We start from the raw sequence: 72,089 nt of genomic DNA on the forward strand, positions 1-72,089 counted from the left end.
TATATGAGGAGGATCCATGCTTATAGGGACATTCCTCTGTCCACCGGTGTCAAATGAGTGAAAGCCTGTTGGGACTGGCAAGTCTCCTACATGGTGACAGACATGCATCACTGCCCTAGGAGCCCATGCTGCAATATCTGGATCCTTAATTCTGATTTTTTGGCATGGGCGCACATGCATCATGTGTGTGCACCATAACATAGGCTTATCTAATTAGACATGGAAGGGAGCCAAAAGAGCTATCCTCACAGTGGTACATAGTTGCTGCTTTTATGAAGAGTGAAGTAGCATGTGAGTAGTAGTGGCATCATATCATGTTTTTGTAATCTGGATCAGTAGTGCAAACAGGACTTTTTACCTGCGTCACTGGAGAGGGGCCTCACCCAGTCCTGTACAGTTCCACTGGTATGTGCTTAACGCACCCTCGACCTACATCATGTTAGCATACAGTGCTGTGCAGCGCAAGTGTGTTTGTGTGTGTGCTGTGATGCACGTGTGCCTGTTATTGTTACAATACATGGAGGGCTGTGACTTCCATACTTGAACTCCAGGGCCTTGGTGAGGTATGTGAAGAAGACCTCCCAGACAGATTTGTAGACAGACACATTCATAAAAGCTGGGTCGGGCAAAGATTGGAGGAAGGGAGAGCTCAGCTCTCCTGTGCACTTCAAAGGGGCTCTTTGATTCTGGAAAGGTCTCTGGTCAGCGGGGCCTGGTCACATCTCATGGAGAGGATGGGGCAGAGAAGGACAACAGTGCAGAGATAAGGACAACACTAAAGTGATATGAAATCGTAAAGAGCATGCTGGAGCCTTTGTGATGCTTTGTTAGATATACATCATTGAGGCGGACATTCAGGTGTAATCCTCTTGGCACCCCCGCCCAAAAAAAAACACCTGCGTTTTGGGACAATCAAGGTTGGATCTATTTCCACTGTGATGGACTACTTCCAGGACAAAGGACAGAACAGAGGAGGGGACACTTCAAAAGAAGTAGCATCCACCACACAAATTTCAAAGAGGAAGACTAATTCACATCTCTGTCTGGAAATTAATTCTAAACTGGGGAGCTTGAATGTCCCAAAATATCAACTGTCAAGCACTCATCTGGGGCTGAACATCAACTTTGAGAAGCTCAGCAAGACTTCTGCCTGTTAGTCTCCAGTCCTAGGTACAAGGTCTGCAAGTCTCCTTGCTGGGTGAAGGACACCACCCAGGACAATCAAGATCACTTGTCCTGGAGCCTGTCAGCGACTCCGTATGGCAGCAGGGCCGCCATGAAAAGCAAAATACCTTGCCTCGGTGCACCGCTACGAAGAGTGAGGGCTGTCGCCCAGGTGCAGCGTGCCACTGAAGGGCCACAGGTTCTGAGCCGCACACCAGTGCGCCGACCAGGAGATTGGAGACTGTGTAGCTGCTCAAGACCTGTTGCGGGGATGAGAGGAACTTACTGCATCACCAGTGGAACGCCATTTTCAAGTGCACCTTGATGCATGCAAGGCATGTTTGGTAAGAAAGCGTAGTGAGATCCATGCACATCACATAACCATAGCGGAGTGGAAAAGTGTGGCACACTGGTTAGAGCAGGCAGACCTTGAAGCAGAGGTCAGACCCGGGACCAGGGTTCGATTCCCGACGCGGCAGGGTGTTGAGCTCAAATGTCCACGGACTTGATAATTCTCGCTTCGGTGCCTGACCTAATCATGGGTTCACACTCTGCAACTCTGGGCATTAAGCTTGCTTAATCTCCCCAACGGCCCCCCGCGCCGGGATGCCTGGCTTTCACCTTGGGGATGCCCTGTAGGGGCTATCTCACAGGGAAAAACCAGGACGGGTTCCCAAGGCAAGCGCGGAGATACCCCTTCGGGGGTCGATTCTGGCGCTACATAAGAAATGTAATAATAATAATATTAATAATAGCCTCACCTGGGTGTCAGGATTGTCTGGAGTTGAGAGGCTGACTTTGGCGCGGGTGAACCCTGGTCCAATTACTATTAGATTTACAGAATTGTTGAATTTGAAAGGAAGAATCTGGACAGCTCTTTGTGGTTTTATGTGGCCTCTCCCGTCACAAGCAAGAGGCCCAGCCACCCACGCAGAGTACCAGAATTATAAAATGTTTAGGCCTATAGAATGGTAGAACATTTATTATTATCAAATTATTTCCTTAAACCATAAGAGTACAAGAGCCATAACTGTATATTACTTTTGTTTATCCGCTACCAGGGCAAAGAAGTGCAATTAAAAACTCACCAATTGCTACTTTATTTCTTACTTATTTTCATCTCAATAATTAGTTTGAGAAAACCATCAGTAATCTACGCAAATGACACCAAATTTATTTGTGAATTTTACCTACTTTTCATGAATGCATTGCTTTCCAGGATCGTCGTGGGTTTGGCGCAGGTTTCTAACACAACCTGTGTGTTACTAAAAAAGACAAAAAAACGACAACTACTTTGAAAACTGCAAAAACAGGGGATCAGGAGTCCTCAGCACTCATGGGGTTAAGCACTCTAAGAGGGCGTGGGCAAATACAGGTGGTGTTGCAGCTGTACGGCTCCTTCGGAGTGGCTGTGCCCTAGGATAACCACAGTATCAGGCAATTTTGCACCAGTGCCAAGCAATTTTTCACCACTGGTACTTGTATTAAATGACGGACAGAAAGGGCTTCGCACAGGTCTTTGGTTCATATGTCCAGCCCAAAACAGTTTTGGAACTAGTTTGACACGGTTGCAATGTAGGAGTTTTAGTCTAACATCTAAAAGCATAACAATGTAAAATATTATAATAAATTAGACTGCTTTATGACACAATAAAAGAAAGTGTTTTAACGTGCCAGTTAACGGTTTTAAAAACAATGCAACTCTTGGGGCCTGGATCAAACAACAAAAGTCTGTTTATTTAAAATCCGTTCAGATGGAGGAGGTGCACAAACCAGAAATCTGCAGCGCGAAGAGACCGACCGAGGGCTATCTGATTGGCTTTTGGCAAGAACTGCAGCTGTGTGGGAGGGACCGAGAGTGATAAGAATGGGAATGAAAGATGGTGGATAAAATGAGAGTGTGGCACAGGGTGCGGCACAAAGAAAACAGTTGCATTTTAAAGGCGACAAAGTGCCCTGCAGTTAAGCTTATTTGCGCGTTAAGGTAATCTTAGTAGTTTTCAAATTAGAAACAGTTGCGTGGCTTCAATCTTCCTACGCAGCAGAAACACGAAGTGTTCATTTTGCCAAAAACAAACTTTTCCACACATGGAAATAAAAACAGTCAAATGCCAGATGTTCCGTTACTTGTTACATTGGCCCTTTTAAACAAGCATTTGCAATGTAATCGGTCCGATTGCATTGCAAATGTTTACGTTTAACCACATCGCTGCTTGAGAGTTTCCCCTGCTGTGCTGGACAGCAATGAAAACGGGTGTGGTCATGACGAGCTGAGCTCGTCATGAGCACAGGAGCACTGTGCTGCATGATGAGCTGAGCTCGTCATGAGCATGGAAGGGGTTAAAACTGAGCACGGCGCCGCTTCACGGACACAGCGCTCGGTTTCTTTATATATTTCTTAACTTCAACACTGAGAGTGGTGTTCTTGAAGTGGGTGCTGCGCTCAGTGCTAAAGTTAAGAAATATATCAATAAACCGAGTGCGGTGTCCATGAAGTGGCGCCGCTCTTAGTTTCAAAGTAAAAAAAAAAAGTGAAAAAACGTACGCAGCTCATGCGGCAGCAGGGGGAGGGGAAGGGAGCGAGGAGGGGGCCTGCACGATTCCCTCGCGGGAGCGAGCAGCAAGGCACGCTAATTGGTAACATAAGACGCCAGCTGCTCTCTCCTGCAAGTGAATCACCAGACGTGCACGCGTTGCCTTTGGAAGCAATGCAACGCATGCACGTTTTTGCAGGGAAAGCTGTGCTGATTACTAAAGCTCTCTTTCCTATGCAGCGCATGCGTGCTGCATAGGCGAGACCTAAAAATGGGATACATTTCTGATGTTTCTGCTCATTTTACCCGCCATAAAGAGTTACTTAAAGTGTTATGTGTTGCATATAAGCATACTGAAAACCAGCAAATATTACACATAAGCATACTGAACAATGGGAAACGTCACACTTTAGTGTACTGAAAACCAGGAAATGTTGCACATAAGCATACTGACAACCAGGTAATGTCACACATAAGTATACTGAAAACCGGGAAATGTTGCACATAAGTGTACTAGAAACCCAGAAATGTCACACATAAGTATACTGGAAACTAGAAAATGTCACATAAGCCAACATAAAACTTGGAGCTCTACGTCCCTTTAGTTTGGGATTCTGCCATCTTGTCCCCATCAGCCTTCCATAAAGGATTCACGACCAGCTCATAGTTAAGTCTTCCTCAACCAGGGTGTATATATATACGCTTTCATGTGGGCACTCTGGTGAAAAAGGTATCTAGCACTTGTTTTCTACAGATTGAGTTGCCTAGTTGAGTCCTGGCCTACACTCTGTCCCAGTCCGTGTCTTGGCTCGATTATGTTAAGGTCCTTTCTTAGCTGCCCCTGGTGCGCCGGCTCTAGTTGGTGCCAAACTCAGCTCATGGTCTGATTCCTGGTGTGTTCCATCAGGACAGTGTTTAACCTTCTCTTTGTAGCATGCACCAGTTTCAAGTGTGGGGTAGAGTCTTCTTCAGCCTAAAGCATCACCTATAGGGCTGTTTTGTCAAAAAACCTGACTTCCATGGCGCTACATTTCAGCTGCTGTAACCCCAGAAGGATGTTCTGATGCGCTTATGTGGCCCTTCAGCGCTGCTCTCCTTCTTCAGAACTCTCTATCTAGGGGCTTGGTCTGCATGAGCTTTCCCAGTGCGCTGATGGTCTTTACTTTGTGTTGTGCTTTACTAGTGCCAAGAAGTTTTGTATACACAAAGTCATAATGCCCATCCCTCTCGATTGATTCAGTTTCAATATACTGTATTTGCTATATATAGCACGCAGTTTCTTCCTAGGTCAGTTGGCACTATAAAAATACCTATACAAACATACAATTACTAAGTAACCAATTTAACAGTCATTTGTTGTAAAATTGCACAAAAATGTTCTTTGCTCAAGTTCATATTGTGGAGTGGATGTATGTGCAGATCAATATTGAAAACAAATTATTTTGGTAGAACGCCCACAGGGGTCTTTTATGTATCACATGGTGAGGGTTCCCATTATGAGAATGTCCGGTCACAATAGTTTCCATACATAAAACATTAGCCATTACAACAACTAGGTAGCTCCCACTAAGGACTTGTCCAACTCAGCGTACCAATTAATTACCACTATGGATTGCTTTGAGTATCATAGCAAGTAATGACCTTAGCAGGCCTGCCTATTGTTCATTGCCAATTAATGATCAGTACTGCTTGCTGAGTGATTCATGTCAATGTGTGACTACTTCCAATATACTAAATGTTACAATGGGTCGGACACGCTGGGCAAGCACTTACCCACCTGGGATTCGCAAATAATGGATTAATAAACTTTCCAACAAACTTTTAATTTCTAAAACATTGTCAGCTTGGACAATGGACCAAACCACGCGATCCAGGGGAAAGGGACCAAAGGGCTGGAAAGAGGTGTATCCCCTTCCAGGATTGTCCTGTATCCAAGAGAAATCCAAAGAATGGGTGCAGCATGGCTTAAAGGGTTAAACTGAAACAGAAATGCTGTCCAACTCCAAGGTGCTTTTGATTAGTTTTAGAGGCCTGTGCAAATCGTCCCATAATATGACAAACTTCAACCATTGGTTTATCACAGGATCGTCAGACCAACCAGAAGCTTTCTTTGAGTGATAGCCTTCTAGTGGCGGTCTTTGAAATATAAGGTGTCTCAGCGTCTACCTTTGAAGATGAAGGCACTCGATCTCTCTGCCAGTCTGTTTTCCGTTGTTTGAAGTGTATAGTTGTCAACAATGCGCATGCACTTAACTGTTTTTTTTGCTTGGACATTTGCGGCTGGTCTTGAAGTCTTGCCATATTTGTAGAAGCTCTTCTGGGCCGTAGTGGTGAACAGTGATAAGAGCTTGGAACCGGCAGTGGTTGTAATTTATTTTGAGCATATGAAAAAGCCCTGGGGGCGACCTAGTAATTTTTATCTGTAGCTTTTCGAGACAGATGCCGACAAAAGCGTCCTCAATGTGGATCAACGGCACAATCTGTGCAACATCGTAGATCTTCTTGGCCATGTCTCCAGAAAACACATAGGCTTGCCCTGCTACGTAAGGTGGGTACATTTCTCCAGTGTAGATCTCTTTGGGGACATAATATTTACGACCCCTCAACCGTTGTACCCTAAACCTTGGGATATAATATCCTGAGATGTAATTTTTTCTGGTTGGAAGATCAGGCTTCAGGAGCATGTAAATCAAATAATTGACATTCAGGAACATGTCGCTGTCTATTTTTAAAACATAGTTAGCATTTGGGCAGTATTTAGACACCCACTCCATCCCCATTAGAGTTTTCAGGGTCAGGTTATTATACGTGTCTAAGAAGTCTTGTTGAATAATGTCTTGGTACGTACTGCTCTCTTCTTGGAATGCAAGTGCGACACTGCTGTTAAATCGAGGAGATATCGCTGTTACAAATAGTCTTACAATCGACACACCAGAGACATTGCTTATGTTGCCCCATGTCCTCCGGATCACGTCTCTTGTTATATAGTCGTCCCCCTGAACAATGACCAACATCACCAAGAATGGTGATCCACCCTTGCACTTGTCTGGCTGATTGATGGTGAATTTGTAATCATGGGGATATGGCGGTACAAGCGGGTGCCTCGCGGTGCTCTGTGGTGGAAAGTCTCTGATTGGCTTCTGCCCGCTGCTGTTAGGCAGGGGTGTGAGGTGGTTCACAATCTCATATACCTTTTGATGAACAAGAACTGAGAACAAAATGATGCATAAAAAGCAAAAAAGGATAATTTTTGGGCCGCACTGTAGCTGTCTTTGTACTGTGTCCTTCATCATGGAAGATCTAGAAGATGCCACATAATGACGAAATCCTTATCCTGAAAGAAGGGGAAACGTGTTAAATACACAGATTTCAAGTAGATAACATAACACATAAAGATCATAACAAAGAAAGAATATTCCGACGAAATCCTTATCCTGAAAAAAGGGGAAACATGTAAAATACACAGAATACAAGTAGATAACATAACAAAAAAAGATAATTTGTCATTGAACCAAAGACTACCACTCCATCATACAAACTGTTAATTTACTTTAAGTTGAGGTAATGGACATACCAATACGATTCAGCATGGACATCAGTGAAGATTTTACTATTAACATTTCTATAATATTAATATATGTGGCACAGTGAGTCAGTAACACAAACTTATTCTGGAGTTAAGATTATGCAAATTAACTGCTGCTCATTATGGTAAACAGGATATAATCCCCCACCCTCTTTGGATATTCAGACAAACTCCCAATTAAGTCTGTACAATGATACTATGAAGTGAACCAAACTGGTAAGGGTCAGGCCGGGGGATTCAGGGTGGTTCCACCTATTTCTTAGCGAGATTTATAGAACAGCATTGCAGTCAAAGAGAACTCCTCTGGTCCTATGGAGGGGGAAGAGAAAGGCGATGTTTATGCACTACACTGAAGTGTACACTCACCCATTCACAGAGGTTAGTCAAGGGGTGTCCTAGTGCACATGATTTTTGTTTTGCTAGAGCATGGCCTACCCCTGTAGCACCAGGCTTCTACCCACCATTAGAAGCCTGGAGCACTCCGCTGTTTTCAATGGAGCTCCCAATCTTCCAATGTTCTAATAGTGTTTGTTGTATGAAGTCTTACAATTAACACCCCAGAATCATTGCTTATGTTACCCTATGTCCTACGGATCACCTCTCTTGTTATATAGGCTTCTCCCTGAACAATGACCAACATTACCAAGAATGGTGCATCACCATGGTGCTAATTAAGTTGTTATTCAGAGTAGTTTGTTACATCTAAAAAGTAAATTGAGCTTGAAAGATCTGTGTTTAGGAAAGTAACTCTGTCATCATTCTACAATGAAAGTCTATAAACAAAGGACTTTAAAATGGCAGCCATATTGTTGTGAAGGGTGGGTCATTTCATAACTTAGGATACAATGTAGAGTTTGACACCCTAGATATTAACATAGCTACTAAAGTAGAGTCACCTGCATATCATGACGCTTCGGCTGCAATCTCTATTTTCATGCCTCGTACTGGATGTGTACTGTGGAGTGCTGCTGATACTTTGCTCTTTCTGAAATCATTCTGGAGGTGTTTTACATAATCAACTAATGATCATTCTGCAGGCCATGTTTTACATAATCAAAATAAATATTACCAACCAAGAAGCCACGGCAGGTAACAGAAAATCGTACCTCCCACAATCTTCTTTAAATTAAAGTCCGGTGCACTCATACCCCAGTCCCAGCCATTGAGTAGTGCTGCTGCAAGGCAGAAACGTGTACAGAAAACAATATGGGAAGGTGCACCCAATGATAAAGAGTCCAAAGTTTCCAATTTTAAAGATTCTTTGGTTTTTTTGTGCTTTTTTTACTCTGTTTTCATCAAAACAGCCTCTAGCCAACATGTTTCGTTCATAGAATGAACTTCTTCAGGGCTTCTATAGGGTTTCATGTAGTTAGGCGATGAAATGATGAGATTTCTATGTTCCAGAATTATTATGATTCCATTCTCCATGTGCCATTATAAAACATGGCTATAACAGTCTCCATATAATCTGTTTTCATGAATATGGAGTAATGAAAGTAAAATAAAGAAGATTCTATAAAATTGGATAATTGGGTGCACCTTCCCATATTATAATCAAAATAAATGGTGATTTTAGAGCAATGATGGAAATACATCACTTACCATTAAATGTGGGTAGTCTGTCATGTTTATGTGTTTAAACATGAATTCTATTTCTGCTTTCAAGCGAGTAACTGGTGGTGTGAGTGAATAGCCAAGAGACATAGGTTACTGTACGGAGAATATGATGGAAGAACTAGCTGCTGATCCCATCTGCTACTTGTATAACAGCTGTTTCTTTGTATCCTGAGGACATTGTTGGTGATTAGGGCAAGAACTTGAAAAATGGTATCCTGTCTGCCATTTCTACCCTTTTTCAGAAAAACCCTGGCATCCTACCCCTAGAGTGCTGCACAGGATGTGGGTTGGAGTTATGTGTACTAGATAATGTTCAGACACAATAAGCATTCAGTATACAAGGAACCAAACAGTGAGACCTTATTCCTGTTGAAAACATCAAGGAGAAATGTTTCAAAAAGTACCTTACAGTGAAGACATCAAAGGCCCTACCTTGACATTCACCATGTCCTGGAGCTTTCACGGACCCAAGTCGCCGATGAGCAAGATTCACACCAGTCAGAGCATGGTGAGGCAGAGGGTGCTGTTAAACTAAGAGCTTTGTCCACAACCCACCTAACAGAATTCTTAAATGCCTTTAGATTGTGCATTTGCAGTAGGTATCACTGGTGGTAGATATGAGGAGGCAGTGCGATAAGGCTCTGTCAGAAACAGCGCGTTTTCCATGCATCTGTTGAAAAAGGCATTCCCTCAAATAGCAAGTTAAGTCACAGAGTGGCTGAAAGTAGTTTCACTGAACAATGCAATGAATGCCTAGTTGTTAACATGTTGCATAATTCTAGGGGGTGCTTATTAGCTTCATGCAAATCATTTCCATTTTGGCAGGGAACCAAGATTGGAAATAAAGTTCACATGATTTTTCAAGTAAGGAAGTCGGGATTAGAGCTTGATTCACTGAAAGAACTAGACCTCTTTCCCCCCATTTTATCGTCCTGGGATGGACGTGTGCATCAGCCAGTGGCGTAGTAAGGTCAGGTGGTACCCGGTGTGGAAAATTTCTTGTCACCCACCCCGTTGAGTTCAGCTGCGTTTTGTTGCAATTGTTGACTGAACTAAAAAGTTTCAATACGTACATATTTTTGCCATTTTGTCACCTCCCTCAGTGATGACACCTGGGCGGCTCGCACCCACCGCACCCCCCTTCCTACGGCAGTTGCATCAGCATTACCAAAAACGTGTGATGTGCACAATGAACTCAGGAATTGATAGCACTTCCATTGACCCTCCAAGTTATCGTGCTGGCTTCCATGATGTGTCCTTAGCTGTGGCTCCCCAAGACTGACGAAAAGCCGGTTTTGCCCCAGAGAAAAAGGCAGTTTACTGCAGAGAGAAACATGTATTCCAAGGAGTGGCTGCTATGAATTACATTTTTTTTTTAAGCAAAAAAATTTAAAAATCCATGAAATCATATTCTTTCTCTTTAGTTTTAGGATCAATTTGCTGTTCAAGCATTTTCGTGTCAGTGTTTTCGACTGCCTTCCATCTAAAGTGTTTGACAACTATACTGCAGTACTGAGGTTGCAATGGGATGAGCAGGGGAATCAAGGGGACGATACCCCTATTTTTTTTATTTAAAAGTTTATATTTAGGTAATCATTCCCTTTTCTGTTTCAATTGTGCATTTTTATTATTTCTTTAAACAATAAAATGCATTCTGCCAGAAGGAAACTAAGAAAAGATCCAAAAGTTTAAAAAAACTTTTTTATTAAGTTGGAGGTGGTGAACTTTTACAACTTTGCGGCTCGCAAACGTCTTCTGCTACCTGGTATGGAGAGCGGTGAAAAGTGTGAAAAATGCAAATGTGAAAACAAGCTTTTTTAATTGAATTATGTAAGCAAAATACTTAATTCAAGTTCATAGTCTCAAGTAAGTGTAGCCTCCCAAGTGACAGTGTAGGCTCTTGAAGACGTTCAACAACCACACACAGGTTTTACCCTATTGTTCCAAATCTCAGTTCTATGAGTATGAGGACTGTTAAAAGTACTATGCAGTGAAGTAGACAATGTATATCCCTGCTGCGGTGATCCTGACTCTAGCTCCGTGTCTTCACGCTGATCGCCTTAGGAATATGCGAGGGAGAAGCCGGCTGCTAGCTGTTGACTGCTCTTGGCTTAGCAGATCTCGGATTTCAGCTTTCAGCTCGGCAGGCTCAGCCCCAGACTATTAGCCCCCAGCTTGCCGTCCCCTGCCTCCAGCGACCTCCACACAAGTGGGGGTAAGTTATTGACCGGCAAGAGCAGGTGAGGCGGGAGCGCAGCGGGAACTGAAACAGGCTGAGCGGTCTGAGCGGGTGAGCATTAAATCTTGCACAGGCGTGCAACACATTCCCAAAATACAGTGCAGTAGCAGCAACAGCTGGGCGGGAGATGAAGCTGACAGCAGGGTGCAGGTCAATACGGAGCCTTGAGTCTCGAGTAACGAGATTGTCTGCCCCTTGATTGATAGCCAGTGTCCGCACAGCAGGCAGGGGCGGCTCTAGGCTCATGGCGGCCCTGGGCAGGGAGCATAGGTAGGGGGCCCCATAAGAGGGGGTCCGGGCGGGGCAGAGCGCGGAGGCCAGTGAAGATGGGGGCGGGGTCAGAGTGTTTGGAAGTGGAACAGAGCCGGAGGCCGCCAAATCCCTGCCAGGGGCCACCACGCAAATATGTATCCAGCCTCAGAGGATTATTATATTAAGGATATATATTGGCGTGGTGGCCCCTGGGGTTTGGTTGCCCTGTGCAGGTGCACAGCTTGCAGATGCCTAAGGCTGCCCCTGCAGCAGGTCGTGGCAGGAATCCAGGCCGCGATCTGTGTCCCGAGCCCTGGGGAGAGGCCGGGAGAAGCCATGGTAATTTCAATTGCTGCCATCACTCGGGCCTGGACCGGACCTGAACCAGACCAGCCCAGGGGGCGAATTTGCCAGTGCGGTTGCGGACATCGCAAGTACCGCCTGTCCACAGCGGGTCCACAGCCCAGTCCAGCTCTGCCCTGCCCTGCCCAGCCCATCCCCGCCAGGCTCGGTGGGGATATAGACACCAGTGGTGAGGCGAGGTGAGCCCTGAGCTGAGGCGTGGTGCGGTCAACGTTGAACGGACTCCATATGACGCTATAGGAGTGTGGAAGATGGGTGTCGGGGGGCAGTGTTGTGAGTGGCCTGCGGCGGGCAGAAAGGAGGCCTGAAAGGAGGTCAGAAAGGGGGCAAAGTTCGCTGCGCAGGTCCCCAAACCTGTACCCACTCCATCAGCCACTATTTGGTTCCACCCTGTTCCACCCCACGAGAGAGCTGCCTGCCGTCTCCAAGCGCTTCCCTACCACTACCACCACCACCTAGAAGGGTTCGCTAGGGTCTGAGAGACGGCAGATAGCGGCAGACAGTGGACATTGGGCAGCAGTGTGTGCTGAATGTACGAAGCGCAGGGAAGAGTTTGACGCTACCCACAGTAAGTCCCGACATCCCACCTGGGACTCCCAGCCTTTCCTCCACCCTGGGAGATAAGGGCAGGGCCAGTGGAGGTCATTCAAAAAAAGCGAACAAGTGGCTGCGCAAATTCCAGAATCAATTAATTATAAATAATTATAAATAAATAATTACCAACCCCCAGCTGCTGCCGCATGCAAATCCGCATGTAAATCTCCTTCTGCAAAAAAAAAAAAAAACCCAAACACTGTTGGTAGTAGCCGGGGCCATAGAGTAACGCAAGGAGGCACTCTCACTGCCCTGCGGCAAAATCAGACTAGACATAGCCACATCAGTTCCTTAGGTAGCAAGGGGCCATTCACGTCAATATTTTTCGGAACAATGAGATTGGGTAGGACACGAAAGAACCCACCACAACCTATGAAACAGAAAACCAAACCCAAAACAAACAATAATAACGCTCAGTGTAGTGCTGCCAACTCATCAACAATTCCTTTAATGCCACCAATCTACTCGATATTTGGCTCAATAAATCCCACTGGCAAATTTTCGTTTTTGAAAGACCCAGTCGCAGCAATTTACTCAATGCCAGCAACGCCAAATGGTCTCCAAAAACCACCGTGCAAAGCAATTACACAGACGGTCGACAAATCAACTTCCTCGCCTCACTCAATGCCTAGTATAGTGCCCACAATCGGAATAGAAGAACTAGGCACGAGCAAGCCAACAGCTCAAGAGGCGCAGAGTCCAATATGCCAGGGGACCAATAAGTACATACTACAAACGCAAGTACATATAGAATGGGGAGGTCACGGCCATGAGCAAGAGCAGGCAAAGCAAAAAGAAATGGCATGGTCTCACGGATGGGATCACTGACAGCACATTGGAAAATCCAAGGCACAATCCCATAATGCATACAAGCCAAACTAGAGTAATAAGGTCAACTACATTACCAGCACTACTAATCAGCGACGCCAATTTGGACCAACTAGGGGAGGGGAGCCCCCTGATTTTAGGGTACGGTCGAGGACGTAATGACACAAACGAACCATATGAAGTGCACAAAGAAAAACCCAATAACCATTCGACACCTAGACAAGAGTCGCGATCAAATCAAGTAAAGGTCGATTTCAATAAAAAGGATGAGGTGTGCGATTCGTGGATGGAGTCACAAATATTCATTGATAACAAGGAAATTCTACAAGCATTGAGTACAACGTCCACTAATGATATACAAATTAAGAATAGAAAAGAAACAGACCCTAAGCAAATCAAAGCTTTCAACAAGCTTAAAAATCAGTCTAAAGATGTGCAAGATAAAACTCTAACTGGCAACTATACATTCAAACAACTGATGTCAGAAACAGAAAAGGAAAACATAATTGAGATATCAAGCGGGGTGGAACAGGCAGTGCTAGTACCTACGGATCCACTTAATAAAATATGTCAAGAAGCTCGACAGGAAACAATAATAGACATTTCGAGCGTGTTAGCATCCTCAAAGGCATTTAATAAAACATGTCAATCGACTGAACTAAATTTGGAATATCGAGTTGATATGGCAAGGGAAAACCCGGAGGAAAACATAAAAGGCTCAAGGAATACGCCAACTTTTAACACTAACCGGTGCCAGCAGGTGGATAAATCTCTCAAGGGAAAATTTGAGCCCAATTACAATTTGGAATCCATAATAAAATTACATGGTGCTCTGGGGAAAATATTAGAAACATCCATCAAAACGCTGAATATACAGTCCGACAAATTCGACATTCAAATTAATCTTATGAGCCTAATTGATGAACATATTTCAGACATAAATAAAAAACTTGTTATTATGACAAACACGCTTGCAAACTTCCAGGACCAAACTAACCCTCAGGCCCAGTCCCCAAATTGTACATGTAGCCCTATACTAGAAAAACAAAGGGATCTACCAACAATACTTAAAAACATCTTACTGGAGTGCAAACGTGTAAACCGTGAGTCGGATAATACGGAAAATCTTGGCACCATCAGAAAACTTGAAGAACGAGACACTATCACCACAGAGCTCCAAAAAGTCATGTTCCATGACGAAATAGTAAAAACAGAAAAAATGATGGAAAAAATGTCACAACAAATAATAGACTCAAACTTACCACAAAAAAGGCAACAAATATAAAATATGGAAAATTAATAGAGGTTCCAATACCATCAAATGACCAATCCCTAGATCCAATCAAATATAGTGACTCGTTGACCACTGAAATTAATTAATTAATTTATTTATTTATTTTAAGGTTTTATTCAGCGTGAACTTGACCCGTGAGGGTATCAGAGCGCTTTACATAGACAAACGGTAGTATAGAGCGTAGTGTATCACAGGACCTGTACTTCATAGAGCTTACAGAAATTGAGGGGTCATAAGGTAGGCGGGAGATTTCAACAATACTATACATTTGGGGAAGGAGAGACTGTACAACGGGGCATTTTACAGAGAGCAAGAGACATACAATAGGCAGGAAATCACACGAGTACTGTACAAAGTCGCAGTATGAGGCAATAGTCTCTTAGGTAGCTGAGGAGCTTTAATCAAGGAATTTACCCATGAGGAAGGATTTGGCCTCTTTTTTGAAGCGTGCAAGGGAGGGGATTGTTCTGATGTCAGGAGGGAGGGAGTTTCATATACTTGGTGCAGATCCGGCCAAGGCTCGATTGTAAGTTTTTGTTTTCCTAAAGCGAGCAGGCCGGAGGAGGAGGGTGTTAGCCGATCGTGAGTTTCTGCTTCCTCCAGATAACACAAGCTTCTGTGCAAGATACGCAGGGGAGTTAGAGTGTAAGGCCTTGTGCGTGATGCATGCCAGTTTGAGGTGGATCCTAGCCTCGACAGGAAGCCAGTTCAGAGCTTTCAAGTGAGGAGTGATGTGATCGAATTTTCTAGAGCCTGTAAGTAGTCTGGCGACTGCATTGAGGCATGTTTTTAAGGGAGCCAGCAAGATCTTAGGTAAGCCGGAGAGGGTGGAGCAACCATATTCCAGTCGGGAGATAACTAATGATTGGACTGCTAGTTTTAGGTCAGGAGCGTCAAGAAAAGGTTTCAATTTTCATAGGTAGCTTAGGTGGAATCTGGCAGATTTGGCCATTGCGTTGACATGGTCTCGCATGTTCAAATTGTGGTCCAAGGTAATTCCCAGGGATTTGGCCGAATCCACAATGGTTGGAGAACAGTTTAAGGCAGTGATGGCTTTAATCCATGTCTGGATCTCAGAGTTGTTCTTGGGCGGGGAGATTAAAAGGAACTCAGTTTTCTGAGCATTGAGTTTAAATTGGTTTGAGGAGAGCCATCTGACGGTCAGCTTCAGGGCCTCATTGAAGGTGAGAATAATCTGAGTGTCATCAGTGTACATATGGAAGGAGATATTTGCAGTGCAAAGGGTTTGAGGTAGAGATTGAAGAGGGTGGGGGACAACGTTGATCCTTGCGGGACTCCCACCGTGACCATGGAGGGGGCGGACAGTTCGCCGTTGATTAAGAACCGATCTGATCGGTTTTGAAGGTAGGCGCTAAACCAGTCGAGGACTGTACCATCTAATCCCATTCTCAGTTCAAGGTGTTCGAGTAGCATCTCGTGGTTGACCGTGTCGAAGGCGGAGGAAAGATCAAGGAGAATCAAGAGACAGGTTTTATCTTGGTCAAGAGCTAGAAGAGCATCATCGACAATGTGGAGCATGGTGGTTTCAGTACTGTGACCCGGTCTGAATCCGGATTGGCAGTCGTCAAGTAGATGGAAGTTGTTGATGTGGAGACTTAGCTGTGTCTGGACGCACTTTCCCAGCACTTTGGCCAGGAGAGGAATGTTGAAAATTGGTCTAAAGTTGTCTGGGGAGGCTGGGTCCAATGACGGCTTTTTTAGAATGGGGAGGACTTGGCCAGCTTTCAGTGAGGCCGGTATTGATCCCTGCCGGAGAGAGGCGTTGATAATCGCAGTCCAGCTGGGAATAATAGATTTGGCAACGGCCGTGAGACAGTTCGAGGGGAGCGGGTCGTTGAAATGGTTGTTAGGGTTCAGGGTTGAGAGGATTTTAGCGACCGCGTGTTCATCATAGGGTGTGAATTAGGACCATTGTGCTTGATTCTGCGGTGCGGACCATGTCGGCAAGGGGAGAGACGTTGGAAGGTCAAGGTTCGGAGGGGGGAGTGAGGCTGCTTTGATTTCGATATCTAGGGCTTTAATTTTGTTTGCGAAAAAAGAAGAGAAGTCCTCAGAGGAGATGATAAACTTGGGGGTTTCTTTCGTTGTTTTGGACAGTTTGTTCGATTGAAGTTTGACCATTTCAAAGAGCTTGCGAGGTCTGTTCTGGGCATTTCCTAGTTCCGCTCTGAAAAATTCCTTTTTTGAGTTGATGATTTTCTTGTTGTAAGACTTTCTGGCCTGGCGAAGAAGTTTGAGGTGATCTGCCGAGGGGTGCTGTCTCCAGATTCTTTCGGTTTGTCGGAGGGATCTCCTCTCATCATTGAGGGAGCCAGTGAACGATGGGTTTCTATCATTGACTTGAGTTCTTTTTAGTTTAAGAGGGGCTAGGTCATCCAAGATGTTCAACATTGTAACTGAGTAGTGATCATTTAAGTCGCTGACCGAGGTGATGTGGTGGGGGGTGGGGGGGGGGTCGGATTTGCAGCGAATCTCAAGTTCATTGAGGCCAAGGTTTTTGGTGTCCCTGGCCCAGCGTTTAGGGAGCACCGGTTGTGGTGTCCATGACCTGCGTGTGCCAGGTAGCAGGAAGGTGATGGCATGGAACAAAGGCAGGAGCAGATAAAAACCATAAATATCCAACAGCCAGTCTTAACCAAAAGACAAAAAAAGTGTGCTAGAAAAGCCAGAAATCAACAACTAAACAGCAGACCTGCTAGCAAGCAGGCCCTGGTCAATTATCCAATTTTTAATCTCTCCAAGAAACTAAGACAACCCCAAATCCAAACTGTTAGAGAGGAAGAACATCAGCCCACCTCCATGGAAGTTCAAACTTGTGGGAAAGCACTTGTGCCAAGATTCATTACTTCAGTATGCACAGAGGAGTGCGATGACGACGAACTCGTGACCGACTCACCCGAAACAAGTAGTGCAAACTGGAGTCTTGAGAGGGGTGACCATGAACTACAAGGAGCAAATAGAACAGCTGGGAGCCCAACAGGCCAATCCATAATCATCGGGAATAAATTAAAACAAGTAGTTCGGTCCACAAAGCCGGAATATGGACAGCCTACAAGGAATGTAGAGAATAGTTCTAGAGAGATGGGCAAACAAGGACACCCAAGGGAGGTGATAGACAAAGCTAATAACAAAAAACAAAAAGTATCCCCCGTCAGTGAAAGTTGACAAGAGCCTGCAAGATCAGCTATTAGTCAACATAATCACGGGACATGGTGGCCCAAAGATTATTTTCTTTTTTTCTTTTTTTATTTTTGCGTCCTCATATTCGCCCTTGGTGACGAGGAAATATAGAAGATGACTGAGGCACTGGCCCAGGTATACTGGGGGGGGGGATTTAGATGGTAGCTGCCAACATATCCCACAATGCCACGCATCCCAACTTTATCCTCATCTAATGGTACCAACAGGGATGGTGAACTGCTATGTACAACCCATTTCATAGCCGAAGTTGCATATATAGGGTATGTAAAGCAAAAAGGGATCAAATGATCCATCCAAGCAGCACAATCATAGGACTTGGGGGGGGAAAAAAAAACCCATAATGTTCTGGGCTGTAGTTACCAGTTCAAAAGTAGCCAAAATCTTCTTTTGTGTTGGTTGCCTACTCTAGCCATATCTATTTTGGACATCTGTAACATCGCTGCTTGCCACTCTGTATAAAGAGGAGGTGTCTTGTCTTTCCAGCGTTTACAAATTTCTCTTCTAGCTAATAAACAACTATAGAAGACCAGTTTTTTACTTATACCTTCAATCTCAGGTATAATACCAAAGAAAACTAACGTGGGGCAAGGACTGACTTTTAGATCAATTGCTAGTGAGAGGGAAGCACAGATTTCATTCCAAAAAGATGTTATATAGGGACACTCAAAGAACATATGTGTATCTGAGGCTGCTGCTAAACCACATCTAGGACATGAGACCTGAGCATTATTAGTGAACTTTGATAAACGTTGTGGAGAATAGTACGCTCTATGTAGGGTGAACAAGTGGTTTCGACGAAGCCAAGATGGTTTTATAGTCTCCCCCAGAGTCTTAAATGATTTAAGCCACAGGCCCTCTACATCAGTGTTAGGTATATATGTTTCCCAGAGGGAACGGGGTAGCAGGAATTCACCATCAATCTCGTCTAATATAAGATTATACCAGAATGTTACCTCTTTTTTAAAAGGAGGTTTGTCCATCAGATAGGATACTAGATTATTGTCAGCACCTAATTTATGCCTACCCCTTCTTAAACTGTATGCTTGGGACCAACTCTGAATTTGTAGGTATTTAAATCGTGAAAAGCGAGTTCCTATTATTGAGCTCAAGGACTCCCATGAAAGTAATACTCCGTCAACAAACAGGTCCCCCCAAGCTGAGATCCCAGCCTCTCTAACTGGGAGGGCTAAACTATCCAAAAGCCAAGGTGGAGCACCTGGCGAGTCCCATAGCGGGCCCGACTTTGATAGTAATCCAAATTGAGTGTACGTCTTAGATTTGTCCATGTTCTGGCTAAGTCCCTCAGCACCTTTAACTTGACCTTCTTAAAGTACTTGGGATCCCCAAATTTTAACAAAAAGTTTGTTGGCCCAATTTTTTCTCCTTTGAGGAGTGCTACGAATAGTTTTCCACTCCCTACGTTATTGGGGGTCTTTAAAAGCATCCTAATATGGGAGAATTCGAAAGCCCAACCATATATCTGGAGGTCTGGTGCTGCGAGGCCTCCTTTTTCTCGACGCCGTCTAATCTTCTTCCAGGATAACCTGGGCGTGCGGCTGTTCCAATTGAATCTATTTAATTCAGTTTGGAGTTTGGCAGTCAAAGATGGATCAAAAAAAAGAGGGATAGTGTTAAACAAAAACATAATCTTGGGTAAAATGGTCATTTTAACCAAATTAGATCTACCTATCAGGGAAAGAGGAAGAGCTGACCATGATCTCAACAATCTTCGAGCTTCCTCAGCCACCCGGGCAAAATTTAGAGGGGCGATCTTATTAATATCCGTATAGCTATTTAACCCAAGATACCTAAGGGTGGCACTTGGCTGTACTCCTACAACCGGTGCAGGATGATTCCAAACCATAATGTCGGTTTTGGATGCATTCACTTCATAACCGGATATTACCCCAAACTCTTCTGCGCTAGATATGACCGTAGGGAAAGCTGAACTTAAATCAGATGAAAAGATAAGGACATCGTCCGCGTATAGTGCGACTTTCCGTTCCCAACCTTCAAAAATAAATGGTTTTATATTGGTATTTTCCCGAATCAATTGAGCAAAAGGCTCGATATATAAATCAAATAAAAGTGGAGAGAGGGGACACCCTTGACGGGTTCCTCGTGTAATATCGAATGGCTCCGTAAGCTTCCCGTTAACCAATAGTGAAGCAGAAGGATTTTTATATAGTAGTTTTACTGCTCGTCTAAAGTTGTCTCCCAGATTGAACTTTTTTAACACTTCTTTTAAGTACACCCAGTTTACCCTGTCAAAGGCCTTTGTGGCATCAAGAGTGAAAACTGCTAAAGGAAGTGATGCTGAAGTGGCCATATCTATTGCACCAATGAGGTCATACGTCAGTTCGTGCAGTTGCCTCTCTTTTACAAAACCTTTCTGATCCATATGCAAGATGTTATTTGCTACACCCCCCAATCTATTCGCAAGTACGGCTGCAAAGATTTTATAATCCGTACTAAGAATTGAGATTGGTCTATATGACCCGCAATTGGTTGCAGGTTTACCAGGCTTTAAAATCAGGGTTATAGAGGCCCTATCCCAGGAGGCAGGAGGTAAGGCACCTTCTAACAAGATTTTGTTAAACAGATTTGTTAGTAGGGAAGAATAGATGGACAGATTACTTTGTATATTTCCGAGGGTAACCCGTCTGGTCCTGCTGCTTTGCCTTTTTTTACTATTCGAGATGGCTAGGCTAACTTCCTCCGATGTAATAGGGCATCTAAAATTTCCATTTGTTCAGGGTCCAGAACCGGTAGAGCGATCCTAGATAACCAATCCCTTGCTTGAATAGGTTGTACGTCGCTATCTTCTTGATATATCTCACTAAAGAAACTTCTAAAAGTGCCACTGATTCCCTCATCTGTAGAGTGTAGTGCACCATCTTTGCTGATGGCACTGATGTTATTTCGGGCCCTATCAGTCTTCGACTTCCAGGCAAGGAGCTTACCGGCTCCTTCCCCATATTCGAAGTGGGCCAATCTGCTAGCCTCCCATCTCTCTAAGACCCGTGCACTCAAGACTGAAGAAAGATCTCCCTTTAGGACTGTTAGTTTATCTTCCAACCCAGCTGGTGGAGACCCTGTTAATACTGATTTTGTGATAATCTCTTCTTGAAGTTTTGCTATCTCCAGTTCAATAGAGGCTACAGCTTCCCTATAGGTCTTATTTTTGTATGCAGAAATATTGGTTAAATAACCCCTTAGGGTTGCTTTAAATGCGTCCCATGTTATTCCGGGTGGCGCAGACCCCTGGTTAAACTCCCAAAAGAGTTTGACTTCCAGATTTAATGTCTCTGAGATGTCCGAAGTAGAGAGTATTGATCTGTCAAACGACCAGTATTTTGACGAGGGCCTGGATGAAACCTCAAGCTCAAGCAAGATGGCTGTATGGTCTGAGAGATGGAAAGGTAGATGAGCAACTGATTTTACGAATTTAACTATAGTGTGATTAATTAGAATGAAGTCTATCCAAGACTGGTGATGAAATTTGTAATTTTTAAAAGTGACCCCCTTTTGGGACCCATGTAGAGTCATCCATATATCGACTGTGGACTGTGGGTTGCTGCGGGCCGGAATAACAGGCGTGGAGGCCGTATATATTGGGCTATGGTAGCTCTTTTATTGTTCTTTTCGACAACAGTAAGGGGGTATGTACATAAAGAACTCCGGGGTGTAGCTTTGGTCGTCTCCCAGCGGTACGTGGTCCAGGGGATCTTCCAGAGGTCTTCACGTCTTCCGGGCGTTGGGATGACCTCGGAGGGAAAAGGGAGAAGCAGGGGTTAGTCCTTTGGTAAAGACTTCTCTGGTACCGTTACCAACACCGGGGCGTGCGGGGGAAAAGAGAGAGCCGTGAGGAAGGGGGCGGATAGGGGTGGAGAAGGGGGGGGGGAAGAGGTGGGAGAGGGTAGAAGGGAGGTGCGCTGGTGAAGGGGGGGGGTGTAGGGAATATTATACAAGATTGACTAGTGAAGTGTCTCTAATTTAGTTTATATACAGTGTAGAGGTGCTCTAACAGTGAGGTCTAACTCGATACAAATATCTACAGGTATCTACAAAAGGGGGTACACGGAGACGGTAACAAGGTACTCACGTGCCCCGCCGTAACTCTTCCGCGAGTTACGGCCGCTCTCCAGCCACCTCCTGAGGACTCCACCACTCCTCGGTCCAGACGTCCTCCAACTCTCCGTCTTCGATCCTCGTACTCCTCTCTCTCTCTCTCGATGGTTCTCTGTGCGCTGTCTCCTGCCACGAGTCGGCTATCGGGAACGTTCTCCTCTCTTCGTCGGCGTCTTTTATAGTTCCGGGCCCTGGGATGGAGGTGGGACTTCCGGTTTCCCGGTAGGCTGCTTCCGGTTCGGGACTTCCGGGGTCAAGGCGCTCGGGAGGTTCCGTTTCCGGGATGAGTCTGGGTTGGTTCCAATGGTTGTGTGCCTGCAGGGGAAACAAAGAAGAAGGACTCCTGGTTGTCAGAGACGCAGGAGAATTAGAACTCGAGGAACCCTCACTCGAGGGTCTCTCCGTTGAGGTCTGTTTCGTTCCCCTTCCACATCCCCTTTCCCTAGCTATCCTTCTTGTGGGGGTGGAAGGTGGGGGATATCTGGATAGGTAGTCTGCATTTCCCTGCTCGGCCCCTTTTCTATGCTTTGTCTGGAATCTGTAGGGCTGTAAGGACAAGAACCAGCGTAGGACCCTGTCATTGTGTCCCCTGTTACGTGCCATCCATTCTAGGGGTGCGTGGTCCGTATACAGAATGAACTCTCGCCCTTCTAGGTAATAACGCAAGCTCTCAATGGCCCATTTAATAGCTAGAGCTTCTTTCTCGACTACCGCGTAGTTCATCTCACGGGGAAAGAGTTTCCTACTGAGGTAGAGGATAGGTCTCTCTATGCCTGACTGGTCTTTTTGGGATAGGACCGCTCCCAGTCCCTGTTCCGAGGCATCAGTCTGGAGAACGAAGGGTTGTGTGTAGTCAGGACTGATGAGAACTGGCTCGGACAACAGTGCATTTTTCAGGGTCTGAAAAGCCGTCAACATTTGAGGTGAGGGTTGTCGTAGCAGGGTTTCTGTTCCAGGGGTTTTCTTCAGGAGATCGGTTAGGGGTACTGCAGTCTGAGAAAAGTTTGGGATGAACCTCCGATAGTATCCTAACAGCCCAAGGAAGGCCCGGAGGTCCTTTTTGGTTTGGGGGAAAGGGATGGACTGAATGGCTTTTATTTTGTTGTCTTGAGGTCGTATAACCCCCTTCCCGAGGAGGTAACCCAGGTATTTCACGGTTTGGGCCGCCAGAGTTGTTTTAGCAGGGTTAATGGTGAACCCATATTCACCCAGGGAAGTGATTACTCTTTCGAGATGGGACAGGTGTTCAGGCCAGTCGTTGCTATAAATAACTATATCGTCAAGATAAGCTCCTGCGTATTGGGCATGTGGTTGCAGGACAATGTTCATAGCCCGTTGAAAGGTTGCTGGGGCCCCGTGAAGCCCGAAGGGCATAACTCGAAACTGGAATAGGCCGTCCGGCGTAGAGAACGCCGTTTTCTTTTTATCTTCGGTCTTCATGGGGATCTGCCAGTATCCTTTACAGAGATCCAGCGTGCTGATATAGCGAGCCCGTCCAATGCGTTCTATCATCTCATCTACTCGGGGTAGTGGATACGTGTCGAAACTTGATACTTTATTGACTTCCCGGAAGTCAATACAAAATCTTGTTGAGCCATCGGGTTTCGGAACAAGCACGATGGGTGAGTTCCAACAACTAACGGAGGGCTCGATAATACCCATTTTCATCATTTCTTGTACTTCCTCTTGGATGATTTTGCGGCGGGCCTCTGGGATGCGGTAGGGACGTTGTCTCACGATTTTTCCAGGTTCTGTTTGGATCGCATGCTCGATGACTGTGGTGTGTCCCGGAGACGTGGAAAACACCTTTTGTATGGGTGATAGGATTTTCCTGAGGTCTTGTCTCTTGTTTGGCGGAAGTTCCGGGTCAACACATTTTACGAAGAGCGGATCCCCTGGGTTGAGCCTGCTGGAGAGCACGGGTTGAGGCCCCTCCCATTTCTTGAGCAAATTTATATGGTAGATTTGCCTCTGTTTACGAACAGGGTCTAGTTCAATCTCATATGTAACAGGGGTTACCTGTTTCGTCACCAGATAAGGGCCCTGCCACTGTCCAAGCAGTTTGTGGTCGGATGAGGGTATAAGAAGTAACACTAGGTCTCCGGGAACAAAGGTTCTGGGTTTGGCTCCCCGGTCATATTGCCGTTTTTGTGTGGCTTGGGCGGTCAATAGGTTCTGCCTCACGATTTCCCTAATTTGGCCCAGATGAGTTTTAAGGTTGGCGACATATTCCGGCAGGGGTCGGGTACGGTCAGGCTCGGCTTCCCAGGCTTCCCGAGCCATGTCTAGGAGGGTTCTCGGGGGTCTTCCGTAGAGGAGTTCATAGGGGGAGTACCCTGTGCTGCTCTGGACCTTGCAGCGGATAGCGAAAAGGGCCAAAGGAAGCATTTCCTCCCAGCGACGGCTTTCTAGTCCCAGCAACTTCTTGAGAGTGGTCTTTAGAGTCGCATTGTACCGTTCTACAAGTCCGTCGGTCTGGGGGTGATAGGCAGAAGTTCTTATTTGTTTTATGCCCAGTTGTGAACACACCTGACGCATGAGAGACGAAACAAATGGGGTACCTTGGTCTGTTAATATCTCACGGGGAAAGCCCACTCGGGTGAAGATGGTTACCAAGGCTCTTGCAATGTTCTGAGTGGTGGGATGTTTTAACGGGATGGCTTCAGGGAATCGAGTGGCATAGTCCACGAGAACGAGAGCGTACCGACATCCACTTTTCGAGGGCAACATGGGACCTATTAGGTCCATCCCCACCCTGGTGAAAGGGACATCGATAAGGGGGAGTGGCTGAAGGGGGACTCTTGGAGGCCGGTATCGACTGTTCTTTTGACATACCGGACACTCTTTGCAGTATTGACTCACTTGTTTATGTATGCCCGGCCAATAGAATTTCTCCAGTATCGTTTGTACGGTTTTGTCGTCCCCGAAATGGCCTCCTAACAAATGGCTATGTGCTAAGAATAATACCTTCTCACGAAAGGGACCTGGAACGAGCAGCTGGGATTCTTGTTGGGGTCCACCTTTCCTATACAATAGACCATTTCGTTTAAAGAAATAGGGACATACGTGCAAGGGATCCTCATTATCAAGGGCTCGTCCCCAGGCGTCCTGTAGTACTGGGTCTTCTTGTTGTGCTGCACGGAACTCTCGGTCATTGTCCCAGGGATGCAGTTCCACCTGCACAGGATATGCAGCGGCGTAGGTCCTTTTCTCTTTCTTCTTTTGTCCTTTTGTCTTCGGAGCCTTGGTTGTGGGCTCCACAGGAGGAGGATTACGGGAAAAAGGAGCCTCGGACCACCATTTCTCCAAGGAGTTGGTGGCGTCGTGTAACAGTCGGGGAAGCCCGTGGTAATCACTGCCCAAGATTACCTGTTCCGGCAGGTTGGGTACTAGTCCCACATTAAGGGGACTACGCTCTCCCGAGTACTGTTGTACCTGTACCCGGGTGGTGGGATATCTCCGGGTATCACCGTGTACACACTGGATGTCTACGGTGCCAGTCATCGGCCCCAGAGGGTTGGGTATTTCTTGCGGTCGTATCACGCTTTGCCGACAACCTGAGTCAGCTAAGGCCATCATTGGATGACCGTCGATCCTTACCGGACATCGGAAGGGAGGTGGACTAGCCTCCTGGGTGAGACATACATAGTTCCTAGTAAGGCCGACCTCCATTGGTTCTTCCTTTTGAGGGCAGAACCTTGCAATATGTCCATAACCCCCACAATGGTAGCATTGAGGGCCGGGAGGAGTTGGTCTTGGGGTCACCGGGAAGGGAACAAAAGGAATAGGCTCCGGTTTTCGGGGTACTAACGGCCTCGGGGGTCGAGGATGGCTTCCATGGACCGTTCGTGAAGGATGTTCGTCCTTCTTCTGAAAGTCCTGTGCCCGGCTAAAGGCACTGGCGATTTCGACTGCGGTGTCTAAAGTGAGTCTCGAGTGCTGACGGACCCACTTCTGCGTAGCTGGGTGTAGGGAGGCCAAAAACTGTTCCAAGTAGATTTTTGCAAGGATTTCGTCTTTGGTGGATGTGGCGGGCTTCAGCCAGCGGTTGGTGAGGTCTTGGATGCGGAACGACAAGGCCCTGGGGGTTTCCTGCGGTCCTTCCCGTACTTGCCGCAGCCTTGTCCTGTAGGTCTCGTCGTCGATCCCAAGTCGCTCAAGGATGCACGTTTTTATGTCCTGGTACGGAGTCTGCCCTTGAATATTGGCCTGTTGGTATGCCGTTTGGAGTTCGCCCGTCAGCAGTGGCCCAAGGTAGTGGCTCCATCGGTCAACGGGCCAAGCAGCAGTCTCAGCCAAGCGCTCAAAGTTCGTAAAGAAGAAGTCCGGATCCTCTCCGGGAACGTACTTTTGTAATACCACCGAAGGCAGGGTAGTTGCTGGTCTCGATTGTCCCATGACGTCCACAAGCTTCCCAAGGGCTCGATCTTGAGAGGTGCCCTGGTCTTTCAGGACATCGTGCAGCTGGCCACGGTCATCCTCAGCGGTTTTAAGAAACCGCTCCATCATCTTTCCTAGGAGTTCCTGGCTTTCAGCGAGTTGCTTCACGGCGGCCTCCATGCTTCCGGATCCCTCTTCTGACACCAGGTGTGGACTGTGGGTTGCTGCGGGCCGGAATAACAGGCGTGGAGGCCGTATATATTGGGCTATGGTAGCTCTTTTATTGTTCTTTTCGACAACAGTAAGGGGGTATGTACATAAAGAACTCCGGGGTGTAGCTTTGGTCGTCTCCCAGCGGTACGTGGTCCAGGGGATCTTCCAGAGGTCTTCACGTCTTCCGGGCGTTGGGATGACCTCGGAGGGAAAAGGGAGAAGCAGGGGTTAGTCCTTTGGTAAAGACTTCTCTGGTACCGTTACCAACACCGGGGCGTGCGGGGGAAAAGAGAGAGCCGTGAGGAAGGGGGCGGATAGGGGTGGAGAAGGGGGGGGGGGAAGAGGTGGGAGAGGGTAGAAGGGAGGTGCGCTGGTGAAGGGGGGGGGTGTAGGGAATATTATACAAGATTGACTAGTGAAGTGTCTCTAATTTAGTTTATATACAGTGTAGAGGTGCTCTAACAGTGAGGTCTAACTCGATACAAATATCTACAGGTATCTACAAAAGGGGGTACACGGAGACGGTAACAAGGTATTCACGTGCCCCGCCGTAACTCTTCCGCGAGTTACGGCCGCTCTCCAGCCACCTCCTGAGGACTCCACCACTCCTCGGTCCAGACGTCCTCCAACTCTCCGTCTTCGATCCTCGTACTCCTCTCTCTCTCTCTCGATGGTTCTCTGTGCGCTGTCTCCTGCCACGAGTCGGCTATCGGGAATGTTCTCCTCTCTTCGTCGGCGTCTTTTATAGTTCCGGGCCCTGGGATGGAGGTGGGACTTCCGGTTTCCCGGTAGGCTGCTTCCGGTTCGGGACTTCCGGGGTCAAGGCGCTCGGGAGGTTCCGTTTCCGGGATGAGTCTGGGTTGGTTCCAATGGTTGTGTGCCTGCAGGGGAAACAAAGAAGAAGGACTCCTGGTTGTCAGAGACGGAGGAGGATTAGAACTCGAGGAACCCTCACTCGAGGGTCTCTCCGTTGAGGTCTGTTTCGTTCCCCTTCCACATCGACATAGTTCAATGTTTTCATAATATTTAGTAGAAACGTCCTAGTCTTGGATAAAGGTATAGCCCTGTTAGTGGATGACTTATCTAATAACGGATCTAGAACTATATTAAAGTCGTCTGCTAGAATAACCGGTTCTGAAAATGCATATAATTGTGAAAAGAGAGATACCAAAACCGATGGATCGTCTTGGTTTGGACAGTAATAACCTACTATGGTGAATGGTGAGCCCGAAATAATAACAGAAGCTATTGCCCATCGACCATACGGGTCTACCTGTTTAGCGACTAGCCTAGCCTTAATTGATTTTTTAAAAAGAATGGCCACCCCCCTAATATGTGAGGTTTGAGTTGTTATCACTCCAAAATCTATCCATCTATTCCTACTCAAGAGGTTTTGCATTTCCGTTTCTGCAAGATGTGTCTCCTGGAGCACTAATACCTGTGCAACCGAATCTCATAGATATTGCATAATGTTATTCCTTCTCGGTGAAGTGCGAAGACCATTAGTGTTCCAGGACAAAATACGTACATTATGTATTACAGCAAGAAAAAAATGTTATAAAGCTAAAAGACCAATACTGCCAAACTCCAAAGGGTAAACTATAGAATGATCGACTCCTGTCATTTTTTTCTAGAAGGTGCTGCAAAGGACGTTTAAGAGGACTTTTTTTTTTTGCTTCCCCCCCCCCCTAACCTCCCACCATCCCCAAACCCCCACACAATCTATCTGGAAACCCAGAGAGATAGCACTCCGCTGTGGACCCCTGCCGATATCAACCATCAACCGGTTATGGGAGGGAATAGAAAAACGGAAAAGAAATACGGGCAGGGAAAGAAAGACCTAAATGAAATTAAAAAAATATATGATATCCTAAACTAAGGCCCACAAGTGGATATATATCTCCTAGTTTAACAGGATCAAAGAGGAAAAATATATATCTATTCTTTGTTATTTTATAATTGTATGCCTTTTTTTCTTTTTTTTTTTTTTCTCTTCATTATTATTTTTTTTTTTGTTATTTATTGAAACACCTGCCCACCACCTATTATTCAATACTATTGAACTCATGTTACTTTTATGTGCCAGAATGAAAGATACCAGCCTCCTAACAAATTTTTAACCTAGACTAACAAGAAAATTATTAGAGCTAGTTGTGAATTTATCAAGAACTAGAAGGCAGTGAGGCAACCTAAAGAGAAGACAGATAAAGGGAAAGGGACCCAATACTACTTAGCAGACTCTGACCCCCTGCCAATACTCAACAGAAAGTCATCAGCAGCCTGTACTGATCTTATGTTATGCATAGTATTCTTGTACATAACTCTTAATGCCGCTGGAAAGACTAATTGAGCAACGGCCCCTTGACTCCTGAAAGCTTCCAACCTTTTTCCAAGCTCCCATTGTCTATCAAGCGTGACTCTCGAGAGGTCAGATCTGATCTGGAAATTGAACCCCTTGGCATTTACAACTTTTTGTTTCAATGCGATATTCAAAATAGTTACCCAAAGATTATTGGTGGCACAAAAAAAGAAACAAAGTCGTGCCATGTGGTAGAGTGTCCAGTCTACCAGTCGACCACCGATGAACACGTGACAATCTTTAGGTCCAGTAGTCTGAAGAGGGATCACTCGAAAGTATCCATAAAAGTAAATGAGTCTCGAGAACATACTTGGAAGGATAATAATAAGAACAACGCAAAAAACATACCCCACAACACAAATGTTTAAGACAAAAAAGCCGTAAAGGGACGCCGGACAAATGTGCAGGTACTGACTTCCTTCGCGCAAATACGTGACAAAACATTGAGCACAAATGGAAGGATACTACTTATTCCAAATTATCAATCACAAGGCCCACAAGACTACCTGAATAGAGGAAACATACTACGCCTCGTGGCTGAAATCCCAATTCTACAATACATAACATCTGCTGACCTATTGCCAATAGAATTCGTAAATACCGGAAACAACACAGTACAGGAAGGCACCTTAGCGACTTGGAGGAATGCAGAAATTGTCAAAGACATACTACACGAAACTAGTAAATTTGATCAGTGGGGAATCACTCTCAAAGAAGAGATATCACCAGGATACCCGTCCCCTTTCCTAATGACTGGCGACTCTAGAGAAAGAGAAAACATTTCAGCAGAAAAAAGTACCACATACTCAGTACTGCAAGGTGCCAAGGGAGCAGAAAGTTTAAAACCTTATCATCAATACAGATCAAACAGTGGAACTAGAGAAGAATGAAATTATAACCAGGATGGTAAAACAGATCAAGCCTCCAAAAAATTCTATCTTGGAACATCGCAGGAGCAAAAGACATTTTAAGTGACAAAGGAAAAACGAAGTCCTGGGACACTCAAGAAATAATTGTATTACAGGAAACATGGCTGACAGGCCCCGTCGAAGTCCCAGGTAGAATAGGCCATCATGTTAGTGCCACCCGAACTCATCATTATGGGCGAGCTAAGGGGGGTCTGGCTGTTTATATGTCTACGGCACTAAGAATCAAGTCCTCCCAAACTATCCTCGACCACTTCAGACATGCAAATAATAAAATTGGAAATGGGTCTACCTGCCAGCACAGGCATCATTATTCTCATTAATATATACGCTCATCCAAAAACCAAAATAAAACAAGAGCTTTTCAAAAAAGTCAGTGATGTAATATCAGAACTTCGTCTCGAACAGCCAATCTAGGAGATAATTCTCACAGGAGATTTTAATGCCAACTTATTACACCCCTATGAAGAGGAAGAAAACATCATCACTGCTAATAAACAATGGGCAGTAGAAATGAAGGTGATCCCATTGACGAAAAGAAATGACAAAGTGGTCGGCAACTTATGTGGGATCTCGAACAGCTAGGCATGCGCGTGTTAAATGGGAAAATAAAACAGGACAAACCTGCCATTTGCACCTACATTGGTCCTAGTTCAAGTTCAATTTTGGACTACACCATAGTCTCCCTCCTCCTCTTAAGGCTAACCACGAAGTTTCAAATCATATGCTCCCCTGATAGTGATCATTTGGCACAGCACATTGAAATCAGAATAACCCCTCACAAACATCTAGAGGGCCCAATAATAGCAGGTGAAATGTCAACAATAAATCTGAAACGTTTGAGGTGGACGAGTGTCACACTACTGCAAATAGCGTTGGACGCAAAAAATCTAATGCAAACGCTCACTCCAGAAAACCAACTGACTGTTGAAACATGGTCTACCTTCTTGAACAGATGACCAAAGGTAGGAGTCAACATCAAAATGACGCATAATGGAAACAACAACAGATACCTCAGCCACACATCACGTGCTTTGAGAAGGCATTTGAGACGGTCTCTGAGGAGAGCACAAGGTCATAGTTCCCAATCTAATGTATGGCAGGATGTACCTTCCCTAAAGAAATTATACAAGAAACAAATCTGGAATGATAAAAAGAATGAGGACATCAATTTCTGGACAAAAATAGTATACAACGCAAAAAAATCAGATTCCAGAGCATTCTGGTCACAGGTAAACTCAATAAATAGAACTACTAACGCTCTAAGTATGACCTGTGTATCATAAATGGCATGGGTACAATATTTAATTGACACATTTTCAATAAACCCCATGAGGCAGCCATCACCAACAGTAACTTCTGTATATAAAAATATAAACGCTGAGATACGGTCCACAACAGCTTCCGTCCTGACAAACATCCCGCATGAGAAGCAGGAAGACTCAGGCCAAACACCTCGAGCTTACGCGGAAATAGAAGTACTGCGAATAATAAAGAAGAGTAGGCAAGATAGTGCACCAGGACCGAATGGCGTCCCCCAGGCAATTTACAAGCAAGATCCACATTACTGGGTCAGCAACTTTAACAATCTGTTCCGGACGATCAATGTCACCAGTCGGATCCCGGAAAGCTGGAAAGTCGCGATCATCAATCCAATATACAAGGGCGGAGACCGTAAAGATCCAGCAAATTACCGCCTGATCGCGCTAATTGACGCAGAGGCTAAATACTACGCCTCACTGGTGCTAACCGACCTTGCAAAATGGTCTCATGATAACAATAAAATCCCCGTAAATCAGTCAGGGTTCCGGCGTGGCATAGGTACAATGGCAAATGTCATAGCAATAAGCCTGATAGCGGAAAAAAGCCTACAAGAGCATCAAGCATTACATCTATGTTTCGTGCGACTTCAAGTTGGCCTTTGACCGAGTTAGCTGATAAACATTATGGGCCAAACTAAAGCAACAGGGCTTGCCGGATACGATCTTAAACCCAATAATACACTTATACACCGACACCTGGATGCAGGTTAAGATTGATAATGGCCGAAGGCTAACATGGAAGATCATAACTAGTCAAGGATTAAAACAAGGCTGCGTCTTGGCTCCTCATCTGTTTAACTTATTTATGGCTGACTTGACACCAAGGATAGACGGGACCAATGCACACCCTCCACGGTTAGGAACTTTGCCCCTCATGCATCTATCTTATGCAGACGATGTTGTCCTCCTCAGTCAAACGAAAATAGGTCTGCAACGCCTTATGCATGAACTGACTGAATATACCAAACAGAATCTAATGGAAATAAATAGTAAAAAAAAACAAAGTCATGATAATAACGCATCGTCGCATTAAACATCTGAATTATTCAATTGACAATAAGAACCTGGAAGTAGTGGAAAACTACAAATATCTGGGGATACATCTCGATAGACAGTTTACCTTCTCTACGCACTTTGACGCCATCAAAAAGAAAGGAACTGCCCTACTGCATGCATTTTGCAGTCTATCCAAGCTGCTAAATGGCCCTTTGTTTACCCCCCTCCTCTCAGTTATCAAAGCCAAGCTACTTCCAACGATTGCTTACGGCAGTGTGGCACATAGAGGAAGAAGTGCACCGCTATTAGATAAAATCCAAAAAAGATTGTGCAAACGTGTATTTCGCTTACCTTGCGATGCTTCACCACACAGGTACGCCTCGAATTTGGATTGCAGTCCCAAATATTGCATAAAAGATATGAGACAATCAAAGTTTGGTATAATATCTGGCTCAATCGCGAAATAGAAATTAACTCTGCTACTTGGGAAGCTCTGCTAAGTAACTCTAAATCTCAGTACTTGAAGTACCTAAACTCCTCCCTGAAATCTACTAAGAAGGCGTCAGTATGGTAAAGGAAAGTACCAGTACCATCATTTAAGCAGATCTTAAAAAAGGCAGTCAGTATGCATTTGTTGATTGAAGACAAAACAACTCTAAGATGCCGTGCACATGCTTGGATGATAATACAATCCTATAAAAGGCTGGCACAAGCTGCCTATTTTGGCCTCGCTTTTCCATCGCATTGAAAACTAAAGTATCTAAAGCTGCGTATGGGAAAACTGCCAACAAACGCCCATCACCCAAGCTGGAAGCTACCGGGCCAGCAGGACTGTCCACCTGATCTGTATTTGTCCAGTACTGGAGAATGATCGCCAAAGTTTACTTAGGGTAAAGTTAATTGAACTAGGAATGTGTACATGCCGCTCAGCGATCTTAAAGGGGTGGGACTCAGCGGATCCACAATTCATTTGTCGAATGATTAAATATGTAAATAATTTTGAAAAACGTACAGTAAAGCCAACATAAGTCTGAACCTTTGAACTTTGAATTTGCACTGACTGATCTAGAATCTGTCTCCGAAACCACAATGTTACCGAGAAAATTTGTGTTTTTATCGCTTCAATCAATGGTTGTTTTAAAAACCTGTATTTTAGTTCTCAAAGGAAAGTATCTATTTTTAATTATTGGTATATTGTAACGGTTTTATTAACTATACAATAAAGAATTTATTATTGTATATCCCATGAAAATTGGCACAACCCTCTTGCGTTCTTCATCAGCTATAAATCAAGGTTTTCCCTGAAGCTCTATGAGAAATGTAGTTTCGCAACTTGCACAGAATGGTAGACTATTTTCTTATATTTCTTTGATGTCACTTGTCATGAATTTGAGTTCTGAATTACTTATTACTAGGACTCACCGTCCTGTGATAGGCTAAACTGTATCTGTTCATCCCCTATCCATACTAATATAATAAAGAGAGAGCCCAAACCTTTCAGGCGGGTAATCTCCGGAACCACAGCACCAATCACAACACTCAATACAGCGTTGGAAAGGACAGTTGCAGCAGAAGGACATAGGCTATGCAGACGCCCACCATATACATTTAAAAGGTAGAAGAACTGTGCCAGCAAAGTGGTCGCTTGTGGGCGTGTCTGCGTTGTGCTGTGGGCGTGTGCTGGGGGCGTGACAAACGCTGGGGGCGTGTGGTACATCCCGCCCTTCATGCCATGTCTCATATTGTGTGCTAATCCCACCCTGCTCCCTTTAAATACCCCTACACCCCATAATCATAACCCACCCTTACTCATTAAAATACCCCAACACCCTTAAACACTAACCCATCTTAACCCTATCAATATACCCTGTACCCCAAAACCCAAACCTATCCCTAAACCCTAAAAATACCCCTGTACCCCAAAACCCAAACCTAGCCCTGAGCCCTATAAATACCCCTGTACCTCAAAACCCAAACCGACCCCTGAACCCTAAAAATACCCCTGTACCCCAAAACCCAAACCTAGCCCTGAACCCTAAAACTACCCCGGTACCCCATAACCCAAAACTATATCTGAACTCTTAAAATACCCAAACACCCCAAAACATATACCTCGGTACCCCAAAACATGTACCCCTATACCCATACTTACCTTATCCAACATAAAAAAAAACATGCTTTTACTATTCATGCATTTACAACGAATTTCGTTGTAAATGTATGCTTTGTAAGAGCATATAAAATGTAATGCCATGCTTTATAATGGCATTGCGGAGTCATGGTACTTTCGTAATGAAAGTATGCGGAGTGATGGTATGCGGAAAGAAATTTGCGGAATAATGGGTGTTTACCCTCCCCCGGTAAGTACATTGGTGGCACGGCGGCCCACATCTCCAGCAACATACTCATATTTTTTCACCACTCATTTAAAAAATGCACAGGTCTCTTTCATTGATGGCCAGCACCGACATACACTTTTAGACACACAAGTTCTAGAATTGCGAACTTTAGAGCTGGGGAGCTACGTTCTAATCTCGGCATCAGCTCAACATCCTGTGATTTCAGGCAAATCGTTTTATCTCTCCGTGCCTACCACAAATGAATGTGTTCTTCTGTAATGTAAATTGTGCTCATGCCATGTTGTCGAGTTCACGCTATATAATATTGCAAGGAAAAATTAAAGTAGGGAAACTCGAGTTCACACACTACTGAATGCGCACTCTTAAGTGCATCAGCAGTGCACTGTGAATCGGAGCGTTTCACAGGCCTGTCACAGAAAAGAAATGCTATCAAAACGAAATCCTACAAAACAATATACTACTGGCCGGCAGCAATTCATACCCGGACAACGTCGGGACGGGCTGCTAGTAGATTAATAAAGGGTGGGGTTTGACTTCTGAGGGCAGGAGACCTCCCATTCCTGGGAAGCAAGTGGTCAGAGCATTATCATTCCCTTAAACTCAGCTCTACCCCAAAGACAACTGAGTTGCCTTACATTCCTCCAGCTTATACATTTGGGAAGTGTCAAAGTGCTCAAGGTTTTCTGGAGGTCTGTTCACAGCAGTGAATAAGAGGGGGGGGGGGGGAAGCGGAAAGTTTCAGCCAAACACACTGAATGACGCGTCTGCCCAGCAGGAATAAAACAGTGGTGTAACCTCCAGAGCTGCCGACTTCGGACCTGGGGAACAGGGTTCAACTTCAAGTCTCATCTTTGGTAAAACTTTACTTTTAAAGAAAAAAAAAAAGAATGTAGACACATGACGAACAATGGCTGAAATGCCGATAGGGGAGTTCAACAACCCCAAGGGGATTTCAGAGACATCCCAGAAGGGTGGAATTTGCCCTTCATAACTGAAAACAAAATACCTTAGATCAATACACGTGGTTTGAGAAGGTGATTTGTAGTGACCTCTGCAGCCACATTGAATGGACACAGTGTATGGTAGAGGCCACACCCTGTGTCTAGACCCTTCTCAGCATGGCCAAAGGTCGAGTGTTAATGACGAGTGAAAGCACTGTGTAGACAAGACTCGCATCCTACCAATATACCCTGCTGTGCATACAGGGCCGAACTGACAATTCCGGGCACCGGGCAATCCCCCGGTAGGCTGGGTGAGGTGGGGGCAGGTTTTATGATAGGGGGCCGGTTCTCTTGCTGGGGGCCGATTTGGGCATGTCAAATCGACCGTACAAAGTAAAATTAAACATAACATTGGATTAAGAACAACCCTCCGTGACGTGACATGAGCCGGCCGATTTCAAATAAATTTCGGCAGCAGCAGGCAGCCATTAAACAAAACTTTGCATCAAGACTTTTGGAACCAAGGTTAGTAGGCACAGGGAACTTCTGCAGGGCACGTTCTGCACCCAGAGCCCACTGTTCATATGCAGCGATCTCTGAGGCCATGGAATTTGGGCAAAGGGTATGGCCTAAGTCTGCATCATGTGTTCAGAAACTGCTGTGAAAGGTAAACTACCATTACAACGCGTCTATTTCTACGACTTACTTTTATCACGCATCTTTTACTTCCCAGGTCTCTTTATTACGCATGCTTCTACAACGCAAATACCGGTACAACGCAATTACCGTTGTAACGACAAGGCAGGTATGAAATGCATCTTGCAAAATATTTTATTAAAAAAAAGAATCGTACCAGAGTATTATTAGAGTATTATGAGAGAATCAGAGTATTAATTTAGTAGGAGACTCTGATTTAAAGTTACAAGTGAAAGCAGAACGAACAAAAAGAGAACATAGACAGAAGAACGTAAAAACGTCATAGGGAAGACGACATCATACGGAAGAGAGGGGAGAAAGGGAGAAGAAGCATGGAAGACCAGTGCACAGGTAAGAGGGGAATAAATTGTATAATTGATATAGGAGGTTGGTATATAGATGAAGTGTCAAGGTAAAAAGAGATGTAAAGAACATTTTTAAAAATTAAAAAAATAAAATGCTACCAGAGTAATAAAAAGATAAATTAAATGAGTAACAGAGTAATTATTGAGCAGGAGAAACACCCTGTTACTATTAACATTAAAACACTGATGGGACATTGGCAAAGTGTCAGACTGAACTTTCCAAATCATTATTTTTGAAGACCGAGTTAATATGTGTGATATAATCATGGCCATGTCAACATTTCACCATGTGCCCAGTATCCTCTAACGTGTCTTATTCCCATAGGAAAAATATATTTTATATAGAGTGATAAAGTTTATGATATAAAAAAAGATGTTTTTCCATGCTTTGACAAAGGTTTAAAACCAGAAAATTGTTCTTTTCCAGTTTGCATGAAAATTCAGATCTGAGACGCAAGAACAGGAAAATATCATAAGGATGATCGACTGGGGGGTGTAGTAAAAAGATGCTGTTTAACCCCTTCACTGCGGCGGCTATTCCGGCTATTTAAGGGGGTGGGGGGTCCGCGCGGCGGTCTCGTGCTCATGACAGAACCGCTCCGTCACGGCACTCGGGTGAGCTGTGCTTGTGACGGAACGGTTCCGTCACGGCCCCGCCCGTGCTAGAGAACGTTAGCGCAGGCGCAGAAATCACGCCGCGCAGGCACGGCGCGGGGGCCGTGACGGAACCGTTCCGTCACCAGCATAGCCCACCCGAGGCTCGTGACGGAACGGTTCCGTCACGAGCATGGGAGGGGTTAAAAGTGGTTCGTAGGAAGAAGCTTTAATGCTACAGCCCCTACACATGTGAACGGCACCGCCGCTCTCAGGCAACTGTCAGCACCAGCATATTACAACAGTATAAAATAACAGTAAATAAATAGAATGTAGAATGTCGGGGAACCAATGGGTAAGGCTTGGCTGGCAACGTATGCCATCGCGTGCAGGTGATCTTAACGTCAGTCACAGTCACGTGCCATGGTCATGGCACTTGGCAGTGCTGCCGTTACAACACATCTTCCCCTCTTATAACATTGCAGAACAGATAAGTTATTCACAAATAAAGTCGTTGTATGCTGTGAAAGGTTTAAGGAACTTAAGGCGCACATGCTGAAAAGGGTTGAGTAGAGATGAGTAGAAAAAAGTTAATTGGATATTGCGCAGGCAAATAACTGGCGAGAGAGAAACTGGCAATGTGACTTACAACAGTTAGATTGAATATTAACTTGTAGCGGGTGTGCGTATCACTGGAAGATGCACGCAGTAAGGAATGATTGAAAGAAGTAACTGTAACAGTTTAAATAATGCTACTGTTGCTATGGAGGAGTATTCTCACTGAATAATGTATAATAACAATATTATTATTAATAATAATAATAATAATAATAATAAACTGAGTTTATAAAGCACCTGGTTACACTAGGCTAGTGTATCCCCGCACTATGGGTATGCGGTAACAGATGCAGTAAGCGGCGGTAATAATTTAAATTAAGTAGAGGTGAACGTGTCACTGAAAGAATCTGCACCGCGTTGTTTACTCAGCTGGTTATCTGAGGTGATCTATGCAATCCAAGATGGCCACCAGACGTCGGTTTACATTGTGATCTTTGCATGAAATTGGGCGCGTTGTGTAGAAACCAGGAGGAGCGTGTCACTGATGACGTATGTTGCAATACGTCATCATTTCACTGTGAGCTTCCAAGGGCTCCACATATCTCCCCTCACTTCGGACTGCCACCTCCCACTCACTTCTCCCCCGCCCAACCCACCTCTTTCTTCCATTCAACCGCACCCCCCAACCAAGCACACACACCATTCCTGCACCCTATATCATAAATTCCTACCCCCCTCCACGAGACACCACCCGCACTGCTGGCACCAAGAAAATGGCTCTGCCTCCCTTGATGAATTATCCCCGCAATCAGCCCCCCATGCACAACCTCCCCCAAAGAACACCGATCAAACACAATACACAGGTTAAGACCTCCAACCACCATCCTACACCCTCCTGCAAAAGTATGTATGTATAAACCATTTTGTAGCGCGCTCCGTTACTTGGGAGTATCCTGGCGCGGTAGGGAAAGACAGAAAAACAGAACAATGGAGGGGCAAACTAAATTGTACTCTTAAATAGGTGTGTTTTTAGATTTTTCTTAAATAGAGCCACTGTTTGTGTGGAACGCAGATGGAAAGGAAGGGCATTCCAGGCCCGAGCCGCGATCACAGAGATTGATTGACCGCCGAGCCTAACTCGCTTAAAGCGAGGAACGGACAGTTTGAACAAAGTAGATGATCTGAGGGTACGGGCAGGGGCATAACGGGAAAATCTCTTTCTCAGATACACGGGGCCCAAATCATGGATAGCTCTAAACGCCAGCACCAGAGATTTAAACAAGATGCGCTGAGCAACAGGAAGCCAATGGAGGGTGCGCATCTCAGCTCGTACGCTCTTCCATCTAGGAATGTTGAATATCAGACGGACCGCCGCATACTGAATGATTTGCAGGCGTTTCACCAGGTAGGCCGGAATGCCACTAAACAGTGCATTCGCATAGTCAAGCCTAGCCAGTATAAGAGCACGGGCAACCGTCTCCTTGGCCTCTCTAGGGAGCAGAGGGAAGAATTTGCGGAGCATTTTTTAGCGTGGAAAAACAAGTGCCTGTCAGCTTCTTTATATGGTCCTCAAATCTAAGGTCCTCTGCAAACCAGATGCCAAGGTTTTTTGCCGGTCTACCCATCTCTTTCGGGCTGGAAATGTTGGGGGGCCACAGAGTTTTCTTAAATGAAGGGGGCAAGGAACCATAAAAAAGCACCTCTGATTTGTCCTCATTGCACTTCAGCTGGGCCTGGGTTAACCAGCGAAAAACAGAGGACAAACACCGATGCACTGTCGATGTTTCCAGATTGTCATCTGGCCAGGTAAACAGCAGTTGGGTGTCATCGGCATACCCTATAATCTTAGCCCCATACTGTTCCGCTAGATAAACCAGGGGGGTGATGTAAACATTGAACAGTAAGGGACTAAGAGTGGATCCCTGAGGAACCCCCGTGAGGAGAGGTTTGGGCTCAGATGCATGGGGAGGCATCCAGACCTGCTGGAACCTGTCAGAAAGGAACGAAGACAGCCAAGCCAGCGCCACTCCCCCAATTCCAATAGCAGACAGCCTGGCGAGAAGGAGTTCGTAGGGGACGGTATCGAACGCGGCAGAGAGGTCCAATAGAATTAGGACCGCTCTGCCGCCTCCGTCCAAACAGTCCCGAATCGCCTCAGACATCTCCACCAGCGCAGTCTCTGTGCTATATGTGGCTCTAAAGCCCGATTGGGCAGGATGGAGGGCATTGGAGGTTTCAACAAAGTTCTCCAATTGTTGAAGAACCACCTTCTCACAAATTTTCGTCAGTGCCGGCAAAAGAGAGATTGGACGATAGTTCCCAGGTACCGTCGCGTCCAGTCCTGGTTTCTTCAAAAGTGGCAGAAGTTTAGCTCGTTTCCAACCTAAGGGCACCTCACCAGAAGCCAGGGAGAGATTCACAATCTGCGTAATCTCGGTGCAGACCGTTTCTGCCACCTCCGAGAGAACCCTAGCTGGACACGGGTCGGCGGGAGATCCAGATTTAAGGGATTGAAGGAGAGGCATAATAGCACATTCAGCTACTTGCACAAAGTTCAGCAACTGTTGTCCCGAGCAAGGACATAGTGTGGGACAAATGTCTGCTGCTGAACAGTCAGCCGGCAGAGCCGCTGCAAGGTCCTGCTGGATCCTCGCTATTTTGCTGATAAAAAAGGTAGACAGATCCTCGCACCATTGCGCAGAGGACGGGAGAGCGATTGCACCCGCCACAGGTGTGACAAAGCTCTTGACAATAGCGAAAATCTCTCTGCTATTGTTATCTGCTTTGGCAATGCGCCCTGCGTAGTAGTTACCTTTTGCTACCTTGATATCTGCATAATATCTTTTTTGTGCTAGACGTAAAGCGGCTTTAGCCTCAGAGCTATAGCTACGCCTCCACGTTCGTTCTAATTTTTTACAGCCAAGTTTCATCACCCTATGCGTAGTATGCAGATGACGCAACAGGACCCTCCACACCCCAAAACCCATCCGAAAGCCCCCCACACCATCCTACAACCACCCGCAAAAGTACGCAGATGATGCAACATGACCCTCCGCACCCCACCTACCATCCGAAAGCCCTCACAGACAACACAACAACTTCTAGACGACAACACAACTGCTCCAGGTCTTCCCCCCTCCGTGAGGACCCCGCTCAGAACCCACCCGCCCCAAACCAGGAAGAGACAGGACAAAGTCTTTCCCTGCTCGAATGCCAACTAGCTACTATAATACAGGGTTTTAACGAAATCCTAACCAACCTTGCTTCACTTCGCAATCCACCTAAAAACCACACCTGTACTCCCGTCGCAACCAGCCCCCCACACCAAAGGCTCACCAAGACCACACGACCCAGCTGGACCCAGTCCCCCTCTCAAGCCACAATATAAGACCCATTATTACAACAGAGGCTATGTCTTTGGACGAAGCTGCAGAACTAGCCTCCTCGTACGACACCCCCTCTACTGACATACCTCATTCCACGATCTAGGTGATCTCCGGATTCAGAAGAATCCACGCCACACGGAAACCCCCTAGACCCCCTTCCTAGCTCACCGACATCCCATTGTCCACCCTAAGTAAGAAACCTAAAAAAGAAACACCACCCTACCAACTGCATGCTCATAAACTGCAAATCAGCCACTAAACATGCCACAGAGATAGCAAAATCCATCCTAGTCCACAGCATAGACATAGCCTTCCTCACCGAGACCTGGCTAAATGACTGCCCAATCATGGATACTCTAGCACCCCCAGGCTTTACAATCATTAACAAAGACCGTAAAGACCAAAAAGGCGGGGTTTAGCGATCATTCACAACAACAACATATCAGTTTCAGAAATAGATACCTTCAACTATGTCACCTTTGAATGCCTAACCGTCAACATTAATTCAAGCATCAACAAGACACTACACTGCCACCTCCTATACCATCCCCCAGGCAACACCACCACTTTCACTAAGCACCTGTCAGACCTGGTTGTTCACTGCTCACTGCTTACTCAGAGACACTGACAACCTAATTCTAGGCAACCTCAACCTACACTGGAAGTACCAAGCAGCTCACTAATTCAAAACCTAAATGAGCTATTACAGATCAACAACCTCACACAGCACTGCTTAGAAGAAACCCATAAAAAAGGAGCAATCCTGGATGCCATCATCGCCCAACACAACTCTATCACACTAGATCATATCTTACCGGTGGACTGGTCAGACCACCAACTAATCCTATTCCACATCACGCAACCGATCATGTACCAACCCCACATCCAAGACCCCCCCACATGGACAAGAAACCTATCAACATGGGCTACCTAGAAGAAAAGATAAACACGCACCTGCCCATCTCCTCAGATGGTCTTTCCGCAACAGATCTCACGTCCAACTACAACACTACTATGACATCCATCATAGACTAACTACTCCCCTGAAACTAAAAAATAACAGGAGCATTCCTTGCAGATCCTGGTTCAACACGGACATTAATGCTGCAAGGAGGCAACTTAGAGTCACAGAGCATCTATGGAGGAACAATCCCTTTATGAGCCTTCACGATCAACTCAAAGCAGCCCGAAGGAAATACAAAAAGCACATCATCAACGAAAAAAACATCTTCTTCTGCACCGCTCTGGACAATGCAAAAAACAGACACAAGGAACTCTTTAACATCATCAGGCAACAAACTTCCAAGACCTCAGCAACCCCAATCCAGGCCTCCAAAGACCTGTGTGACAAATTCGTCATCTTCTTTAATGAAAAAGTCACCAAGATTGAGCTATCACTAGACATCAACCTCAATCCCGCCTGCAAAAGCCCAACTGCTACAATCGAATCCAACACACACAAGCTCCCCACGGAATCCTGGAATTCCTTTGAACCCGTACTCGAAGATGAGATTCTCAAACTGATCTCTTCCTCCAAGCCCTCATCCCAAGTTCTCGATCCTGTTCCCTCCCAATAGACCAAAAAGCTGAAACACTCCCTCGCCCCTCTCTGGTGCGAAATCATAAACAGCTCCTTAAAATCCGGCGTCATACCAGACTGCCTCAAATTCGGCCAAGTCGCACCTCTATTGAAAAAGCCAGGCCTAGACCCCAACGATCTGAAAAACTTCAGACCTGTCTCCAATCTCCCCTTTCTATCCAAAATCCTTGAAAATGCGTTCTCCATCAACTGACCCAACACATGGACAACATCAACCTGCTAGATCTCCACCAATCGGGCTTCAGAAAAGGCTGTAGCACCAAAACTGCGATCCTTAACATCGTGGAGGACATCCACAAATCCCTAGACAACGACCAAAGCTGCCTACTCATCCTCCTGGACCTATCGGCAGCCTTTGACACGGTTGACCACAATCTACTCACCAAGGCTCTCCAAGACAGAGTAGGTGCAGACGGGATGGTCCTAAAGTGGTTCTCCTCCTTCTTACACAACCGCTCCCAAAGGGTAAAAATCAAATCCTTTAAGTCTGACCTACACCCCGTCAGCAGAGGTGTCCCCCAAGGTTCAATGCTCTCCCCTCAACTATTCAACATATACATGGAACCCCTCACCACCCTACTCAAAAAAGCCAACATTCCCTTCCATCTATACGCAGATGACACCCAGATCTACTTGGAAACCTCCTCTATTAACGACATTCTAAGACTAAACAACACCCTTAGAGAAATTTAACACTGGCTATCAACTAACCACCTTAAACTTAATCAAGACAAAACAGAATTCCTCCTCATCTCCAACAAAGAAGAAAACCCTCGAATTGTAGAGTGGCTAAAAGCAATAGATGCCCTCAACGATAATCTCACTCTGGCTAAATCGGAAAAATCTCTAGGAATCACTGTTGACCCGAAACTGAACATGAACAATCACATTAAGATCTCTGCGAAGAGTGCCTTCCTCAATCTGAAGCTCCTCAAGAAAATCAAGCCCTTCATCCCTCCCAAATACCTGAAACAAGCCACCCAGTCAGGTTTCAAGTCTTTATTTCGATTTTTGACAAATCATAAAAGACACATTATAATACATTAATAAAACAATAAGTTAAAAAACTTTTTGCAAAGAAAGAGATGCAAAACGTTAGTAAGCAAAGGCTATATACATGTAAGGCAAACCATGTAAACCACACAATAATAACCTAAAATAAGTTGATTTTGAAGGGGTTAAGAAAAAGTATTAAACATCTAAGGTGAGAAACCTGATTAAAACATAAAAATACATATCGAGTCATGTCAATCAATGGGAAACCATTTCATGCTTAAAGTGCAAAAAGTGCAGATAGTGGAAAACAGATGTTTAGGCAATAAACAGGATATGTCACTTTATAAAGCACTATTGGCGGGCTCTGGCAACTTTGACATGTGTTTTAACCTTATGAGCCAGGCCCACCCCAAATATTTAGCTAGGCTCACTACAAAGACCTCAGAGGTATTAGTCTTTAGCGCCCAGATGGCATCAGCAGATTTTCTAAGTGGTAAACGCTGGAACAGTGGTTTTGACCATTTCTTTCGCGGCACCGAATAACTGGGGCAAGCAAAAAGAAAATGGCCCTCTGATTCTTTCTGGCCCGGGCAGCCTTTACAGAAATTTGATACCCCCGTGGACCATTTGTTTACAAAAGTATTCAAAGGCAAAGCACCCACTCTGAACTGGTGGTACAGTTTCTTGTCCAGCGGTTTGGTAATAACATCCCAATAGGGCTCCCGGGACAGGTCTAGCTTGAATGTAAGGAACCTGCCCGTGAGGCTGATATTGCTGGAAAGTGAAACTCGATTTAGACGAGCAGAAGCCCAATACGAGGCTTTAAACTCATGTTTAGAGGGGAAAGCATTGGATGGAGGAGATATCCAAAGCTGTTCTAAACCCATGTCAATGAGGATGTTTTTTTACAGCTTGGAGCCATGGGATTTTTCCAGATCCACTGATTGACCTGACTTCTGCTAGTTCTTTCGCGAATAGAGACAGGTCAGGGGAGGTCCATATTCGCCTTCACAGGGCCACCAACCTAAATCTGGCCATCTCGTTGATCGGTAGGCACCCCAAATCCAGGCAAAGGGGGATTGATGGAGTCGACTGTGGTAAGCCTACCAGGTTCCGTAGGAACTTGCATTGGGTTTTAAAGAGATTAAGGAGATCCATGTAGCCCCAAAGATCTGCGCCATATAGAATAGCAGTGGTAATTTTGGCGTCATAGATCTTGAGAGCTGGGAGGACATGCTTGGTGATGGATCTCTTTTGCTCTTTAATAAGACAGCCTGTTAACCGTGCAAGCTTGAGATGTTGAGTGTTATTTGATCTTTCCATCTCAAGCGGCTGCCAAGGGTAACCCCCAGGTAGGTCATAGTCTCGACTTGCTCGAGGTTAACTCCATTCAAGCTCACAGAGCTCCGGACAGGATGATTTCTAGAAAAAAACATGAACTTTGTTTTTCCCACATTCACCGCAAGATTGTTAATGGCACAAAACTCCTCAAAGCGGTCCAGGGCCCCTGCAGCCCGCTGCGTGTTCTAGAGAGGAGTAGGGTGTCATCGGCGAAGATGAGCAGTGGGAATCTCGTCCCAGCCAACATTGGGACATCTGTGGGGGTGTCCATAAAAAATGTCATCACTTGGTCGATGAATAGGAGGAAGAGTGTTGGTGCCAGGACGCACCCCTGACGGACACCTCTGGTTACGGGAAATGTTTCTGTCACTTGTCCCTGGCCTCCCCACCTCACACTCGCATAGTTATCCTCATGGAATTTAATTATGAGGTCAAGTAGTTCTGGTGGACAACCTAAGTTTTCCATCACTCCCCACAGTTTGTCCCTTGGCACTAGGTCGAAGGCGGACTTTAGGTCAATGAATGCAGCAAAGATGGTACCGCCGCCAAGCAAGACCACTTTCCAATAGATCAGGCATAGTCTAAACACCTGATCAATGGTGCTTATGCCTGATCTAAAGCCCGCCTGCATAGGAGATAATATGTCCTCAGATTCAATCCAGCCCTGAACCCGTCCCAAGACCATACGTGCGATGATTTTTTGTATGGAATCAATGAGACTGATAGGGCGGTAATTCCCTGGCTTGGACCTGTCGCCTTTTTTGAATATTGGAATTATCTCAGCTCCCTTCCATGATTTTGGGATCGTGGCTCCTTTAGCTAATGAGTTAGCGATCATGGTTATGTAGGGGAGCCACAAGGCTGGGTTTGATTTAAACAGGTCCGCTGGTATGAGATCCATGCCTGGAGCTTTCCCTCGCAGGGTCAAGCCCAAGGCCAGCTCGGCCTCTGATACTGAAAAAATGAGTTTCTCCCCGTGGGTGTGTAACGGGGGTGTCGTACCCGGGGTTTTTGAGGGTTTGGAATTATCGGCTCTGAATTGGGCAGAATAGAATGTTACCCACTCTTCTAGGGGTACATGGTTAGCCGGGGTACTCGAGTCTGGATCCTTCCCCCACTTGACTAAATCCCAGAACTTTTTCTGATTATTCGAGGTGGAGGCGTCCAATAGATCTGACCAAAACCTGTCCTCCCACTCCCGTTTAGATTCCCACTGGGTTTTTCTATAATGAAGCCTAGCCGCTTTGACTGCAACCATGTCACGAGATTTAATAGTTTTGGTAAGATCAGAATGGGCCTCCCTACATTTTTTGTTATACCATTTCTGGCGAAGGGAATTGGCTTTGATGGGGGCACTCCGGCAAGGGAGGGAAAGTAGGGACTTTAGATGGTCACTGGTGCTATCCAGACTCAACTACGGTAACGCAATCCTCACCGGTCCTGCTCAATCCCACCTAGCCCCCCTCCAAACAACTCTCAATGCAGCTGCCAGATTGGTCACCGGACTTAAGAAATATGACCACCTCTCACCCGCACTCAGAGAACTAAAATGGCTCCCAGTCAAAAGGAGGGCCAGCTTTCAGACTGCCTGCCTGACACAAAAAGCCTTGCACACAGGACAACCAGAATACCTGGCCTCCAAACTCAAGAAAGCCGGCCAGACAAGAATCCTCAGGAGTTCCAACACCCTGCTACTCATCCCATGAAAACACACAAACAAAAAACTGCTGCACAGTCTTTTGCTGGAAACACCCCAAAAATCTGGAACTCCATCCCAGGCGATATTAGGACTGTCACTTCCTTTATAACATTTAAAAGACTCCTAAAAGTCCTCTACCTCAACTGTGCCTTCCTGAACCAAGAGCCACCGCCCAAACGCATAAACTTGCACTCCACAGCCCCGGGATAATGCTCCACTACTACCTACCTCTTTCTACAATCTGCAGCCACTTGATAATGCTCCACCTCTGCCCCCCTCCTTAGGCACCCTACAGCCCCGTGACAATGCTCAACCTCACCCTACCTCTTCCTTCCTCCTCGATCCCCCCCTCGTTACCTCCTCCCGGAATGAGGCTGAGCCCAGGTCAATGTGCGCTCATCGAGGCTATCTCAGGACTTCCTCATCTCAATGACGCGCAGCTCACTGGGTTCCCTGAACATGTATGTGGGATTATGCCTTTCTTATGTGATTACAGCTTAATTTCTGTTGTAAAGCGCTCCGATACCCTCGTGTCTGGCCAGCGCTATATAAAACTTCTAAACAAATAAACAAATCTCCACACAAGTGGCCAAAGAATACTCTCGCCGCAATAACGATCGAAGAATAATGAGTCGAAGTCTCGAGGACTGCACAAGAAGCAGGATAGCAGTGGAGATGTTCTCTCTTGGCGAAGTGTAGTATGACGCGAAGGAACTGCACATCTTGGACAGGCCCGGACTGGCCGTTGCGGGCACCGGGCAATCCCCCGGTGGGCCGCAAGGTTGGGGGCCGGTTTTGTTACAGGGCCGTTTTTGAAAAACGGCCCTGTACAAAAATGTCAGAAAACCGGCCCTGGCACATAGCGGTCTCACCTCCTCCTCCTCCTGGAGGGGGGAGGGGGCCGGCCGAGCACTTTGCCAGGGCCGGTTCTGGTTCCCAGTCCGGCCCTGATCTTGGACGGTCAGTTTCATGAAATTTTCTTCCGAAGGATCACGAAAGGTGCTAGATGTCAGGGGCTGTTTGTGGGTCGCCACTCCTCGTCGTCACTTGTAGTAAAGAAGATGTTGTTTCAAAGTGGTTCTTAGGAAGAAGCTTTAATGCGACAGCCTTTACACATGTGAATGGCACCGCAGCTCTCAGGCAACTGTCAGTATCAGCATATTACAACGGTATAAAATAACGAAATAACAGTAAATAAATGGAATGTAGAATGTCGGGGAACAGATGGGGAAGGCTTGATTGGCAGCGCGTGCCATCGCGTGCAGGTGATCTTAACGTCAGTCACAGTCACGTGCCACCGTCATGGCACGCAGCAGTGCTGCTGTAACAACAGTGGGGCATAGAGAGTTCCACTACTTCGCGTCTGCCTTGTAACTCGAGAATAACACATGGATAAACTGTGAGTGTTATGCTTTGAAGGTGTATACACTCTGGACCACTGTTGTGCGGCGATGCTTTTAAACGCGTTCTGCATTCATGCTGTGTCGGGGGCATGTCCTATCTTGAATGTGCGTGGAGATTTCTGCACAGCGTTATAAAATCTGAGAGCGGTATGTCTTATGGTGTGTGGTAACTAAAGGAAGGCACTCAGCAGCTGTGAAGCATAACTCACAGCTGGAAATGCGCTCCTTGTACAGGGCTGTGCAGCGCATGCGGGGGGAGGGGGTCATTTCCATCTTCTGTTTCAAATGCGAAAGAAATGAAGAAAAAATGCTTTTTTTTGACTGCCTGATGGCCTCTGCTACTTCTTCCTATTTCCTTTATGGAAAAGTAGTAGGATGTAAAGAAATATGAAGGAGAATGGAGGGAGGAAAGTTGTATTACTGTTGAGTGAAAAAGTAACAAATTATTAATAGAAAAAGAAAACGAGATGAAAAAATTGCGTTGTAATGGTATGCGTTGTTTTTGTGTACATTGTAAAACTATATTAAATGCAAAATAACGGTACGCGAAATAAAAAATTGCGTTGTAATAGTATTTGCTAACTAAAAACTTAGTTGTAAAAGCATGTGAAGTATCGGTTCGCATTGTAACAACACCTATTCGCTGTGAAATGTCCTAACCAGTCTCCGGTTCTGCTTAGAACAGTTGTTCACCACTTGCATGCTCTTTGGCAAATGTCATGCAAGATATTACGAAACCGCATTTTGCTGTACAAGTATAATTTGATGTAATTTCACAAAATTCTCATTGAATTGTCTATCATTTTTAAACAAACAAAGAAGAAACAACTTTGCTTACACCACTGGAGACACAGTGAGCTTTGCAACCACAGTGACTCACTGTGTCCTGGTGGTCTGTTCACAGCAGTGAATAACAAACGAAAAAAACAACCCTGCAAGCTGCAGCCAAACACTGAAGGAGCCTATGCTCAGCAGGAAACAAGCTGAGGCGATTTCAGACCTGGGGAACAGGGTTCAAATCTCGGTGTCGGTAAAGCTGTGACTTAAAAAAAAAATAGAATGTAAATACTTTACAAACATTGGCAGGAATGCCGATTAAAATTTTAAAAAATATCCCCACTTGCTTCTGTTGGGATGGCCGACCAGGAGGAACCATGAACGCGTTGGATGGCCAACCAGAAGGAACAATTAGTGAAATCGGATGGGAGGGAACCAAGCACCCAAAGGAGGGACAATTACAAGCAATGCACCAATCAAAAGCCAGCATTTGTTAATGGCACAACAAAGAACGAATGAAAATCGATAGGCGTGCTTGAAGCCCAAAGAGGCGATACCAGCATATCTTGCAGACAGGCATGCAGGCTGCCGAGGCTCAACCTAAAAAGGACTTCTGAAGGCCAGCTTAGGTCAGGTTCTAGGAGTGTGCTCTGGGGGTCTTTGGAGGGCCAGCTGCAATGTTTTATGGCAGCCTGAGGGCATGCTGGAGGTATCTGAGGGCAAGATAACAGTATAGGAGGTTTGTTTAAGGACCAGCTGGAGTTCAAATGGTGGAGTCCAATGGACAGAAGATCTCTGAGAGCACAATGTTGAACAACGAGAGTCCATCAATCATATGTGACGGGAGACCTCGTGTTTAGGCAGCAAACTTTTTCAATCCATAACCTCCCAGTGAAGAAAAAAAATCAGCCCCCCTCCGATTATTCGGGTATTCGCCAAGACCTCCTCTTTTAGAATGTTGACATGCTTGCTACTCCTTAGAAGTAACACGATTTGGCCCTGGCATCCCTGTCCATGCACAGATGTCTGTCCCATGACAATGACTTTGTGCATGCACGTGTTACATCTTAACTATTATTCCGCAGTAAGGAAGAAACCGTTCGAAACTCCCCGAAACATTTCTTTGAACAGAACCGAATCATTTCGAATAGCTCCTTCACATTTCCACGGACGGGAGACCCTCTCATACACAGATTGCGGAGACCTTCGACCCACACATTAAGTGGCATTTTTATCCTCTCCCCTTGCATATGATAAAAAAAAACCTCCGTCAATTCTGAAACGCTTTTGACGTCTGATCGGTGCTTACAAAATGCCGTTTGCCCCGCCATTGGGTTTCTGACTGCCGGGTGCCCGTCCCTCGGGGTGGTGAGGTATCCGGGGTGGGCACTGCCTGTATTTTGGACCCCTGCGCCGGCAAATAATCACAGTGCATGGAACAGGCGCGGGGACACGCACACGCACATCCGGACAGCCCAGGAACACGCCCCCCCCCCCCCCGTTTTTTTTTTATGGGATTGGCATTCAGTACTTACAATAGTCTGGTAACTTGATGCCTTCCCACGTCGCCCGCGTAAGGGGAGCCAGCTGCCCACATCAACGTGCCTGCCCCACACAAATGACGCCGGGAGAAGTTGTAATAAAAATAACCTTGAGTGACCTTGTTGGTCTGGGCGACACATTGAGCGTGCCCGACAAGCGTCTCCAGCTGCCCCGCGGCACCTGCTGGCATCGCCCAGTGCCCTCCTGAACAGGGCAAAGTGCACACTACGGCTCACCGGGCGCCCCTGTCCTTCCTGCCCCGCCTTGCTCTCTGTAGTCGTTTGCACATCGGTGTGAACAAGAGAAATATCTGTTTAAAACAAGCATTGGTAAAGGCACTTGGTTTCGCCTATTTGATTTATAATAATTCTTTATTTTTGTAAAAATAAAAATGTTCTCTATTGTGAATGAGGCGTTAATAATGGATTGATGGAGCAATGGAACGATGGATGATTGGTGGGAAGATAGGGGATGGGCTAGTGACAGAATACAAGTCTGTACAGACGAGTGGATGGAGGATGGTGGAAGCATGCACATGTGGGTGAAGAAAGGGTGGATAGATGGATGGATAGAAGCGGAAATGGCCGGACAAACGCACGGCTGGACTGTCCTACAATCTTATAACAACTGAGATCCCCAATCATATCTTACGTGCCACAGCTCACAAAGCATTCTGCATTTTTTTCTGATGACCAGAATGGGAGCTTTTCCCTCAAAAGTTCAAGCCCCGCCCTGGAAACAAAGGGGCAGATCAACAAGCGGCAGCAATGATTATCGCTGGCCGCCCTTAGCGTGAGGAATTTTATCGCCTGCTATCTCAGATAATTATCGCCATGCTAGCGCTGTATTACCAACGCATAGCGCAATGGCGATAATTGTTCCTGAGATAGCAATGTTTTCCATGGAACATAGCGGGTTTTCCAGTGATGTTGCATGGAAAACGGCGATATCCTTGTTGATAGGGCTGGGTGTTCTCCAACCCTATAATCCACCACCCATTGACTAACATTGTTTAGTCAAAGGAAAAGCAGGTGTAAGGAAAGTACCGATAACCAAGGTTAGCGCTACGTTTCTTATTGCTATGCGTGTTAGCGTGCCCATTGATGATTAGAGAAATGTGGGTTAGCGACATTTCTCCAGTTATTTTGAGCTGGAACGCCCACTTTGCATCTCATTAGAGATGCAAAGGTGGGTGTTACAAGAAAGGGCGTTAAGGCAAGGATTCACACAGTAGCGCGACCTTGCTAATATTGCGATAGAATTATCGCCGCTGTTCGGCCGAAAACGGCCACAAAAGCGGCAATCATTTTTTATCGCCGCCTTGTTGATATGCCCTAAAGATGGTCAAACTCTCTTTTTGGCCTATGTGGCCAACTCGATGAAAACCTATTACACTTTCTGTGTATTTGCCCAGCAGTTAATAAATTGAGACAGAAATGACTTTCCTTTGCCTTTCGGGCACTCAAGATAAGATCTTGCCGCTCTGCTGTGCTGACACTATTGAATATTGAATAGTAAAACCATCAGCTTTCCAGCAGGGCCGCCAAGCTCCCACTACAAATGAACACATTACTGCCAGCACATTCTGCCCCTCCCCTGGCTCGAATACCACCAGGCCCGGCTCCAGGAATATTTATTTGGGTGGGCCAAAGGTACATTCGGGTGGGCCACTGCTGGCCCGATGTATCGCTTATATATCTAGCCAGGCCTGCGTCTGGGCCCTCCTTTCTCTCCGTAGTCTTACAAGGCACAGTAAAACACACTCTTTTCAAAGTCTCTTTCAAAATGTTATCACTCTCAAAAAGTGCTTTTCTTCCATGTAATGTCCCTTTGATGGGAAGAGGAGGTTTCTTAGGTGGAAGTTTCAAGCAAGTGACACTACTCGGACTCCCTCTGTGTGAGCCTTCAGGGAGAAACCCGCTTCATTACTACCTCCACCTGACCCCTGACTCTGCAGCACGCTCCCTTACAGGCTTGAGTATCCACTTTTCTACCACCCCCCTCCATTACACCTTATCTCACAGCTGACCTTGGGCCCCAGCCCCATATCAGCCACCATTCAGTTCCACTTTCAATATTCCCAGTAAAAAACAATAGTAAAATCACCTTCAAACTTGAAACACTGACCTCTTTTTTACATCTTTCTCTGTAGAGAACTCAACTACCACCCTCCACCAGCGCCCCTCATCTCTCTGCAGTTCCCCCCAACCTGCTCCTCCTCGGACTCACTCACTGCCACTGTCCACAAGTGCCCCTCATTTCTCCGTAGCACCCCCACCTCGTGACCTCTTCCTCAAATTCCCTCACTGCCACCCTCCACCAGTGCCCCTCATTTCTCCGTAGCACCCCCACCTCGTGACCTCTTCCTCAAATTCCCTCACTGCCACCCTCCACCAGTGCCCCTCATCTCTCCGTAGCCCCCCACCCCGTGACCTCCTACTTGGATTCCGTCACTGCCACCCTCCACTATTGCTCCTCATCTCTCATATCCATCCCATTTGTTGTATAGCGCTACTCATATCAGTGTAGGGTGTCACAGTACTTTACATAACTCAGTCTTTTTAGTAACATTAGAATGTTGAAAGAGTTGAGAAGTTCTAACTATATCACAACACAAAAAAGCGACGTTTGTATTCAGCTCTTTGATGACAGTTCATAGGTCACTGTCCTATGTTAGGATAGTAACTTCTGAACTGCAAGCAACACAAGGATCTCTGTGACAGAGACAGTAACCCACTGAGCTATTCCCATAAAATTCAGTTTATTTGCATTTAAAAACTACCAAAAGACAAATGGTTGCTCTGCAGCAGGATCGTAAATCACTAGTTATCTGAACAGTTTTTATTGTTGTTGTACATCGGTGGCAGATTCACTGTGAGGGCCAAGGCTCACATTTGGGTGGGCCAGGCTCATGTTTGGGTGGGCCTGGCCCACCCGGCCCACCCTCTAAAACCGGGCCTGAATACCACAGACAAAGCAACTGGAACTTGTCAGTCGATCTAGGCGGTCATTTCCTATCACCTCTCAACATATCACCCTTAAGCCATCACGGGCCCCAGTTCCTCAAACCAGCCGGAACAAATCCACCCTCGCCCTGCAAACTTTTTGAGGCCTCCCAATCAGAAGTTGGTATGAACTCACCTGTAAATCTCGGGAGTACCTGGGCACGGGGCACTTTCATGGAGAATTGGTCACAAGGCAGAAGGTTATCCCTTTTGCACAATGTTTTTAACAACGTGTTTCTTTTAATCCATTTTGCTTTTAGTAATCATCCTTGTTCCTCGTGTGGTTTAAATTTGTAACGATTTTAATTAATCTGCAAATACATTTGTACTTACTGGATGTGTATATGGATCTGTGAAAGGATAAGTGATCGGAAGGACGAAGAAAGAGTATAGGAAACTCTTCCAGGGGGTGTTGGACTCTTTCCCGTGATGCTATTGAAGATATAGTTCTCAATATTATGCCTTCCTCCTTGTTTCATAGTCCATGAAATGCTGCTATCCTGCACTCCCGGCTTTTCAACTGCAGACGGAAAGTTTGAATCAATTTGTTTTGTCAATCTTTGTATTGTTAAGATCAACTACCATTTGCACAGATATGCAAATCTATAAATATGTGCTTTAATAGAGCAATCTAACTGACAAAGAGAGAGGAATGAAGGACGATAGAAGACCGCATAAAGACATTAAAGACACCATCTGATTTTCAGTGGGATACAGTCAGTCAAATGCAAGCTCTTCTGGGCGGGGGCTGCAATCCACAGTCAAGTCATCCCTGGCCGGGAAGCACACTACCTTTATTCTGAGCGGGGCACGGGGGCACGAAGAAGCAGGGCAGGGCACCAGCGCTGACTCCGAGCAGATCGCCTACGACCACTGCAGCAGCCATCAACCCGGGGACCACTAGGGGACCACCTGAGGCGACTCCGCCAACACCAGCAGCACCACATCAGCTACCACAGCTGGAGACCGGAGAAAACGAGCCCTGTGCTCCCTCTGAGGGAATGAACCCCGTATTTGACTGGACTGCTGGCTTTACCCCCATTTTGCTTGTGGATTCTTTATAAACGACGCATAAACAAAGTATCCGCGGTGCATCTATCAGAGCCGGTTTGCTACCTAAATGCTGCCCTGGTATTTACAAAGCATTGAAAGTTTTTGAAGTGCTAGTCTGGCAACAGTTAGTCTGAGAAAATTGGAGAGGGATGTGAAAGGAACAGGTGCTAGGGATTCTGGGACATTGAGTTTTTATAGTCTTCTGCTGACAGAAAACCTACCAAACATTTCAACCATTGGCCAAAGAAGCATAGATTACCACACAACGTAAATCAGTTAATATTGGTTCTTTTCGTGTTTTTGTTTGTTTCACAGTGTGTTCAAAATATACGTGGACAGAGAAGTGTTCACTACGTATCCCGCCAGCACATAGGCTCAACTATGATCAAGACTTGAAAACATAGGCTGGCTGACCCGTTAACAACTCGAAAGAGGTTTCAAGTTTTAACCAAAAGAGCAGGGCTCGAGTCGGGGTACCACACGGGCGGACGGCGTCCCCCCACTTATTTTACCAGGTTTTTACCAGGTGGACGCTTTCCCCCCTGCCCAAAAGCTGGACTTTTAATTATGGCGTTACTTGCCCGCAGGGCTGCCAGTTGAAAACTTGAGAGCTCGATAACTGGATCACTCTTTGGCCTCTCTGGGGCGAGATTGGAGCTCATTCAGAACGCTGCTCACGCGCTGGCTTCTCTGATGCAATCGCATCTAAGGGGTGAGCGAGGGGAGGCAATGAGTCTGATGGTGCAAGCCACCTTTCGTGACGTCACTTCCTGTCGTGACGTCACTTCCGGTGACACCACCTAACTTGGAGCGTCCCCCCAATTCCTTTATTTAGGACTTGTGCCCTGCAAAAGAGAGCAGACAGTGTTGGGCTATATGGCCTTCTGTGCTTCAAGAATGTAAGTATTCCACTGCTTGGGTGACTAGAAACTCAGAGGCACTTGGTAACAATACCATGTATTTAGTGTAATCTCTGACTAGAGCTAAAGACACTGACTCTGCAGTGCACACTTCTTTGCTGCCGGGGTGGCTTCTCCACTAGGACGGAGGAGCACCACCCCACTGCTTTCTCGCAGTACGAGAAAGCCAAAACATAAAATGGTAATAGCCTTTTGTTATTACCATTTTATGTTTGCTTTGTACATTGTTGGTGGGAGGCAGGAATGCTCTGCTCTTTGAGCAGGGCAGGGGAGGAGTGGTTTCCAACTTCTGAGTGCGAAAAGACTGTTTGAATGGCACTCTCGGGACGCCCAAACCAGTCATGCGCACTCTGCCCTGGAGATTACGGAAACCCCATTAGCCCCTGGCTGGGTGGCGTCTAGACCAATCACAACGTGATTAGCTCAGGGGAGGGAGCCTGGCTGCCTCCTTCCTGTTCCTGTCGGAGGCAGGAGAGCAGGAGCAGAGAAGACGGGGGACCCGGTGGAAAGGTAAGTTTAATTTTATTATTATTTTTTTATTTCCCCGTGATTCCCCCGCGGCACCCCTGCAAATCCCCACCCAGACCCTTCACGCCTGCCCCCCCCCCCACCCACGAGCAATGCCAGCCGCAACTGCTATGTTGTCCCTGATGTGTTTATTTTTCAGTAAGCCCAGAGCAGTCTCTCTGGGGTGGCTTTGAAATATGTCTCACTGGAGCATCTTGTTACAGGAGGCAATCGATTTGCAATAGAAACTCTAGTAACTGTTATTAAGAGGCAACCTCACATCACTAGCGCGTCATACTTTGTTTGTCTTTGCTTATGTACCTGGAGTCACCTCACACATCAAAGATCTGCGACTTGAGGGCAAATGCTGTGAATTTGAGTGGTGTTAGCATCACAGGCGATCAAATGAGAGGCATCTTGCTCAGAATAGGAATTTGAATTTAGATAAATGTTGGCTGCGCAACAAATGCAGGTAAATTGGCATTCAGTGAGGGGCTTCGGATGCTGGACTCAGGCTGGAATTTAGTCTGGGGGTGTATACCTGGGAAAGTGAGTCTTGGTGGAACAAATGAAAGTTATAGCGTGGAGTGACACAGAAACAAGAGAAATGAAAGACACTGGATTGGAGAGTCAAAGAACAGTTTGAGTAATCAATTCAGCCTTCTAACAGAAATGCCAGCAGTGAAAAACCAGCTCAGCGTAAGTGCTGTGCAGGAAAAACCTAAAAAAAAGAGTTCACAAAAGCAGATGAAAACAGTACTTGGGTCAGGGGATACTGATAAGAGAAACACACAAGAGGAACAACAGGAAATACTATGCTACACCAACAGAAATGGAGGAAAATAAATTGCAAGCACAAGAACCAATGAAAAGTGAGGCCGGGATGTAAGCTCCTTTTAAGATTTATTTAAATAATAGATTTCACAAGCACAGCACAAGCGCTGTGGAGGCAAAACCTAAAAACAATGTTCTGACATCATTGTGCAGGCCTGCTCTTAAGAATGACCACACAGGCGGCCAAGATGGCGGTCGAGCTTTGAAGACACCTGTCTAGATCATTCCTGATCCTACCTCACAATAACACAATAACACCTGTCTGTGCTATCTGGGCACCAAGGCTGGCAGCTGTGCCTAGTGGTGCCCCCAGACCCGTTCCATTCCTATGGGTTGTCTTGCGGTGGGTCGTTTCTGGCAAAAGAGACAGCCTCAAGAGTGGCGGGGGCCGCCCTTCCCCTCTTTCTTTTTTTTTTCCCTCTGGAAAGACCAGTGGGCTCCCGGTCCTGGGAGGATGGGTCGTGGGAAGGTTCCTCTACTGAGAGTGGTCCAGACCAAGATGGATCAATTCCTGGTCCTACCATCGGAGTCCCAGGAGGACATGGAGGGCCGGGCGGCTAGGGTGCCACAGTGAAGTAGTGTGGCTCACTGGTTAGAGGCGGCAGACCCGAGAGCAGAGGACGGCCCGGGACCAGGGTTCGATTCCCGGCGCGGCAGGTTTCTGGACCAGGGTCAGCGGACTCGATAATTCTCTCGCCTCGGTGCCCACTCTGATCAGCGATCACACTCGGCAACTCTGGGCGTTAGCTTGCCTCATCTTCACTAACGGCCCCACCAGACCGCCGGGGATGCCTGGTCTCACCCTGGAGATTCCCAGTAAGGGACCATCTCTCAGGGAAGCCAGGAAGGGTTTCGCAGCGGTCTAAGCGCCAGGACGCCCACGGGTAGCAGTGCGCTATATAAATGCCTACACATTTACATTTACATTCCAGCACAGCAGGGAACAGCGGACCTGGAGGTGATTCTCAAGGCCATACAAGACTCAAGAGATGCAATTGAAACCAAGGCCTTGACGTAGATCTTTCCCTGTTTTTCCAAGACTTACACAATGTGGTGGATAGAACGTCTGAGGTTGACACACGGCTGTCCACTAATGAGGATGAGATCCCCTCCCTTAAGAGCCAGATGTCTAAATTGTCCACCTCAGTGTCAATACTTATGGATAAAGCGGAAGATGCAGAAAACAGACCATGACAACCTGTGACTCATTGGTCTCTCTGAGTCCTTGGAGCAGCAGGGTCTTGCCGGGGTATTGGAGCACTGGTTTCACAAGTGTGTTCCTGAGGGCAAGCTGTCCACCTTCTTTGTTATAGAGAGAGAGCCCACTGTTCGTTGGCGCCGATGCCTCCAGCTGGAGCTTTCCCCAGCCTGTGATCCGACGTCTTCTTAATTTTAAGGATTGGTATGTGATTCTACAGAGGGCCCTCTCTTGACCGGAGCTGCAGTTACCTAATTCTAAAGTGCTTCTCTTCCTGGATTATGTTATGATATGTTATGTTATATAATTTTCTGACGTGCACAGCTACTCCAAGGAGTGTCCCAGCGCGAGCACAGAGGGACTAAGAAGTTCGTCAGCACTAAACAAAGAGGTACGTTTTTAACAATTTTTTAAAAGCCACAGGATCTTTGATCCAAAGTGCAAACGGAAGGGCGTTCCATGACTGAGTCACCATAACGGCCAGGGAACAGCCACCAAGCCTATGTCAGAAGAATCGAGGCACTTTTGCCAGACGAAGAGCTGAGGAGCGTAGCTGTCTCCCTGGGACATAAAAAGAGAAACACTTCCGCAAATAAGCTGGCCCAAGACCATCCAGGGCACGATGGGCGATGGCAATAGATTTGAATTCCACCCGGGATGCCATGGGAAGCCAGTGAAGAGAGCGAAGATGACCGTGCACACTGCTTCTTAAGGGGATCTCTAAATGGAGCCGAGCTGCCGCATTTTGCTCCACCTGGAGTTTATTTAGGGAGTATGCCGGAATCCCCACATAAAGAGCATTAGCATAATCCAGGTGGGAAAGAATGAGTGCGCAGTCAACTATCTCTTTCGCCGGCCGTGGGAGAAGTGGAAGAAATCTCTCTAAGATTTTGAGGAGACCAAAGCATCCCTGAAAGTCTCTTGACTAGGGTGGCGAAAGATAAATTATCATCAAACCAAACTCCCAAATTCTTTGCAGTACTACAGTTAGAAGACGGTGGCGGGAACTCAGATTGCCAGATCGAATCTCTGAAGCCAGGGGGAAAATTACCATACAGGAGGATCTCCGACTTGTCTTCATTATATTTCAATTGAGCGCCCGCAAGCCACTTAAACACCGAAGACTGGCAAAATTGAATGGAGGCCACGGAATCCTCCTTTTTCCAGGTGAAAAGTGATTGGGTGTCGTCAGCATAAGCGATCACCTTAGCCCCCAAAGCCTCAGCCTGCATGACTAAAGGAGTAACATAGATATTGAACAAAAGGGGGCTAAGGGATGACCCCAGTGGAACCCCAGTAGTAACCGGCAGAGGGGCAGACACTGCCGGTGGTAACCAGACTTGTGGGACCCATCCCTCCAGGAAGGACCCAATCCAGCCCCAGGCAGACCCAGATACACCCATCTCCGAAAGTCGGTCAAGCAGCAGAGAGTGGGGAACCGTGTCAAATGCAGCTGAGAGGTCCAGCAGCACTGAGGCTGCTCTCCCGCCGGCATCAAGACACTCTTGAATAGCCTCAGATACTTCCACCAAAGCCAATTTGGTGCTGTAAGAGGACCAGGAGCCCGACAGTGCTGGATGCAGAGTGTCAGCCCTCTCCACAAACTCAGTCAACTGTCTATTCACCACCTTCTAACAGACTTTAGCGAGGCTGGGCAGAAGAGAAATGGGCCTGTAGTTCCCAGGAATCAAAGGATTGAGGGCAGGTTTTTTTAACAGTGGAATCATTTTAGCCTGCTGGGACTCAAGCTTCGCGTGGAGAGTAATTTATGATGGTATTCACTTTAGGATTAATAATCTCCGCCACTGCAGCCATTAGTCTGGCAGGGCAGGGGTCAGCGGGCAAACCAGATTTCAATCCCTTCAAAATTTTAAGGGTACTAGGCAAATCTACAGGGGGGAAAAGCACCCAGAGAATGTCTAAGGGAGGTGGCATGAGAGGCGGACGAGAGAGGATCAGGTGAGAGCCTGGAGCATGGTATAAAGCTTGCTTGGATCACACAGATTTTGTCCATAAGGAAATTAGACAGCGTATTGCACCAGGCATCTGTGGCCGGGAGAGAACATGATTGTGCTATGGATGACATACAGCTCTGTACAATTGCAAAAATTTCCTTTGAGTTGTTTTGAGCCTGATCAATACGGACGGCATAATAGTGCTTCTTAGCTTGGGAAATGACAGCGTAATAGATTTTTTGTCTCCGTCTAAGAATACCCTTTGCCACCGGGCAGTACTCACTGAGGCGCCACGAGTGTTCCAGTTTTTACAATCTTGTTTTAATGAGGTCAGCTCAGCGGTGTACCATGGTTTAGAAGGAGTCTCCCTGGTGCGCATAGCCGAAGTATGTATAGCAAGGGTAGTCATGGTAGACGAACCCCAGTTGGTGAAAGCCAGAAGGCTCCCCTCCAAATCCTGCGAAAGTGCAGGCCTACCGGCGTTCAAAGCCATTGCAAGTTTGGAAGGCTCAATCTGTTAAAGTCTGATTTACGGGAGGCATGGGTAGGCATGCTGGCCGAGGCCACCTCCCAGGAGAAGAAAGTCAGGTGATGATCGGACCAGGAGACTGGTGCACCTCTGTAGTGCAGCAACGACGGCACTCCTTTGCTGAAGTGAAACAAAAGCTCTGTGCACTGAACTTGCAGTACATGCTGCTTTTCCTGGCCCGCCTCAAAGTCATCTTCCAATCCAAGATTTCGGCCTGTCGGAGTGGCCTCAGGCACTGCCTCGCCAGCGACGGAGGGGAGGCAGCTCCCGCTACCAGAGGACCTGCATTGAGCTGGGGGCGGATGTCGTGGGCCCGAGCTTAGCTCAGGGGGATGCTATCTCACCCCTGACCTCGCCGACGATGAGTGACGAACTGTCTGCTACTCCCATGAATTTTCAATCCCAGGAGGTGGACCCATGCACTTCCTCCCGGTCCTCCACATTTCCCTGACTCTCAAGTTCCCTTTCTATTTTATACCTGCCTCTGTCAATTACTTGATGGTATGAGCAGGGATGGATGTGGAGGGGGGCCGGTTTTGCCTCTCCCTGACTGAATTGACAGTCCATGGAGTTCACCAGTCAAGTCAAGTCAAGTCATAAAATTTATATAGCGCACTACATACCCAGAGGGTTTCAAGGCGCTTAGGGAGGGGAGGAGGATTATTTGTCAAATATCCACGTTTTAAGTTGCTTTCTGAACGCTAGGTGATTCTGGGTGAGGCGAAGGTAAGCGGGGAGTGAGTTCCATGTTTTGGCAGCCAGGTATGAGAAGGATCTGCCTCCCATGGTGGTTTTGTTGATGCGAGGGACAGTGGCGAGTGCTTGGCTGGAAGAGCGAAGTTGGCGGGAGGGGGTGTAGAAGGACAGTCGAGAGTTGAGGCAATCTGGTCCGATGTCGTAGAGTGATTTGTGTGCGTGGGTAAGCAGTCGGAAAGTAATCCTCTTATTGACGGGTAGCCAGTGGAGGTCTTTAAGGTGACCAGAGATGTGTTCGTTGCGTGGGATGTCTAATATGAGCCTGGCTGAGGCGTTTTGGATTCGTTGTAGTTTCTTCTGGAGTTTAGCGGTGGTACCTGCGTAGAGGGTGTTTCCGTAGTCCAGTCGGCTCGTGACTAGAGCGTGGGTGACTGTTTTCCTTGTTTCGGAGGGGATCCAGCGAAATGTTTTTCTGAGCATGCGAAGGATGTTAAAGCAGGAAGAGGATACGGCGCTGACTTGTCTGTTCATTGAGAGTGAAGAATCCAGGATGACGCCAAGGTTCCGTGCGTGGTCTGTCGGGATGGGTGCATTTCCGAGGGCTTCCGGCCACCAGGAGTCGTCCCATGCAGAGGGGGATTTACCTAAGATGAGGACTTCTGTTTTGTCTGAGTTCAGTTTCAGACGGCTTTGTTTCATCCATTCGGCGACTTCTTTCATTCCTTCGTGTAGGTTAGTTTTGGCGGTGCTGGGGTCCTTGGTGAGAGATAGGATCAGTTGAGTGTCATCCGCGTAAGAGATGATGTTGAGGTTGTGTTGGCGGGCGATGGCCGCGAGGGGGCTCATGTATACGTTGAAGAGGGTGGGGCTGAGTGAGGATCCTTGTGGTACGCCGCAGATGATTTCAGAGGCTTCGGACTTGAATGGTGGGAGGCGGACTCTCTGGGTTCTTCCGGAGAGGAACGAGGTGATCCATTCCAGTGCCTTTCCTTGGATACCGATGTTTCTGAGGCGTTGTAAAAGGGTGCTGTGGCAGACTGTGTCGAAGGCTGCAGAGAGGTCGAGGAGGATGAGGGCGACTGTGTCTCCATTGTCCAGTAGAGTTCGAATGTCGTCTGTTGCTGCGATGAGGGCGGTCTCAGTGCTGTGTTTGGCTCGGAAGCCGGACTGTGAGGAGTCGAGGGATTTGTTGGCTTCGAGGAAGGCGGCGAGCTGGTTGTTGACAGCTTTCTCGATGACTTTGACCGGGAATGGAAGAAGCGAGATGGGGCGGTAGTTTTTGAGTTCGGTGGGGTCTGCTGTTGGTTTTTTCAGAAGGGCGGTGAGTTCAGCGTGTTTCCAGTCTTCTGGGAAGGTAGCGGAGGTGAAGGAGCAGTTGATGACGTCTCGGAGGTGCGGAGCTATGACGGAGTCTGCTTTGTTGAAGATGTGGTGAGGGCACGGGTCTGTGGGGGATCCAGAGTGGATGGAATTCATCAGGCGGATGGTGTCCTCAGTGGAGATTGGGTTCCAGGCGTTAAGGGTGTTAACGGGGGGAAGATAGTCAGCTGATGGTAGGGTGGGTTGGCTTCCGGGTTGGTTGTCAAAGCTGTTGTGGATGTCAGCAATTTTGTTGTGGAAGAAAGAGGCTAGGGAGTCGCAGAGGGTTTGAGAGGGGGTGATGTCGTTGGAGTTGGCCGAGGGGTTGGAAAATTCCTTGACGATGTTGAAAAGTTCCTTGCTGTTGTGGGCGTTGTTGTCGAGTCGATCCTTAAATGCTGTTCTCTTGGCTTTTCGGATCAGTTGGTGGTGAGTACGGATGGCGCTTTTGTAGGCGTCCTTGTTGCTGGTGGATGGGTCTTTTTTCCAGGCCTTTTCAAGGGAGCGGCATAGTTTCTTGGATTTCTTGAGGTCTTCGTTGAACCATGAGGCCTTCTTGATGCCAAGTTTGTGGTGGCGTTTTTTCAGTGGTGCTAAGGTGTCGGCGGTGTTGGATAACCAAAGGGTGAGGTTGGAGGCGGCTTCGTTGGCGTTAGAAGAGAGGGCTGGGGAGGTTTGAAGGAGCGAAGTGGAGATCTGCTCCGCGGTGATTTTGTTCCAGTTTCTTTGTAGAGTTGGTTGGAGGTGGATGATGGGTTTCGGCTTGTTGTAGGAGAAGTGGACGCAGCTGTGGTCAGTCCAGAGGAGATCCGTAGTGTGGTTGAAAGAGACATGGTTGCTGGAGGTGAAGATGGGGTCGAGTGTGTGAGCTGCGATGTGGGTGGGGGAAGTGACCAGTTGTTTAAGTCCGAGGTTGGCGAGGTTGTCCAAGAGGGTGGCGGTGTTGCGGTCGTTGATTTTCTCAAGGTGGAAGTTGAGGTCTCCCAGAAGGATGTAGTCTTTGGAGAGGAGCGCGTGTGGGGTGATGAAGTCCGTGATGTCTTCACTGAATTTTGCGCGGGGTCCTGGTGGTCTGTAGAGGAGGGTGCCTCTGAGTGTGGTCTTGGGGTCGATGTGGATCTGGAAGTGAAGGTGTTCGGAGTTGGCGAGGTTGGCGTCAGAGCTGGTTGAGATGCGGATTGATTTCTTGTGGACGATAGCGATTCCTCCTCCTGAATGGTCGGTGCGGTCTTTGCGTGTAATCTTATAGTCATCAGGGATAGCGATGGCGATGTCAGGGGCGGAGGAGGCGTTCATCCATGTTTCCGTTAGGAATGCGACGTCTGGAGAGATGGTGTCTAGTAGGTTCCAAAGGTCAATGGCGTGCCTGTGGACCGAGCGGGTGTTGAGAAGGATGCATTCTAGGTGGTTGGGGTCGGGAATCTGTGGTGTGGTCGGAGCGGAGTTGTTGAGGGTGCCAGTGAATTTGCAGGAGAGGCAGGAGAACGGTCCATGGGTGCGTCCAGGAGCGGCTAGGACGCAGTTGGGGGCGCGACCGGGGTTAAGGGCTAGGAGGGCGGCGGCATCGTAGGTAATGCGGGGGGGCTGGGCTGCGCGAGGGGCAGGGGGACTGGCGCTGGGCGCGGTCAAGGCGCGGACGGGCGTAGACGGGCTTACCTTTGGCGCACCTTCGGCGTGTCCGTAGCGCGTGGACGCTGCGCGTTGGGACATCTGACATAAATGGAGAGTGGAGGGGGGCGGAGCGTGGGAGGGTCCGCTGGGAGGCGTGGACGTGGAGGCGGGCCAGGGGCAAAGCACAACAACAAGATGGTGGGGGGGCTGGAAAGTGAAACCGGGAGGGCGCAATGCGAAGGCTGGTAATTTCGAATGTTAATAGGTACCAGCGTGCACACACAGAGAGTCCCGGTAAGAGCGCTGACGAATTTTAAACAACCTGTCTAAAATGAATGCACTGCAGGTTAAAAGCGCTGCCAAAACTACGTGCACAATTGAGTTATAAAGTGACTCACAGCGCTCATTCTATTGTACATTTCATGTACAATAGAATGAGCGCTGTTATTCTTGTTGCATGTTGTCAGGAACTATAGTCTTCTGCACGGGTACCCAGCCACCACAGATACTCTCCCCAAATTTACCTATGTTGGTTAGTTGTTTTGGGTGACAGATGCTACTTGGCGTATACTGTGGGGTGGGAGGTGTGGGGGGGGGGGGTGTTTCTGTTGGGCCCTACGGCCTGGTTTGCTGTTTTCATTATGCTTTTCCTTTGCAGGTTGTCATTGGCAGACATGTCCATTATAATTTTCAACCTTATAAGGCTTCACACTGCATGCCCCTGAGTTATCACAGTAGATCCTGCTCTCTGGCAGGAAACACCTACTATTTGCTAGGCCGTTCCTGGAACGTCAATGGCCTACTGGACCGGATTAGGCGCTCAGCAGTCCTGCGGTACATTATTCGCTACAGTCTTGCGGTCGTCCTCCTACAGGAGACTCACTTATTCGGTAGATGCTGCACTTTCTTAAGCCGTTTCGGATATGACAGGGTCTACCACTCCGACTTTGTCCATAGCTCGAGAGAGGTCGCCATCCTGCTACACAAGTCCCGTTCCCCGGGCTGTTACTTGGCAAGACACCGACTCACAAGGGTGTTATGTGGGTGTTGAAGGCCTTATGGATGCGAGGCAATACAATTTTGTGTCATGCTACATTCCCCCACCCCTACTGCAACTCTTTCTCCAAATGCTGCAGTTCTTTCTTTTCACTCTGCCTCAAGGGATTATGGTGGTCTGGGGTGACTAGAACATGGTTCCCAACCCCAACCTTGATGCCTCAATCACCTTGTACTTTGATAGGCGCGCCCAGTTGGCCTGCTTCTCTGGGTGGGCCGTCTCGGTTGGCCTCTGCGACACATGGCACTCTTGCCATCCCACCCCGCGTGCATACACTTACCGCTCAGCAGCGCATGCTGCTGATTCTAGCATCGATCTGCTCAGGCTGCCGGCAGCGGACCTCCTATCTGTTCAATCCATGAGCATTTCCGACCATGCTCTGCCTCTATTTTCTTGGGGACTCCAAACAACCACTTTGCGCATGGCCTGGTGATTTAGTGCTTGCCATTTACAGAACGCCGACTGTGTGGCATTCGTGGGAGACAAATTGGAGACGTTTTTTAAGCTTAATGTAGGGTCAGTTCCAGGGCACAAGTCGTAAAAAAAAGTGGGGGGACGCTGTCACCGGAAGTGACGTCAAGACTGGAAGTGACATCACGAAAGGTGCCGAGCTCTTGTCCCAGAGAGGCAAGAGAGTGAAGTCCAGCTGTTTGGCGGGGGGACGGCGTCCCCCTGGTACAATGAGTGCGGGGACGCCGTCCACCCGCGTGGTACCCCGACTCGAGCCCTGGTCAGTTCCCTCAGCAGCGACATTGTGGGCAACTAGCAAGCCATCGTTGCGAGGCCAGCTTAAAGGGTATGTCAATCGAGCCGAAGGACAGCGCCTATTGCGGGTGACTGAGCTCGTAGATCGAATACTATGCCTGAAGGCTGTTTTGTACCACAATTAGTCTGATGACATCCAGCGCTCCCAGACCATGGCACACATAGAACTGTGGCAGGTGTCTCTTGAAGAGGCTAGGCAGTGTTGATTGGCCTCCACACTGAATGTATATGCGTCCAGTGACAAATTGGGAAAAACTACTGTACTGGCTGGCAACTCACAGTTTTTCCGCCAGATTGGTACCGGCGATTCGGGACTCCTCGGGGCACCTTCCAGAGGAGTCATGATCCACCATAGCCCAAACCGTTGCAGAATTCTATTGGGGTTGTATTCGCTACACCCTCTGACAACTGCTGAAGTAGAGAACCCGCTTCTGGCCGGCATACCTCTGCTGTCATACCAGATGCCTTGGCTTAGGAACTGGTTCAGGACCTGCAGTTTGAGGAGGTGCAGGCGGCAGTGACGGCACTGCAATCCAGAAAGACAGCTGGCCCTGATAGGTATCCCGTTGAATACATAAGCGCTTCCAGGACATTGTGCCCCCACCTTCTGAACTTCTATACAGCAGCGGTGCGGTGCAGGGCCTTCCCACCTGAGCTAGACTGTACTAAAATTGTAGACTTCCTAAAAGAGGCCTTCCTCATGATCAGTGTTCAACCCACCGCCTGATTTTCTTAATTAATACAGATATTAAGATCTATGCGAAAAACCTAGCTAGGTGGTTGGCAAGAGAGGAACCACATTTTATTCACCCAGATTAATCCAGATGTATGCCGGGTCACATCAGGCGTAACTGCATCAGGAGGGTTCATGCCGCGATTTCTCAGTCACAAGGTACCGCTTGGAAATTCACTCACTGGGTTTGGATGGTCTTCTCGCTCGTCTGTGCGGGGCACGTCTACCCATTACATTGCCCTCTTGTACACGGGTATCTCTTACCTGCTTGAGTGCGGTCCTTCTGCTCATAGGCTGGAACCATTGGCTCACTGAGTTGACCCCTTTGTGCTGAGGAACATGGCTGTGTCAGCTCGCAACTCTGGAGGACTTTACTACCTGGAACCGAATTGGGAGCTCTTATCTGGGGGATGTCTTTAGAGAGGGCCAACTTATGACGTTTCAGGATTTGAGGTCTAGGTACTCCTCTCAAACTCTCAATTTTTCCGAAATCTCCAACTACGCCACGCTCTACAGGCACGCGCTTTCGCAAATGAGTCATTACCAGAATATAGTTGATTTGAAGCGAAGATTTTCTTTGGGCATCTCTAAGATTTTTTGCTCATTGGTCATCCATGCCCCTAATGGCCTTGAACATTCTAAGTGGTGATGGGAAGGGTGGGTTGAGGATTTGGATGAAGACGAATGGAGGGAGGTTTGCATGGCACCCCGTGAGTTGACAATTTCAGCACTACTGCATATTGTTCAATTTAATTATCTACACTCTACATACCCAGCCCCCCAGTGTTTGCAACGCTTCTCTTCTGACATCTCTGAAGTGTGCGTGAGGTGTGCGCCCCCGGCAGCAGATTTTTTCCACATGGTGTGGCACTGTCCAGTCTTGAGGCCCTTTTGGGAGGGGATAGGCCGGGAGCTTTCCTCTGTTCCGGGCCGCCTAGTGGAGTTCTCCCCTCGTACTGTACTGTTGGTGCTGGCGGAGGATTTTGGGGGCCCGCGGGCTGAGCAAGCTTTTTTGGGAGTGGCATAAATGGTCACCCAGAGGGATGTGGCCCGTGCCTGGAAGCAGCAAACTCCACCAACTGTCAGATGCTGGCGTAAGGGGGTCGACTGGTGTGGGCAGCAGGAGAAGCCAGTTTTGTGGCTCGTGGCTGTTCTCAGAAGCGGAGCCTTGTATGGGGCGAATGGTGTCATCACTACGGAATGTTATTCTAATTCCATGCAGTTAAGCCACTCTCTTCTCAGGTCAGACGTCATTGCCTGTCTTGTGAATTTATGCGTCTTGCAGTAAAACCTCCAATAAAATTTGTTATCAAAGAATTACCATACAGTTCGCTGACTGTGGTTTCTTCCAGTATGAATTAAATCCACCAGGAGAAGTTATTGTGAAACCGGAAATAGCTTCTTCCAAGAAAAATAACTATGACAGCTCTCTCAGGTGCCACACCTGTGAACGCTTGAATAGAGTTACCTGCCAGGTCATCCACAGCAGGTGACTTCAGAACATTCCTTGTAAATTTACAGTCTCTAATAAATAACATTATCCTTGTGTGCTAAGAGCAGCACTTGTTCAGTGTACAGTATCACAATAGCACTCATACTCCACCATCTCTTGTTCTTCTGCAGGACGCTGAACAGACACCCTATCACCGGACTTTTTGCCGACTTCTTTAACATTCCTGGTGCGATCACAGTGTTTTTTGAAGGCATTCCGCTTGGCTACCAACCCCCTTTGAGTTTTTGGCAAATCTAAGCATTCTTCAGCTAAACTAATTCTGTCATTCAACCAAGCCAGATTAAAGTTCTCCCACCTCTCAGTAGTAAATAAAAGTGTCACACTTGTTGTACTTTGTGGTGCAGTATTAAAGCTCAAAACCTTTTTCTTCAAAAAAGTTTCAACATCTAATTTGTTGTCAACAGCCATTTAAACACCTTCTTCCAACAAACCATTAGCTCTCTCTCGATGAAACACTATAGAGGGGTGCTTCAATCTGCTGTTTGACATGTTAGTCTAGAAGCAGTGATAAAGGATAGAGGTCTGCTGCACTCCAAAGGTAAAATACAATATTTAACTGGATGTACCAGGAAAGTCAAGTCATTTAGGGTGATCAGGATACTGCCCCTACTGTCCAAGAAGGGCGGAAGGTGAATAACAAATGCGGGACCTTGTAGGTACAAGGTGGATAACCTGAGTACTCCTATGTGCTAATAAAGCAAAAGGTACCCAATAGGTATGATTGTTCAAAGTTTTATTCACTTTGTATCGATCATTTAAGTTGATATGTAGTTACAGTTTGTGGTTCAAATAATCTCCATGTAGATGAAACGATTTTTTTTTCATCCCATGATAATATCCAAAAGTTCCAAAAGTTACATCATGTACATAGTTCAAATCTCCGATGCATTTAGAGCAGGATGCTCTTCGTCAGGGGGTTGGATTTGTACTGTGAACAAGTGGAAAAAAAGATACAAAAGTCAGGAGCCGAGTGTTTTTGAAAATAAAAGGGATAGTAAAGTCCGAAGTTAAAACCGATGAAGAATATATGGACGTGTCAAAATACAACTGAAAGTCCGAAGTATTAACGTTGTTAATAGCGTCAGAAGTGTAAAAACAAATAGATCACCCGTGTATTTTAGAGTGGTGAAGCTTACAACTGAAAGTCCGAAGTATTAACGTTGTTAATGGCGTCAGAAGTGTAAAAACAAATAGATCACCCGTGTATTTTAGAGTGGTGCAGCTTATTGGTAAGGAAAGGCTTAAGTGACGGTATAAGAAAACATAAGTCGAAGTACGTGGACTATAGATACCGAGGAGTGCACCCAGAGACGTGAAGAAGGTAGCGTAGCGTCGTGTAGGAAAATATCAAATCACCGTGAAAAACGATCGCCAAAAGGACTCACCAAAGGAACTGTGTTACTTAAAGCTGCGAAATTAATATGGTGGCCAAGAAATAAGTACACTTACCAAGTGTGTCAGGGTTAGTGGGAAAAATCGTGGGTGAAAGACGCCATCTGGAAGACGCAGAAGTAGCTAGTGGCGCTGCGCATGCGTATAAATGTAGCAGGCGAGTGGGGATGGAAGACGGACTACCTCCGTGAGAGCGTAGTGAGGAAAACAAAAGAAAAAGAAAGCGGAACGACTAGTAGTAGAGACGTCAGAAAATGCCTGTAAAACGAATGTGACATAAGAATAAATAGAGAAAAATATAAGTGAAAATGAGAAACGAATGTAACAAAGAAGGAAAAAGATGTATAGAGAATGAGGAATGGGAAAGTTTTAGAAAAAAAAGTCGAAATACATAAAACAGAACATTGAAGGAAAACAAAGTGACGGTGGAAAAATTCAATAAAAGGAAACAGTAAAAGGAAAATAGATGAAGTGGGAAATATACAGAAAGTGTACTGCAATGTTCAATGCAAAAATAGGGTACACTTAAGTATGCATGCTCAAAATACTGAAAAACCAACAAGCAATGGTGAATCGAGTGTGTAATACAATTCAAAGGAAGCTGCTAAATTCCAGACGTTTGTTGAGTCCTTTCGGTACGGTGGTACCAAGTTTGAAAATCCAGAATAGTTCTCGTTGGAGCAAGTTTTTTTTGGGGTCAATTCCCTCAGGTTTCTCAGCAACCTCAAGGACGAGGAAACAAATTTGGCTGTTGATGTGGTTTAGCTGGGTAAAATGAGCAGACACGCAGGATTTTAGGTTTTTGTTTCTAATGTTACTCCTGTGTTCATTAAGCCGGGTCTTAATTTTACGCTCAGTTTTCCCTACATAGGGTAATCCGCAGGGACACTTCAAGAGGTACACCACATTCGTGGTGTCACAAGTAGCGTTGGTTTTGAGTGAAATTTGTTTGCCAGAACTTGGGATGGTTTATACTGTTACCTGGAATGATGTTGTGACAATTTTGACAATTGTGACAGGGAATAGTTCCTTTGTATATGGCGGGTTCAATGGTGCGTGGTTTTATTAGTGACCGTAAGTTCTTAGAACGTTGGTACGCAAAAATGGGCACTTCATTGAATAGATTGTTGATATCAGGTTCCAATTGTAGTATTTGCCAGTGGGTTTTAATGCTTTTTTTGATTAGGTGGTTTTAGTTGAAAATTTAGAGACAAATACGTTAGGTTGTGTATTGAAACTTGTTTCAGTAATGAAGAACGGTCGGTGAAGGTCACTCTTGTGTAGGCTGATGAAATGATTTGTTGCGGGTAACCCCTTTTGGAAAATTTGTTCATGATGTTGGTACTATCCTGTGTGAATGAATGTTCAGTAGAAGCTATTCTTTTGGCTCTTAGTAGTTGTGAGTAAGGTAGATGCTTCTTGAGGCTGGGTTGGTGAAAGCTGGAGTATTGCAGGTAATAGTTCCGGTCTGTGGGTTTGGTGTATATGGATGTTTCAAGTTTGTTGTCTTTCATAGTGATGTTTACATCCAAGAAAGCTATGTTGGTGCGTTTGAAATGGTGCGTGAATTGGATTCTTTCATTGACGCTGTTGAGATGACTGATGGCAAATGTCAGTTGTTGTTCTGTACCAGTCCATATTAGGAAAATGTCGTCAATGTAATGATAGTAGATTTGAAGATGATTTTTCCAATGTGGTACAGACAGAATCAGGCCCGGACTGGCCGTTGAGGGCACCGGGCAATTCCCCGGTGGGCCGCATGGTTGGGGGCCGGTTTTGGGCCCCTGGGGCCGCTTTTGTTACAGGGCCGTTATGCTGCAAAAACGGCCCTGTAACAAAAACGGCCGAAAACCGTCCCTGCCACAGAGCGAGGTCGCACCTCTCCCCCCTGCCCTCTCCTCCCGGAGGGGGGGGGGCAGGGGGGCCGGCCGAGCACTTTGCCAGGGCCGGTTCTTGTTCCCAGTCCGGCCCTGGACAGAATGTGTTCAGTTTCAAAATCCTGCATGAAGAGATTGGCGTATGATGGGGCAGCGCAATTGCCCAAGACTACTCCGGAGAGTTGGCTGTAGAAAAGTGTTTGGTATCTGAAATGAATGTCTGACATAATATCGACAGACAGAATATCGAAATACAAAAATATCGGCACAAAAATATCGACATCAAAAATATCGGAATCATATCTTCATAAAGGTAAGTACAAAAATATCGAAAAAATAATATTGTAGTACAAAAATATCGGAATTAAAAATATCGTTTTTTTAAATGTATTAATAATAATGTCAAAATAATTTTAAAATACATATAATTTTACAAATATTAAATAAAAATATTAAAACAAAATTAAAACTAATACATATACATTTAAAATAAATAAAACACTTAATAATTTAATGTAATTTTATTTTTTTTAATGTTATTTAATTGATTTAATGTAATTTTTTTTGTTTTTACCCTGTACGCCTGTACCCCAAAAACCCAAAACTGACCCTGAACCCTAAAAATATCCCTGTACCCCAAAAACCCAAAACTGACCCTGAACCCTAAAAATACCCCTTTACCCAAAAACTGAAAACTGACCCTGAACCCTAAAAATACCCCTTTACCCAAAAACTGAAAACTGACCCTGAACCCTAAAAATACCCCTTTACCCAAGAACTGAAAACTGACCCTTATCCCTAAAAATA

General features: G+C 46.4%; 1 protein-coding gene across 1 annotated transcript; it reads right to left on the reverse strand.

Annotated features, from left to right (window-relative positions):
• Positions 1 to 2,880: 2,880 nt before the first annotated feature.
• On the reverse strand, positions 2,881 to 50,523 carry LOC147706793 (beta-1,3-galactosyltransferase 2-like). The gene is made up of 2 exons (XM_086925925.1): positions 50,272 to 50,523; positions 2,881 to 7,032 (listed from the first exon to the last, which is right to left on the reverse strand). The coding sequence occupies exon 2, from the start codon at positions 6,989 to 6,991 to the stop codon at positions 5,948 to 5,950; it is 1,044 nt and encodes a 347-aa protein (XP_086782051.1). The 5' UTR covers positions 6,992 to 7,032; positions 50,272 to 50,523; the 3' UTR covers positions 2,881 to 5,947.
• Positions 50,524 to 72,089: the final 21,566 nt, after the last annotated feature.

Source organism: Lissotriton vulgaris, chromosome 6, assembly GCF_964263255.1.
Source record: "Lissotriton vulgaris chromosome 6, aLisVul1.2, whole genome shotgun sequence".
Taxonomy (NCBI): Eukaryota; Metazoa; Chordata; class Amphibia; order Caudata; family Salamandridae; genus Lissotriton; species Lissotriton vulgaris.

Bases quoted from the DNA above. Each gene is read 5' to 3' on its own strand.
- LOC147706793 (XM_086925925.1), bottom strand. From the start codon at position 6,991: ATGATGAAGGACACAGTACAAAGACAGCTACAGTGCGGCCCAAAAATT.